Genomic DNA, 72,089 nt, shown 5'->3' with positions numbered 1-72,089 from the left:
CGTGCGGCGATGCGGGAGGCCCACGTGAGCGAGCCGCTCCTCGTGATCCAGATCGGGATCGAGGGGGAGCTCGGCGGCAGCGGCTCCAGCGGCCGTCGGGATCGAGGCGAGGCCGACCAGACTAGCAGCTCAAGGACCGACAGTTCCGTTCTCGGCGGTGGAAGGGCCGACGGCGAGTCCGACGACGATGGGGAAGGCGCGGGGCGACGGCGGCTGCTGCTGTGGCTGCTGACGACAGCGACGCAGGCCCGTGACGGCAGGGACCGAGGGGGCGGCGGCGGAGCAAGGGCGGCTGCTGCCTACCGGCGGCGGGGCATGGGTTCCGGCGGCGAAGGGGCGAGGCTCCGGTGGCGGCGCGGCGACGGGGAGCTCTGGCAGGAGCTGGCAAGGCAGGGAGACCAGATGGGCTTTGCGGCGGGCCGCACGCGGGCTCGTGCAGGCCCGGCGGCTGGTGGAGGAGAGAGAGTAGGTTTTCCTTGCTTGTCACGTCCAGTAGGGTTTTGTCACATCCCTGACCCCTTAAGCAAGTTAGCTTGTGCTCATGTTTTCCTTGCATTGCATCTAGGAAACTATCAACAAGAACAAAGTAAGTGGTGAAGGAAAATCCTAAAACCCTAGCCACTCCTTAAAATGAGGAAAAATTCAAGCTAGTTAAAAATCAATGAACCCAAAATGGCCTCAAGAAAAGTTCAATCTTTTCTGATAAATCATGAAAGTAAATGAGCAATGAAGAAAACCATTTTCTTGACACTTTAAGCATTTTAAATAAATGCGAAAAGCTACTGGTTTCAAGTTTTAAATTTGAAATCAGAAACTTTAAAATTTCAAAAATATTGAAGACTTTGGGAATAGTTGGAAATATTCCAACAATTATTCTGGTGTGTTTAAAATATTTGGGAGCTGAAATAATTACCAAGTTATTGAAATGGCCAAAACAGAAACAAATCAGAAAAAATGGGAAAACCCTTACGTGACGCTCACCTGGCCCGACCCATCTGCTCCTGTCGTCTTCCTCCTCGCCAGTAGGAGCAGGAGGTGGCCGCCGCGTCGCCGCGCGCCTCCACGCAGCTCCCTGGCTGCCTGGCCGCCGCTTCGCGCTGGCAAGCACGGGGATAACCTCCCCGAGCTCGTCCCTATCCATCCCCGTGCTCATTCTCCCCCTCTGCCCCGTTTCTTGCTGCCGCCATTGGAGCCCGAGCAGAGCTCGAGCTCGCCGTCGTTCTAGCCGACCCTTCTCCCTCCTGAGCCACGCAGTAGGACCGCCGCATCTCCCTGAAGCTTCCTAGCCCCGAGCCCGACGCTGAGACACAGTGAAATGACGGGACGCAATCTTCTTCTTCCTCGGGTCACCGAAGATCGTCGCCGGTGTTCTTCCTCTCCAGGCCGTCCCCGAGCAAGCTAGCGCCACCACTGCACTCCTCGTGAGCTTGCGCGTATTTCCCCTAAGATCTCTCCGTCGATCCCCTCCTCTAGGCCTAGTTCCATCGGAGCCCGACGAGATCCGCCGCTGCAGCTCGTCACCGGCAGCCCTTCGGTGACCAGCTCGTCCTTCTGAGGCCACCAGTAGCTTCAGGCCATCGCGTAGGTGCTGTAGGAGCTGAGTCCCGTGCGTAGTTCCCTCTGTATCAAAGACCTCGATGACGCCCGAACATTGGCCGCCGCCAAGCTCGTCGCCGGCGCCATCTCCGGCCAGATCAGCCCCAGCCAAGTGCAAAAATGAGCCCGCGGGAGAAGTGTCGTTCCTCTGGTGCTCTCCGCGCCGAGTTTGGCCCCCTGTGCGCCGTTTCCGAGCCCCCCCGACGTTCTGATGATCGCCGGAGGCTCCCCGCCGGCGAGGACGACCTCGTCGCCGGTGGAACTCAGCTGGCCTGAGCCACTGACGTGTGGGGCCAGCCTCTGGATAGTTTAGAAATAATAAAAATAAATCAGATAAATTAATAAGACACTGACATTTGGGTCCAGTAAGATTAATCAGCTAATTAAGTTTAATTTTAATCTAAAACTGACCAGAGACACTGACCAGTGGGTCCCACTGGCCAGGTTTGACTTTCAACGGCCAGTTGGACCTGCTGATGTCATGCTGATGCAGTAAAGGGATTTTCCAGTATAAGAATAATTCCAAAAATGTTTAAAACTTCAAAAATTCATAGAAATTAATCTGTAACTCCAATGAAAATAATTTATATATGAAAAAGTATCAGAAAAATTCAAGGAATCTGAATATGCTATTTTCAATCATGTTTGAAAAAGTTACAGAACCCAAACATGTGGATTAATGAATAAATCAATTCTTATAAATATTTTATAAATGGAACATGGAAAATAATTAATTTTCTTTATGAATGACATGATCACACACTGTTCTAATTACAAACCAGCAACTTAACATGTCATCCCATGCATGTTAACATCAACTTGATCTGAGCATCAGGTCGAATCAATTAAAACGGTATCCGAGAATACCTCGTTTGAAGTGATATTGAATGTGATTCAAATCAACTTCAAACCTAATACATGTTAGTTATAATAGTATATCATCTTGCATTCTCATGCCATGCTCATGCATCATCTTGATTGCATATGTTTGTTATTGATTGTTGTCATTTCTTTCGGTAGGCTCCGCTCCCCCGGATTCCACCGAATATCCATCTGACGTATATTGTCACTCCTCTGAGCAACAAGGCAAGCAACCATTTTGATCATCCTGATAAATCCCATGTTCTTGCTCCCGCACTTACTTATTGCATTAGTATCAAATGCTTCAACTGCTTTTGCCACGTCAGTTGAAACAACTTCCTTTGCATGACCTATCCTTGTCACAGTAAATAGCCGAACCTTGCAACCTAGCATACCTGGTAGTTGCTTGAGCCATGATGTGTCTTACCCTGCTATGCATGCTATGCTTAGAGTTGTGTATGGTCTGTCATCTAGGAGATGAACAGAATTGTGGTAATTTGTTCGGTAAGCAAAGGTTGTGTGTTGAACCTGATTTGGTAAAGGTACCGGTGAAATGCTGTGTAAGAGTACATGGCGGGTTGTTTCATTGGAACCGTCCTTAGGAACCGAGTTCCGTGTATGTAATCCAAGACTAGATGCTACAACATGCTGGGCCCTGAAATATGACCCCGCTCGGCCTATTAATCGCTTAGTACTCGGTCCAGGAGTTGCAAGTAGTTTCTGGTGTTTATAGTCATGCTGGAGGCCGTGCATGGTGCTGACCTGAGTGGTGGGCCGTGATGCGGTAGGCAGTGGCACGGTGTACCAAGTGGCACCCGGATGGTGGGCTTGGGAGCCCTGCGCACATCGTTTGAGGCCGTGGCGGAAACCTCGGCCGGACTTCCGTACGGGTTACTCTCAGATAGGCGATAAACCTGGACTAGGTACTAGTGTGGTTAACAGTCGTGGCCGACTCCCTCGCTAGGCCTCCGCTTGAAGGTTGCCGAGGTGCATGACATGCACATGGCCATAAGTGGCGAGAGCGTGTGTGACGAAGTACACCCCTGCAGGGTTATGATCTATTCGAATAGCCGCGTCCGCGGATATGGACTACTTGGAGACATATGTTGTTCATAGTTAACTTAAATGGCTACTCATAAAATTGTCAAGATAAGCGTGAGTGTCGTGGACGGCATTTTCGTATGGAGACGGAATGATTCCATGATGGTGTATTGTTGTGGTGTTAGTGGACTCGTGTGCGAGAAATCAAGTTGTCAAAATTATTTAAAAATGCAAGTTGTCTAGCCACGAGTCAAATGCTGGCTTTCCGCATGAAACCCCAGCATACCTTGTTGATACATTGCATGAGTAGTTAGTTATCCTAAAGTCTTGCTAACTACCTTCGTACTCATGTTTGCTTAATAAATGTTGCAGAGGTTGCTAATGACCATAATGGAGGGTTCTTCGTAGACATCGACGACGACGAGTAGCTGGTGTCCCAGCTACGATCTGGCCCTACGTTGGATCTGTAGTATAGTCAGGCCATGTGCCTTCTAGTTGCACCTGTCTGTACTCAGACAGCTTTAACCCTTCCGCTGGCTTGTAACTGAATGACTGCTATTATGGGTCGTGAGACCCTTAATGTGTAATATTATGCGTGTGGCTCTTCCGAGCCTCTTAAATAAAGCTTGTATGTTTATGGTTATGTTGTGATGCCATCGATGTATCTATACATATCGGTATGCCATGCGTACGTGTGTCGTACTTGATATGTATGGGGTTCGATCACCTAGTCGTGAACTTTAGTAGCACTCCTTACCAGGAAATGCCCCTTTGTGATCCAATGAGCCTTGGTAGTTCGCTACTGCTGCGGACACATTGGTTGACCGGCATGTGTCCTTCTTAGCTGCTGTGTCTGTCCCCTTTGGGGAAATGTCACGCGATGTAATGGAGTCCTTGTAGCTTGCTACGACTCGTCTACACTCGCTGGTTACCGACACCTGCTTTGTTGGGTCATGTATGCCTGTCCTTGTGCGGTACTGCCACTTTGGTTTGTGACTAGACTTGTCGATCCGGGTTCTTTGACATTGGGATGCTAGCAACACTATTGCATACGTGAGTCAAAAGACGCAAACGGCCCCGGCTAAGGTAAGGCTGCAGCCGTGGAGTTAACCGTGCGTGAGACCGCAAAGAGATGCGATGTGTTACATGCTGGATTCCTATGACTTAGGATCGGGGTCCCGACAGCGTTGGTATCAGAGCCTGACTGACTGTAGGATTACTAAGCCAAACTGGTCGAAGTTGAGTCTAGAATTGCTTTAGTTATATATAAGGGAATTGTTTGTGGAAGGGAACGTAAGACTCTTGTTCTCTTCTCAAGTTATTCTATTCTGGTCATCCTCGTCTTTTCTGCGGGAATTAAGGACTAGGTTACTCATCTTCTTGTAGGCTCGTGTTTCTGATCGGTAGATTATAGGACTACGGGTCAAGAGATATTTGGGTTCCTTTCATTCCTAGGAAAAAGAAGTAAGTTTGATGATCAGAGAGTTGAACTTGATAGTTGAGTGGTCACGCTATTCCATTTGGGGTTGTCTCAAAATTTGTTTTTGAGCATTTACAGCCGTTATGCTGCCCAATTTTGCATTCAGAGTTCTAATGCTTTTGCATTACTCTCTATTTACCGATGCCTTGCTGTCCTTCTCGTCAGGTGGTACGTCTGACCAGGTGCATTGATGTACCGGGTCATACGGCCATGCTGGTCAGGGTGATGTCGGTGTGCGGTTACCGCTGGTACCCCGAGTACACAGTGGAGGAACAGTACCGAGACTTCAACCAGAGCCAGTACATCTGCACTGTTAGGGTATTTCCAGACTACCCTGGAGCCGAGGAGCCAATCCATTGGTCCTATGGGTTGGGAGTCACTGTTGACATGGCAGTACAAGATGCTGCCTATTCAATGCTGACCATTATGAGAGCGAGACATGCACTGCTGCAGAATTCAGAGTTCTGCTATGTTCCGGCCTCTCAGCCTGGTGAAGAGGGATACCTCAGTGGAGTCTATTTTGATTCTTCTATGGAGGATCCACTACTGCAGTCCACTGTTGAGATGCTAGAGAACAGAGACAGGGATGCTCGTGCTCTCCGCATGGTGCTTTATGCTACCCATGCCCGTCTGTGGATGGCTTTGACGCAGCTGGCACCGGTAGTCCAGACAGGGTACGGAGATATGGATATGCTGAACCCTGTTAGGACTCATCTTCCGGCCCACGTTGACTGGCCAGCTATAGGAGGAGTCGCCCCTCTTCGGGGACCCCTCTTACCACCAGTCAGGGGACCAAGGCCACATCCGTGTCCTTATGGATCCCAGGGATCTCAGGCTAGAGTGTTTCCTGATCCGCAGGTTGAGCTTCCAGGTCATGGAGGTAATCTCTATGAGATGTTCTATGCGGATGCCTGAGCTGTGAACAGAAGGATAGTATGGTAGTAGCCGTACGTTCACAGTCCTGCGTGACTTGTGAAGTATGCGTGTAATGTGAAATGAATTCCGGAGGCCTAGATAAATAATGTATAGGAAGCTTGTAAGCCTCTGATGAGTAGTTTCATAATTTCAGTAGTTTGCTCTTCGGTTAAGGTTGTACTGAACTATGTAAGGGTGTGTATGAACCATGGTGTATATATAGCAGTTGCTTGTTACCATGCTGTTCGGATATTCATTTCCGCATTCCGTGTGTTCAGTACATTCTTAATCCATAGCTAGTATTGATATGATATTGGTCTAAGCTGTGAGATTGTTTGTCAGGATGGTGTTCACCAGGTTGAACCATGCCCCTGGTCATGAGCAAGGCGAGGGTAGTCAAGCGTCGCAGGAAGACCTGCCTCACCCGCCCTCTCTGGCGGAAGTGATGCTTGAGGCAGAGAGAAACAAAAGGGAGACCAACCGACTGTTAGAGCGTATTGAGCAAAATATGGCTCGTCAGCCTAGGAATGCTGCAGTGTCCCTCAACGACTTTGTGAAGCTGAATCCTCGAAAGTTTCATCATTCCGTCGACCCCCTCGACGCTGATGACTGGCTATGCAACATCTCACGCAAGATTCGCTCTGCGAATGTGTCTGAGGCCGACAAGGTGACCTTTGCGGCGTATTTTCTGGAAGGACCCGCCAATCTGTGGTGGGAGAACTTTGAAGCTATGCGAACCGCTGAGCTAGTAGCCACATGGGCAGACTTCGGTGTAGCTTTTCATCTCCACCATATTCCAGAGGGCCTGATGGACAAAAAGAGAGAGGAATTCTGTGCCTTCTCTCAAGGCAAGTTGACCGTGGATGCCTATAGCCGCGAGTTCGGTAACCTCGCCCGCTATGCAACAGAGGAGGTGTCTACTGACGCCAAGAAGCAAGCAAGATTCCGTAGGGGTTTGAGCCCTGAGCTTCGTCGTGATCTGCGCCTCCACGAGTGTGCAAGCTTTCAAGCTCTGGTCAACAAGGCGATCAGTGCCGAGACTGGTCATTCTGACATTGAAGCCACAAGGAAGCACTCCCGTGACTTCGGCTCGTGTTCTGGTTCCGCGTTTCCAAAACGCAGGCTGTGGGTTCCGAACAGTTCTCTGCCGCCAAGATACACTCCGAGGCCATCCTACGTGGCGCCTCAGACGAATCAGACCAACCCTCCAGCAAAAACTTATGGTGGTCCGGCTAGCAATGCTGCACCACGTGCCAACCAAGTGATATGCTACAAGTGTGGAGAACCAGGGCGCTATTCCCGTGAGTGTCCTCAAAATGTGGTTGCCAAGCAACCCGGAAAGTCCGTCGGGCAAGCCAAGTCGGGCAAAGCTTTCTATGTGAAGCCAACTCCTGCACGTGGCCGTGTGAACTATGTGTCAGCACAAGAAGCTGCAGAGGATCCCGACGTCATGCTGGGTATGCTTCTTGTTAATCATCACCCAGCGTCCGTTCTCTTTGACACTGGGTCTTCTCATTCCTTCATTTTAGAAAGTTATGCACAGTTGCATAACATGTCTTTTTGTGATATGCCAATTCCATTGGTTGTCCAAACTCCTGGTAGTAAATGGCAAACCTCTAGGATAACCTATGACAATGAAATTCTAGTAGATAGGCTAGTTTTTCTAGCCTCATTGATAGCCTTGAAATCTTCGGATATTAATATCATCTTGGGCATGGACTGGATGTCAGCTCACTATGCCAAGATTGATACTCATTCTAGAAATGTCCAGCTTACCCATCCCTCGGGTGAGATAGTAAATGTCTCTACTCGAGTTGCCAAATGCCAACTCTGTTCCCTAAATGCCAACCCTCTTCCGGAACTTGAAGACATTCCGGTAGTCCGTGACTTCCCGGATGTTTTTCCAGAGGAACTGCCAGGAATTCCACCTGATAGAGATGTAGAGTTCGTGATAGATCTTGTTCCGGGAACTGTCCCAATAGCCAGAAGACCATATAAGATGGCACCCCTGGAGCTAGCCGAACTTAAGAAGCAATTAGATGAGGCCTTGAACAAAGGTTTCATTCGTCCTAGCCCTTCTCCTTGGGCTTGCCCCGTCCTCTTCGTCAAGAAGAAAGACGGAACGGATCAGATGGTTGTAGATTACCGACCAGTTAATCTGGTCACCATAAAGAACAAGTATCCGCTCCCCAGGATCAACGACCTGTACGATCAACTTGCTGGATCCTTAGTCTTCTCCAAAATGGATTTGAGGTTGGGATACCATCAGATCAAGATCAAGAACGGGGACATTCCTAAAACGGCTTTTGTTACTCGTTATGGTCAATACGAGTACACCGTCATGTCCTTCGGGTTAACCAATGCCCCAGCCACCTTCTCTCGTCTGATGAATTCAATCTTCATGGAGTATTTGGATAAATTCGTCGTGGTATACCTCGATGATATTCTCATCTACTCGAAGAACGAACAAGAACATGCTGAGCATCTAAGGCTGGTATTGATGAAACTTCGAGAGCATCGCCTTTATGCCAAGTTTTCAAAATGTGAATTCTGGTTACCAGAAGTGACCTATCTAGGTCACGTAATCTCTGGTAAGGGTATTGCTGTCAATCCTGAGAGAGTTCAAGCTGTCCTTGATTGGACTCAACCTGAATCGGTTAAGCAAGTTAGGAGTTTTCTTGGTCTAGCGAGCTATTGTCGCCGCTTTGTCGAGAATTTCTCCAAGGTTGCAAAGCCTCTAACTGAACTCCTCAAGAAGGATAAAAAGTTCGAGTGGACACCACAGTGTGAGCATAGTTTTCAGGAACTGAAAAGACGCCTGACTTCCGCACCTGTGTTGCTACCACCAGATTTTTCTAAGGACTTTGTTATCTATTGCGACGCCTCGCGACAAGGATTAGGTTGCATTCTCATGCAAGATCGTCATGTGATCGCATACGCATCTCGACAGTTGCGTCCACATGAGGATAATTATCCCACACATGACCTTGAGCTTGCAGCTGTGGTCCATGCACTAAAAACCTAGCGACATTATCTTCTGGGTAATCGTTGCGAAATATTCACTGATCACCAAAGTCTGAAATATATCTTCACCCAGCCGAATTTGAATCTCAGGCAAAGACGGTGGGTTGAGTTGATCTCGGATTACGACTTAGGGATAACTTACACCCCGGGGAAGGCCAATGTTATGGCCGATGCACTAAGTCGTAAATCTTATTGTAACAATTTGATGCTACAACAAGGTCAACCACATCTCTATGAGGACTTTCGGAAGTTGAATCTTCATATTGTTCGTCAAGGATTCCTTTCTTCCCTAGTTGCGAAGCCTACTCTTAAGGATCAAATTATAGCTGGCCAAAAGCGTGACAAGGGTATATCACGGATCAAGGAAAATATTTTTAGCGGAAACGCTAAAGAATTTTCCATGAACGATCAAGGTGTTGTGTTCTTCCAGAATCGTCTAGTGGTTCCTAAGAACCCACATCTAAGGCAGTTAATCCTTAAGGAGGCCCATGACTCTCCTCTCACCATTCATCCCGGTAGTACCAAGATGTATCAGGACCTACGCCAGAGGTTCTGGTGGACTAGGATGAAGAGAGAAATTGCTGAGTTCGTTGCTAACTGCGACGTTTGTCGTCGAGTTAAGGCAGAACATCAAAGGCCTGCTGGCACCCTTCAACCTCTAGCTATTCCTGAATGGAAATGGGATAAATTTAGTATGGATTTCATTACCGGATTTCCCAAGACCAAGAAAGGAAATAATGCTATCTTTGTGGTCATTGACCGTCTTTCCAAAGTGGCTCATTCTCTTCCCGTTCGTGAGAGTATAACAGCTAGCCAGCTAGCAGAGTTATATATCTCCCAAATAGTGTCTCTTTATGGTGTTCCCCTGGAGATTAACTCGGACCGTGGGAGTATCTTTACTTCTCGCTTCTGGGAAAGTTTTCAGAATGCCATGGGGACTCACTTATCTTTTAGCACTGCTTTCCATCCCCAATCAAGTGGTCAAGTAGAAAGAGTGAATCAAATACTAGAAGATATGCTCCGAGCTTGTGTTATATCGTTCGGTATGAATTGGGAGAAGTGCCTTCCATTCGCCGAATTTGCTTATAACAATAGTTATCAATCAAGCTTGGGGAAAGCTCCTTTTGAAGTTCTCTATGGACGAAGATGTCAAACACCTCTTTATTGGTCAGACACCGGGGAGAGGCAACTCGTTGGCCCGGACATCATCCAGGATGCAGAAGAGCAGGTTCGCATTATTCGTGAAAAGTTGAAAACAGCCCAGTCTCGTCAAAAGAGCCAATACGATCGTCATCATAAGGTTGTGACCTTTGAAGTTGATGAGAAGGCTTACCTTCGGGTTACACCTTTGAAGGGTACCCATCGATTCGGTATCAAAGGCAAGTTGGCTCCTCGTTACATTGGTCCTTTTCGCATGCTTGCCAAACGAGGAGAAGTTGCCTACCAGTTGGAACTTCCTCCGCATCTTTCCAAGGTTCATGATGTTTTCCACGTCTCGCAACTCACGCATTGCTTTTCGGATCCTATCCGTGAAGTGGACCACGAAACGCTTGATCTCCAAGATAACCTTTCATACCTATAATACCCCGTGCGTATTCTTGATCAAGCTGAGCGTACAACTCGACGTCGAAACCTCAAGTTTCTTAAAGTTCAATGGTCAAATCATTCTGAAAAGGAGGCAACATGGGAAAGGGAGGGTCGTCTCCGACTTGAGTAACCGGCGTTATTCCCGACGACTTCTAAATCTCGGGACGAGATTCTTTTGAGTGGGGGTGAGTTGTCACATCCCTGACCCCTTAAGCAAGTTAGCTTGTGCTCATGTTTTCCTTGCATTGCATCTAGGAAACTATCAATAAGAACAAAGTAAGTGGTGAAGGAAAATCCTAAAACCCTAGCCACTTCTTAAAATGAGGAAAAATTCAAGCTAGTTAAAAATCAATGAACCCAAAATGGCCTCAAGAAAAGTTCAATCTTTCTGATAAATCATGAAAGTAAATGAGCAATGAAGAAAACCATTTTCTTGACACTTTAAGCATTTTAAATAAATGCTAAAAGCTACTGGTTTCAAGTTTTAAATTTGAAATCAGAAACTTTAAAATTTCAAAAATATTGAAGACTTTGGGAATAGTTGGAAATATTCCAACAATTATTCTGGTGTGTTTAAAATAATTTTTACAAACTAGTTGGGAGCTGAAATAATTAGCAAGTTATTGAAATGGCCAAAACAGAAACAAATCAGAAAAAATGGGAAAACCCTTACGTGACGCTCACCTGGCCCGGCCCATCTGCTCCTGTCGTCTTCCTCCTCGCCAGTAGGAGCAGGAGGTGGCCGCCGCGTCGCCGCGTGCCTCCACGCAGCTCCCTGGCTGCGTGGCCAACGCTTCGCACTGGCAAGCACGGGGATAACCTCCCCGAGCTCGTCCCTATCCATCCCCGTGCTCATTCTCCCCCTGTGCCCCGTTTCTTGCTGCCGCCATTGGAGCCCGAGCAGAGCTTGAGCTCGCCTTCGTTCTAGCCGAGCCATCTCCCTCCTGAGCCACGCAGTAGGACCGCTGCATCTCCCTGAAGCTTCCTAGCCCCGAGCCCGACGCCGAGACGCAGTGAAACGACGGGACACAATCGTCTTCTTCCTCGGGTCACCGAAGATTGTCGCCGGCGTTCTTCCTCTCCAGGCCGTCCCCGAGCAAGCTAGCGCCACCACTGCACTCCTCGTGAGCTTGTGCGTCTTTCCCCTAAGATCTCTCCGTCGATCCCCTCCTCTAGGCCTAGTTCCATCGGAGCCCGACAAGATCCGCCGCTGCAGCTCGTCACCGGCAGCCCTCCGGTGACCAGCTCGTCCTTCTGAGGCCACCAGTAGCTTCAGGCCGTCGCGTAGGTGCTGTAGGAGTTGAGTCCCGTGCGTAGTTCCCTCTGTATCAAAGACCTCGATGACGCCCGAACCTTGGCCGCCGCCAAGCTCGTCGCCGGCGCCATCTCCGGCCAGATCAGCCCCAGCCAAGTGCAAAAATGAGCCCGCGGGAGAAGTGCCGTTCCTCTGGTGCTCTCCGCGCCGAGTTTGGCCCCCTGTGCGCCGTTGCCGAGCCCCCCCGACGTTCTGATGGTCGCCGGAGGCTCCCCGCCAGCGAGGACGACCTCGCCGCCGGTGGAACTCAGCTGGCCTGAGCCACTGACGTGTGGGGCCAGCCTCTGGATAGTTTAGAAATAATAAAAATAAATCAGATAAATTAATAAGACACTGACATGTGGGTCGAGTAAGATCAATCAGCTAATTAAGTTTAATTTTAATCTCAAACTGACCAGAGACACTGACCAGTGGGTCCCACTGGCCAGGTTTGACTTTCAACGGCCAGTTGGACCTGCTGATGTCATGCTGATGCAGTAAAGGGATTTTCCAGTATAAGAATAATTCCAGAAATGTTTAAAACTTCAAAAATACATAGAAATTAATCTGTAACTCCAATGAAAATAATTTATATATGAAAAAGTATCAGAAAAATTCAAGGAATATGAATATGCTATTTTCAATCATGTTTGAAAAAGTTACAGAACCCAAACATGTAGATTAATGAATAAATCAATTCTTATAAATATTTTATAAATGGAACATGGAAAATAATTAATTTTCTTTATGAATGACATGATCACACACTGTTCTAATTACAAACCAGCAACTTAACATGTCATCCCATGCATGTTAACATCAACTTGATCAGAGCATCAGGTCGAATCAATTAAAACGGTATCCGAGAATACCTCGTTTGAAGTGATATTGAATGTGATTCAAATCAACTTCAAACCTAATACATGTTAGTTATAATAGTATATCACCTTGCATTCTCATGCCATGCTCATGCATCATCTTGATTGCATATGTTTGTTATTGATTGTTGTCATTTCTTTCGGTAGGCTCCGCTCCCCCGGATTCCACCGAATATCCGTCTGACGTATATTGTCACTCCTCTGAGCAACAAGGCAAGCAACCATTTTGATCATCCTGATAAATCCCATGTTCTTGCTCCCGCACTTACTTATTGCATTAGTATCAAATGCTTCAACTGCTTTTGCCACGTCAGTTGAAACAACTTCCTTTGCATGACCTATCCTTGTCACAGTAAATAGCCGAACCTTGCAACCTAGCATACCTGGTAGTTGCTTGAGCCATGATGTGTCTTACCCTGCTATGCATGCTATGCTTAGAGTTGTGTATGGTCTGTCATCTGGGAGATGAACAGAATTGTGATAATGTGTTCGGTAAGCAAAGGTTGTGTGTTGAACCTGATTTGGTAAAGGTACCGATGAAAGGCTCTGTAGGAGTACATGGCGGGTTGTTTCATTGGAACCGTCCTTAGGAACTGAGTTCCGTGTATGTAATCCAAGACTAGATACTACCACATGCCGGGCCCTGAAATATGACCCCGCTCGGCCTATTAATCGCTTAGTACTCGGTCCAGGAGTTGCAAGTAGTTTCTGGTGTTTATAGTCATGCTGGAGGCCGTGCATGGTGCTGACCTGAGAGGTGGGCCGTGATGCGGTAGGCAGTGGCACGGTGTACCAAGTGGCACCCGGATGGTGGGCTTGGGAACCCTGCACACATCGTTTGAGGCCGTGGCGGAAACCTCGGCCGGACTTCCGTACGGGTTACTCTCAGATAGGCGATAAACCTGGACTAGGTACTAGTGTGGTTAACGGTCGTGGCCGACTCCCTCGCTAGGCCTCCGCTTGAAGGTTGCCGAGGTGCATGACGTGCACATGGCGATAAGTGGCGAGAGCGTGTGTGACGAAGTACACCCCTGCAGGGCTATGATCTATTCGAATAGCCGCGTCCGCGGATATGGACTACTTAGAGACATAAGTTGTTCATAGTTAACTTAAGTGGCTACTCATAAAATTGTCAAGATAAGCGTGAGTGTCGTGGACGACATTTCCGTATGGAGACGGAATGATTCCACGATGGTGTATTGTTGTGGTGTTAGTGGACTCGTGTGCGAGAAATCAAGTTGTCAAAATTATTTAAAAATGCAAGTTGTCTAGCCACGAGTCAAATGGTGGCTTTCCGCATGAAACCCCACCATACCTTGTTGATACATTGCATGAGTAGTTAGTTATCCTAAAGTCTTGCTGAGTACCTTCGTACTCATGTTTGCTTAATACATGTTGCAGAGGTTGCTAATGACCATAATGGAGGGTTCTTCGTAGACATCGACGACGACGAGTAGTTGGTTTCCCAGCTACGATCTGGCCCTACGTTGGATCTGTAGTATAGTCAGGCCATGTGCCTTCTAGTTGCACCTGTGTGTACTCAGACAACTTTAACCCTTCCGTTGGCTTGTAACTGAATGACTGCTATTATGGGTTGTGAGACCCTTAATGTGTAATATTATGTGTGTGGCTCTTCCGAGCCTCTTAAATAAAGCTTGTATGTTTATGGTTATGTTCTGATGCCATCGATGTATCTATACATATCGGTATGCCATGCGTACGTGTGTCATACTTAATATGTATGGGGTTGGATCACCTAGTCGTGAACTTTAGTAGCACTCCTTACCAGGAAATGCCCCTTTGTGATCCAACGAGCCTTGGTAGTTCGCTACTGCTCCGGACACATTGGTTGACCGGCATGTGTCCTTCTTAGCTACTGTGTCTATCCCCTTTGGGGAAATGTCACGCGATGTAATGGAGTCCTTGTAGCTTGCTACGACTCGTCTACACTCGCTGGTGACCGACACCTGCTTTGTTGGGTCATGTATGCCTGTCCTTGTGCGGTACTGCCACTTTGGTTTGTGACTAGACTTGTCGATCCGGGTTCTTTGACATTGGGATGCTAGCGACACTATTGCATACGTGAGTCAAAAGACGCAAACGATCCCAGCTAAGGTAAGGCTGCAGCCGTGGAGTTAACCGTGTGTGAGACCGCAAAGAGATGCGATGTGTTACACGCTGGATTCCTATGACTTAGGATCGCGGTCCCGACAGGTTTCAACCGCGCGATCTAAATCGGACGGTTTCGCACGCGGGGACGGGTAAGTGGCTGTGTAGAGTAGGTTATCCGGAGATGAGAGAGAGATCGGGCACCCAACAACGTATTTTAAAACACCGATAAAACGTTCGAGGATAGACCGAATACGGTGCCGCTACGGTCGTCCGTTCGGGTACCAAACGGACTTCGATTGCAATGAAATTTGGCAGGCGACCTACCTATTATAAAATAAGACCGCATACCAAGTTTCAACCCTATCAGAGAAAGTTTTATACACACTTCTAAAACCAGGTTTTGACAGTGCTGTGGGCGCGTGCGTGTGTGGTCGGGCTCAACACGGTCAACGACGAGAACCGACAACTATTAACGGATGCAACTTTTGAAAACGGGTGGCAACGGGATGCCGATGCAATGCGGATGATGCGCATGATGCGATGATGATGTGACAAATAAAAATAATCACACAACGAAAACGGAATAAATGGGGAATCTTCTGGAATGTCGGTCTCGGGTTGTCACAACTCTCCTACACTACAAGAGGATCTTGACCCGAGATCTAAGAATGAAAGGGGGAGACGAAGAGAAAGCAAGAGGTAAAATTTAGTCGCTTCTTTGACAAACGAGTGAAACCAACGATCCTTGAAGGTTGCAAAGAGATGAATAATGATATGGGAAACAAGCAAGATTTCACAGAAAATTTCGGCAGCACTTCGGTAGGAAAAAGGGGACACAAATTCTATAAGATGGACATATCTTGATACAATTCACAACAAATTAACTAAATTGAACAACAGAACAATATGATCTTGATAGAACAACATGATTGACCCAAATGAGCAACATCACCACAACTCTGGAACAAGAGAATATAAACTAGATCTTGGAAAGATGGAACGAAGAAGAAAAATGAGAACTACTACCACAAGAATCTTGAAGAACACCTTGAGAACGAAGAATTGATATCATGAGCCACTCCGGAAGAAGAATTCAGATCACTATGAACAAGAATAAGAATTATGTTAAGCTTATCCTTCATCAAGTTTAATTGATGACAAGTAACGGATTTAGCGTACCACTTATTCTTCTAGAAAAGATTGAGGAGATATAGATATAACACAAACTTGAAGAAGTCTTGAAGGAGACACCGGTAAGAATTGGATTGGATGGGGGTAACAAGAATGAATGGAGATACATGAGAACAAAAAGATCATGAGCCACCTAACAGAAAACTAAACAAGGCACCAGAATGAAAGAGAGACGAACGAAGAGACAACAATTGAGAAGAATTTGAGGATGAAAGCTGAAAGCTGAGAACGAAGAAGTCTTCTGAATGATGGCCTTCGGAGGATCGAGAAATGAACACAACATTGAAATGCACCGAATAGCAAGAAAGGGATTACTTATGATTGGGAACATTTAAGATGATGGCACAATGCTGAAATGATGAACCCACAAGAGAATAGACCAAGATTCGAGAGAAACACTCCTTCGGTCTTCCAAGCTGAAAATGATGAGGAGAACACCACCAAGAATAACTAAGACACTCCGGAATAAGAATCTGAAAGGTTAAACCAATGATGAAAATTAATTTGAAACGATCTTGGAGAAGGAATATGACTGATGAAATTCATAATTATTTCACACTGAAAAAGAATAAGAGAACTCTGGAAAGATAACAAGACTAGATAAGATCCTCGGAAAGAACCTGTGGGTTATGGGCCCAGTCAAAGAAACCACCGTTGAAAAGATTGCTCAGAAAGAGAGATATTGCACCGGTATAAAGAAAACTTGATGAGGTGATACCCTCGAAATAATTGAAAGAATTGAAAACAAGAACTTCTGAGATATCTTCGACACTCCGGATAGAATAGAGAGAAATGACAACAAGAAGACTTGATAAGAATTTTCACATGGGAAAGCATTACAAGGAAGAAAAGGATATGATGAACACGGACAACTAAATTCAATTCACCTGAAAAGACCACAAGAATGAATAAAGATGAACAGGAAGCTCCGGAGAATCTTCACAATGAATCACCGGGTAATTGAGAAAAGACCAGATAGCGGAAGCAACAATGAAATGCAACGCACTTGGATGAAATCCAATCACTGAAGAAAAGGGGAGGGAGGGCGGGGAAAACAAAGACCACTTGGGATAGATGAGACAACTCCGGAAGAAATGAGAGAATGATCTTGCAAAATTGGAGAGGATTGAATCCACTTGAAGAGAAGCACACCATTGAAAAGAATTGACAAGACGACTCCGATTGAGAAGAATTGATACGACAACTGATTGAGCAAAAGAATCAGCATTCCCATAAAACATGAGAACACCTCTTGGAAGGATACGAAATCAACATTTGACATCGAAGCAACTTGAATTACCATACTCCAACAAAGAAAAAGGGTGAGGCTTATGAAACAAGCCAGAACAAATTCATGAGAGAGATTCCGCTCGATATTTTCATGGTCACGATCGCACAGGCTCGATCCTTACAATAGCCATCCTGTGCAAGGCAGTGCACCCGACATACGAAGCGTCCCCGAGTCGTAGCAAGCTACAAGGACTCTTTGAGACACAACGAGAACCGCTGTAAGTCCACCGGGAAAAAACGAATCCGCTAGATGTCGAACCCCAACCTAACATCATGCATTTGTTGGAAGATTGTCCTATAAGTAGCTACTTGAATTCCCACCTAAAAAGTCCCAAAATTTCTGGTCATGCAATCTGGTCCACGGATACAGGGAGTAATATATCACTCAACTCCTATACTAACCCATCCAGTGTATCATATCCGTCAACACATAACCAGAATCTCGGAACCTCATCTATTTCAGACACTCGTAATCGCAACGATACAAAGTATGGCGATACATCCGGAACTCTCTGCACCAGTACTAGGAAGCCGGACTCCTCTCGCCACTACTAGTATTGAAGCAATTTCGAACATCCTTCGTCTTGAGATACTAAGAAATCTGAATGATAATGATGTGTTCGAGAATCCCCTGGAGCTCAACTCCGTGGAGGAAATCAAGTCAGACAGGAGGCACCAAGACAGAACTCCGTCACATCGGCATCATATAGATTCCAAAAATATCCGCGTGATCCTAAATTTTTTTTGAGTGAGAAGAGGAGTAGAATTAAAATTATTACGTCAAGATTCCTCACTAGAGCATAGAAGAGGAGAAAAAAGAAACCTACTCTTCGATATATAACTAGACTCAAAGCAGTTTTTCACTAGACTCGACTCGGTCAAGTTCGATCAATCAAGGGGGCTCCTAGGTCGGTACTGCTCTGATACCAACTTTTAACGCCAATAATGCGATCATATCCTTATTTAGGCATGAGGGCCTCGACAGGGATAGAAGCGCATCTCGTCGTTTCGCAAGAATGGATATCGTTACAAGTACATGTACTGAAAAGGTGAGATATATGGAATTGGCTTACACTCGCCACAAGCTACATCAGAGTCACATGAGTACAATACATAAACATCAAGAAGAAGAGCAGGGTCCGACTACGAACGAAAACAATCGAGAAAAGAAAATGGCGTCCATCCTTGCTATCCCAGGCTGCCGGCCTGGAACCCATCCTAGATCGACGAAGAAGAAGAAGAAGCAACTCCAAATGAACAATCAACGCGCTCGCGTCAAGTAACCTTTACCTGTACCTGCAACTGGTGTTGTAGTAATCTGTGAGCCACAGGGGACTCAACAATCTCATTTCCAAAGCTATCAAGACTAGAAAAGCTTAATGGATGAGGTATGGTTAAGTGGTGAGGCTACAGCAAGCGACTAAGCATAAATTTAGTGGCTAACTTACGAGTACAAGAATAAGAGGGGGATGATCTACGCATGACAGACGTAAACTAGAGATGATCAAATGAATGATCCTGAACACCTACTTACGTCAAACATAACCCCACTGTGTCCTCGATCGGAGAAGGAACTCGCGAAAGAGACAGTCACGGTTACACACTCATTTGGCATATTTTAATTAAATTAACTTCAAGTTATCTAGAACCAGTGTTAAACAAAGTTTCCACGTTGCCACATAACCACGAGCACGGCTTTCCGAAAAATTTAACCCTGCAGGGTTGCTCCAACTAATCCATCACAAATTACCACAAGCCGCATAGAAATCCTCGATCACGAAACTCGTGATCTCGTCGGACTCCTTAGTGGAAAACCTCAACTCTGAGATTACCCAAACCATCACCGGAATCCCAATGCATAAGACATTCGTCAAAGGTAAAACTAATCCAGCAAGGCCACCCGATGTGTCGACGATCCCGATAGGAGCCGCGTATCTCGTTCTTAGGACACGACGGATAAGCGAAGCGTACGGTGGCCTGATAGAAATCTCCCGAGTTGCCCCGGGTTGGTCCCGCACGATTCTCTGTTTGGACCAACACCATCAGCACTGGCCCTCCTTGTATTAAGTTGAATTACTCCTCGGGTAGCGCTAACTCCCTATGCATTTAGTATTAACAAAATTATTATGTTGAGCAAATGTAGTACCAATGTTGGGCCTTGCCAGACCAGCTTTAATCTAAAACGAATTATCAAGGGGGTCCCCATAACAACCCCGATCGTGTTAGGAGCGCTCAATTATGGAACAAAACACCGGTAGCCGAAACTAAGGGGGCAAAGGTGGAACAAAACACCAGGCTAGAAAGGCCGAGGTTTCCATCTTTTACCAAGTATATAGGTGCATTAATTTAAATAGCAATTAATAGGGTGATATAACAAGGAACCCATGTTATCACATGGTAGCAAATGGACCTACAACTAGCAACGCTAACACAAGGTTAAGCAAGAGGTAACATAGCCAATCAGTGGTTTGCTAGGTGGTGAACATGTTGAAGGTTTTCATGGCAATGTTGAGTGGCTCATATTTAACAGGTGGTAGGCAACACGACATTATCGATAGAAGTGATAAAACTAGCATGGCAATGATAGTAATGGTATCTGGGGAAATGGTCATCTTGCCTGAGATACCGCTTGGAAGAAGAATGACTCCGTGAAGTAGACGAACCGATGTAGTCGAACAGGTCCTCACTTCCCGACACGCTTGCGGAACTCTAGCGAGACGAAGGAAACCGGAAACAAGCATCAACACACGATATTCACCATGACACATGCACGACAAGATGCAATCCACATATGATGCATAATCAGTTGAATATATGCAAGACATGGGATGGCAATTCACCACAATCAACACTACACGTTAAATGAAGTTCAATATGCAACGAGTTGCATATTGATGAAACTCCACATACGTATTATTTAGTTCACTCTCGATTAGGTACACGACAATATTAAATGTGGTTAAACATGGCAAGAGGTGAAGCGTAATTAAACTACCTATCTAGGCATTTTAAATGAGGTCGGAAATGACATATAGCATCTCCGAGATGACCTCATGCGTTAATTTATAATATTGTCCAGATCTGAAATAACATGTTTGAATATTTGTTAAACATCAAAATAAATAGGTTCACATGATTCTACGCGTCATTACAAACAATTTACACATAGAGAACATCTCCAACGGAGCTACGGTTTGAAAGATACGAACACCGCAAGATATGATGGCATGAATGCAATATGTGTGCAACGACAATCACAAGCATCTTAAAACATAGAAACAGAAAAATAATATGAAACTAGACAAGATTCTAACCAAGTTTCATGTAGGACACGACCAAAACTGAGCAACGGTTCCACAACTACGAGCTAAACAAGAAATAGACATAAGCTGCCAAAATCAGCCACATAGCATTTTCTACGCCCTCGAACAACTAGCGACACAAATCCAAATTGCTCAACCAAGGCATGAGACGATGGAGGTCAAGATGCACGACAACATACAACTAATAACACCTAGCATGGGAGCATGGAATACTAGGAAAAGAACTCACAAAAGGGCATCTCACACACAATTTCAGACTTAGTGAAAATGTCAGTTTATGACAGTGCAATTTTCGATCTGAAGGCATATTGACAGCAGCAAAACCATTAGCTACAGGACTCCAAATGGCATGGAAATTTACAGCATGCTATAGAATCTTAAAGTCTACAACTAACTCCATTGCACCAACCTCAAAAGAGCTACAGATCACCAAATAAACTCATGCAAAGACAAAAACAAAATATAATAGGTTTCAGACTTAGAAATATTTCAGCATCTACAAATCAGTACTATTTTCTAGCAAGTTGAGAACAAGCAAACCAAACCTAAACATAGATTTCTATTGCAACCAAAATTACCAGAGGCTAATCTACGCATCCAAGGGCATATCTCTAGTTGACAACTCCTTCATATCATGCATGGATTAAATCCCACAACATAAACAAAAGGGCAACATGGCAAGACATCATGCAAACTAATTTACTCAAAAGACAAAAATAAATGCACATTTAAATTATATGGATTTTCTACCCCGAAAACATATATAACATGAGGGGTTGCAAAAAAATAAAATATCGCCACACGAATATGCGAAATTATGTCCTAAACACGATATAGAAAACTAGCTACGGAATCCTACATGCAAAAATACAAACAACTACTCTAAAATACATGGCAAAATGTCACTAAAAACATGAGCATTTTATCTACGGGGTTTGAGCAATCCAGACACGTATGAAAAATAAATACGAAACAACTCCCTATTGGGACAACACGCAAAACTAGGCATATGGCAAGTCAAATCACCTCCAACATGCATGCAAGTTGCAAAATAATAATCTACGCGGAAAACTAATCAAGTTTGATCTATAAGCTATTCCGATCCGGCGCACGGATTAAAAACTACACGCGTTTTAAGAATCAACACCTAATCTGCAATTTTTCTGAAAGGGAATAAATTCGCAACAAAAAATAAAACACGTTCGTGGGCCGAATCTGGGAGTGACCCACTACTGGATACGTGGGCGCAAGATAACTAGCCATTGCATGGGCGTGGAATAGAGGGGACGACAGGGCTTACCTTGGGCCTAACATGCTTGTTGGAGGAGGGGAGATGGGTGAGGCGATGCTGGGCGCTGGGCCTTGGCCGGCTTGGCAGCTCGCGGGGGTTAGGCCGACTCAAATCTAGGCCTAGGGCGAGGCAGGCCGACGTGTAGCCTGGGGGTGGGGTCGAGGGGCGCAGCGATGCGGGAGGCCCACGCGAGCGAGCCGCTCCTCCCGATCGAGATCGGGATCGAGGTGGAGCTCGGCAGCAGCGGCTCCAGCGGCCGACGGGCCTGGAGGATGCGACGGTGCTGGCGGGATCGAGGTGAGGCCGATCGGACTCGCAGCTCAAGGACAGACGGGTCCATTCCCGGCGGTGGAAGGGCCGACGGCGAGCCCGACGACGACGGGGAAGGTGCGAGGCGACGACGACTGCTGCTGCGGCTGCTGACAACGGCGACGCATGCCCGTGAGGGGAGGAGTCAAGGGGGCGGCAACGGAGCAAGGGCGGCGGCTGCCTACCGGCGGCGGGGCACGGGTTCCCGGCGGCGAAGGGGCGAGGCTCTGGTGGCGGCGCGGCGACGGGGAGCTCGGGCAGGAGCTGGCGAGGCAGGGAGGCCAGATGGGCTTCGCGGCGGGCCCCGCGCGGGCTCGGTCGGGCCTGACGGCTGGTGGAGGAGAGAGAGAGGTTGGGAGGCTAGGGTTTGCACCGATTTCGAGGCAAGGGGGGCTCGCTGCCAAAATTAGGAGGAGGGGTCTATTTATAACAATGGGGGGGGGCTAGGTTTAGGAGAATTTCGCCCCGGTTTCAACCGCGCGATCTAAATCGGACGGTTTTGCACGCGTGGACGGGTAAGTAGCTGTGTAGAGTAGGTTAGCCGGAGATGAGAGGGAGAACGGGCACCCGGCAACATATTTTAAAACACTGATAAAACATCCGACGATAGACCGGATACGGTGCCGCTACGGTGGTCCGTTCGGGTACTAGTCGGACTCCGATTGCGACAAAATTTGGCAGACGGCCTACCTATATTAAAATAAGACCACACACTAAGTTTCAACCCAATCAGAGAAAGTTTTATACACACTTTTAAAAACAGGTTTTGACGGTGCTGCGGGCGCGTGCGTGTGTGGTCGGGCTCAACACGTTCAATGACGAGAACCAACAACTACTAACGGATGCAACTTTTGAAAACTTGCGGCAACGGGATGCCGATGCAATGGGGATGATGCGCATGATGCGATGATGATGCGACAAATAAAAATAATCACACGACGAAAACGGAATAAAGGGGGAATCTTCTGGAACGTTGGTCTCGGGTTGTCACAAACTCACATTTGGAAAACTTAGCATAGAACTTATGCTCTCTTAGCTTATCAAACACTAGCCGGAGATGTTCTTTATGCTCTTCCTCAGTTTCAGAAAAGACCAGAATGTCATCAAGATACATCAAGACAAATTCATTCTTGAATGGGGAGAAGATATAATTCATCATCCAACAAAAGGTCGGTGGAGCATTGGCGAGACAAAAAGACATCACTGTGTACTCATAAGAGCCAAAGCTTGTCTTGAAAGCAGTCTTGGGAAGGTCTTCTTGTCGAATGCGAATCTGATGATAGCCCATCCGGAGATCAAGGATAGAGAAAATCTTCGCCCCTTTCAATTGCTCGAACAATTCATTGATGTTGGGAAGTGGATACTTGTTTGTGATCGTCTTCTTATTCAATGGACGGTAATCGACACATAGTCTATCCATGCCATCCTTCTTCTTGAATAAAAGAACTCCACAACCCCAAGGAGATGAGCTTTGTTTGATCAGACCCAAACACTCTTGCTTATCAAGCTGCTTCTTCTACTCTTTTAGATCTTCTGGACCCAGTTTATATGGCCTCTTGCACACTGGTTCAGTTCCAGGTTCAAGCTCAATTACAAACTCAACTGCCCCATGCGGATGCTTTCCTGGCAACTCTTCCGGAAATACATCTTCATACTCACGGACCACTGGGACTTGAGAAATTGGAGAGATCTCGCCCTTCTCATTCAAGGAAAATAGAAGGATCGTATCATCGCGCGCAACAAAGATAATCACGTCCTCTGAAGGATGAGTTAGCTTGACTTATTTTGCTTGACAATCAATATATGCCTTGTTCATAGCCAACCAATCCATACCAAGGATCAGATCAATATTAGACTTGCCAAGGACAATTGGAGAAGCCGAAAAGGAATAGTCACCCATCTTGACAGAGACATCGTGAACGACCTTGTTGGCGCTCATGAGAGAGCCGACTGAAACCACACGCAAGGCCTTTCTCAAATACTCGGAATCAAAATCATGCTCGAAGAAGAACATTCTAGACATGAATGAATGAGAAGCACCAGAATCAAACAAAACCTTTGGAGGAATATCATTAACCAAGAGATTACCCATGATCACATTAGAGGAGTTTTCTGCTTCAACTGCATTCACCATATTGACTCTCGCAAACTTAGGATTGAACTTCACCATTGCATTGCGTGGAGGCTTGACTGGAGGAGGAGGCAGAAGATGGTGCTGAGTGGTGCACTTGTTAGAGTAATGACCCTTCTGCCCACACTTGTGACAAGTCACCTCTGACAGCGGACGGAATTGCACTTGAGGATTCCCTTGCTTCTGTTGCTGAAACCTCTGCTAGAAAGTTGGGTTGGGTGGGTGGGAAGAACCACGACAAACTGACTGCTTGAACTGCTGAATCTGCCGAGGAGGAGGAGACACCCAATATTTCTGCTGCTTCTGAACCACCTGAGTAGAGGACGAGGAACTGGAATCTCTGAAATGCTTCCTTGATTTCTCCACTTTGAGCAAACAGCTTCAGGCTTGAGAGCCAAATTGTAGAACTGGTCGAACTCAAGAGGCTTGTGCAAGGCAAGGGCCAGTTGTAAGTCTTCCTTCAGACCACCTCTGAACTGATAAATCTTGCTCTTCTAATCTGGGTTGTCCTGTTTAGCATAACGAGCCAGTTCCCGGAACTCTACATTGTACTTGTACACAGATGAACCTCCTTGCTTCAAGCGCCTGAATTTCTCACACATCTCTTCACGAAGCCCCAAAATCTTTGCAGAAATCATCCCAGCTGATCATTCTGTTGCCTCTAGAATCCTTCAACTGTTGCCACCATTCTACTTCGTGATCTTGAGCTAAAAAGTTGCAAACTTGATGAAGTCCTTTGGTCGCACATTACCGCACTCGAAGTGCTTATGCATGTCATGAATCCAGTCATCTGCATCGAATGGCTGGTCACAGGAAGTGAAGGACTTCGACTAGTTCGCTAGGAATTGATTCAGAGTTGCAAACTGATGTCCACCATAGTTGAAATTGCCCTGTTGCTGATAGTTGAAGCGGATCGACCGTGGCGCTGCAGACTCCCTTCAGGCTCCCGACGGAGTGGAGCACGGGGTCGCCGGCGTGGTGGCCCTCCGGCCACCCTAGCGGTGGGAACGGCATGCGAGGACTCCCTGCATACCCTGGAACATGCTCGAGGAGGAGCTCGAGCTGCAGGCGAGGACGGAGACGCGGCAATGACGACGATGCTTTGTCGTTGATCCTCACCTGCGACGCGATCTTCTGAGGAATAGAGGAGGGAGGAAGAAGGAATAGAGGCAGCGGCGGAGTCAGAGGAGAGGAAAACCCTGGGCAGAGGGGCACGGACGCCGATTCTTTATAGCCCGAGCACTGGTCGTGGCTGCCATGGTGGCCATGTGCTTGTTCTGTGTGTCGTCAGTGTGAGAGGGAGGTGGAAAGGAGGAAGAAGGGAGAGAGAAGGAAGGAGGCTGACGCTAGTCCTGACACGAGCCACGCTGGAAAGAGCCAGCGCCAGAAGACTGGACCGCGGCAACAAAGGAAGCCGAGGAGGGCCGACACTCCCTCTCACAGCGAAAACAGTACACACATGCCTCCTAAAGAAAAAATAAAAAGGCTGGACTTAAAGAAGATTGCGAGAGGCTAAAAGAAAAATAGTTTAGCAAAATAAAATATATATTTGGGCTTCTAAAATCATGCCCCATTTTATAAAAATAAGTTGGTCATTTTATAAGAGTAAAAATTAAATGCCTTTTAAAAACAAAAGACCCTATTTTTGAAATAAAAACAAAAGGAGAATATAAAATAAAAACCAGAGGGTTGCCCCATAAATAATAAGAATGTTTTTAAAAGAGGAGGAACATTTTATTGGGTCAAAACAGAAAGGTTTAAACTACCACAAAATAAATGGAAGAAAGGGTTTGCAACCACGATGCAGCAAAAGGGGTTTTGAGAAGAATCCTTGATGCACCCAATCACACAACAATCACAATGCCACACTCACAAAGCACTCACACTATCAATCACCAAAGGTGCAACACAAAACAACAAGATGAATGATGTGATGCCATGATGCACAAGAGAAGGGAGCAATCTCATTTCATATCAACCACAACATGCCAAGCTGGAAGGTGCCATACAAGGAAAAGGTTACATAAAAGGAAAGGGTTTCACTGGGGCTATCACATAGGCCGCGCCCCCTGGGCTTGTCGCCTCCTCGTGCATGGTTCAGACTGCTTTTAATTTTCCTATTTTTTTAATACTACAAAACTGGTAAAAATTGCCATTGAAAACATTTTGTAGTCGGTTTTCTTACCGTAGCCCTATTCCTTTTCGGGGTCTGAGGTGTTCTGATAGGTCTCCCTAATGTACTCTTCCAGAGTTATGGTATCGATAATATTAATTTCAACATTTATGGGAGTACTTAAGATATAATGTTTGATCCTTTGCCCATTTACCACCTTATGATACGTGCCTCCGGCATTGTTGATCTTGATGGCACCGGAACGATATACTTCCTCGATAATGTAAGGCCCTTCCCATTTACAGAGAAGTTTTCCTGCAAAAAATCTTAAAGAGAGTTGTATAGCAGGACATGATCACCTACATTAAATTCATACTTTTGTATCCTTCTATCATGCCATCTCTTAACTTTTTCTTTAAACAACTTAGCATTCTCATAGGCTTGGGTTCTTCATTCATCAAGTGAGCTAATGTGAAATAACCTCTTCTCACCGGCAAGTTTGAAATCATAATTAAGCTCTTTAATTGCCCAATAAGCTTTATTTTCTAGCTCTAGAGGTAAGTGACATGCTTTACCGTAAACCATTTTATAAGGAGACATATCCATAGGGTTTTTGTAAGCGGTTCTATACGCCCATAATGCATCGTCAAGTTTCTTAGACCAATTCTTTCTAGGTCTATTAACGGTCTTTTGCAAGATCAACGTAATTTCCCTATTGCTTAATTCTACTTTCCCACTATACTAAGGATGATAAGGAGATGCAACTCTATGATTAACATCATACCTAGCAAGCAATTTATGGAAAGCACCATGAATAAAACGTGAACCACCATTAGTCATTAAATATCTAGGGACTCCAAATCTAGGGAAAATAACTTCTTTCAGCATTTTAATAGAAGTGTTATGATCAACACTACTAGTTGGTATAGCTTCTACCCACTTAGTAACATAATCAACAACAACTAGAATATGAGTATATCCGTTAGATTTTGGAAAAGGTCCCATATAATCAAAACCTCAAACATCAAATGGTTCAATTACTAAAGAGTAATTCATAGGCATTTCCAGATGTCTACTAATATTACCTATTCTTTGACATTCATCACAAGACAAGACAAACTTACGAGCATCTTTGAAGAGAGTAGGCCAATAAAAACCATATTGCAATACCTTGTGTGCAGTTCTATCTCCAGCATGATGTCCTCCGTAGGCCTCGGAGTGACACTTGTGACGGATCTGTCCTTGTTCATGCTCAGGTACACAACATCTAATAATACCATCTACTCCTTCTTTATAAAGGTGTGGATCGTCCCAAAAGTAATGTCTTAAATCATAGAACTTTTTTTTATTTTGTTGGTATGTGAAACTAGGAGGTATAAATTTAGCATCAATGTAATTAGCATAATTAACATACCAAGGAGCATTGCGTGAAGCATTTGTAACAACTAGTTGTTCATCAGGAAAGGTATCATCAATGAGCCATCAAGAACATTTTCAAATCTAGAAAAGTTATCTTCTATGGTCTTATCAGCGCCCTTTCTATCAATAACATGCAAATCAAATTCTTTTAGAAGAAGGACCCATCTAATAAGTCTAGGTTTAGCATCTTTCTTTTCCATGAGGTACTTAATAGCAGCGTGATCTGTGTGAACAGTTACTTTGGAATCAACAATATAAGGTTACAACTGCTAACAATTCTTTTTCAGTGGTAGCATAGTTTCTTTGAGCACCATCTAGAATTCTACTAGCATAATGGATAACATTTAATTTGGAATATCCTTTCGCAAAAGATTAGTGAGAGGCTTAGAAATTTTAGAGAAGTCTTTAATAAACCCCCTATAGAAACCAACATGACCAAGGAAACTTCTTATACCTTTAATATCTATTGGAGACGAATTTTTTTCAATAGCATCAACTTTAGCTTTATCAACTTCAATACCTCTTTCGGAGATTTTGTGTCCCAAGACAATGCCTTCATTAACCATATAGTGACACTTTTCCCAATTCAGGACAAGATTAGTTTCTTCACATCTCTGCAAAAATCGATCAAGGTTGCTCAAACAATCATGAAAAGAAGTTTCGTAAACGGAAAAATCATCCATGAAAACCTGAACAATCTTTTCACAAAAGTCAGAGAATATAGCCAGCATACATCTTTGAAAGGTAGCACGCGCATTTCATAAACCAAAAGGCGTATGTCTATAACCAAAGGTACCGATAGGGCAAGTAAAAGTAGTCTTCTCTTGATCCTGTTTTGACACACGTATTTGAGAGAAACCATAATAACCATTTAGAAAGCAAAAATGTGTATGTTTGATTAATGTTTCTAGGGCAAGTAAAAGTGGTCTTCTCTTGATCCTCTTTTGACACACGTATTTGAGAGAAACCATAATAACCATTTAGAAAGCAAAGATGTGTATGTTTGGATAATGTTTCTAGCATTTTATTAATAAAAGGTAGAGGGTAATGATATTTCCTAGTAGCTTTATTTAATTTCCTGAAATAAATTACCATTCTATATCCTGTAACAATTCTTTGCGGGATCAATTCATCTTTATCATCAGGAACAACAATAATTCCTCCCTTCTTATGGACACAATGAACGAGACTAACACATCTACTGTCAGCAATAGGATAAATTATACCTTCCTCCAGAACCTTTAGTATTTCATTTCTTACCACTTCCTTCATTTTAGGATTTAACCATCATTGGTTATCTGGTTTAGCATCAGGTTCCATATTGATTTCGTGCTGACATAGGGTGGGACTAATGCCCTTAAGATAATCAAGAGTATATCCAATAGCAGCATGGTGCTTCCTTAGAGTTTTCAATAATCACTTTTCTTCATGCTCTGAAAGGTTAGCACTAATAATAACATGATATATCTCTTTTTCATCAAGATAAGCATACTTCAGAGTGTCAGGTAATTGTTTAAGATCAAACATGGGATCACCCTTGGGTGGAGGAGGTTCCTCGAGTATTTCAACAGGTAGGTTGTGTTTCAGAATAGGTTGCTGATCAAAGAAAATCCTATCTATTTCATTCCTTTCATTCATATACATATCATTTTCATGGTCTAGCAAATATTGTTCTAAGGGATCGGTAAGAGGCACAACAATAAAAGCGAGACCAATAATTTCATCTTTACTAGGCAATTCTTTGTGATGGGGTTCTCTACGAAATTTAGAGAAATTGAAATCATGAGATGCATCCCCAAAACTTACAATAACCGTTTCTTTTTCACAATATGGGGAACCAAGAACAAGAAAATCAGTAGGATATTTTATTTTCCCACACAAGACTTCAACATCTCTAACAATCCCAATTGGTGAAATAGTATCTCTATTAGCAAGCTTGATGGTAACATCAATTTCCTCTAATTCGGCTGGTGTAATGTCATTCATAATTTCTTGGTATAAGGTAAAGAGAATTGCACTCACACTAGCACCCACATCACATAAGCCATGATAATAATGATCTCCTATCTTAACAGAAACAACATGCACACCGACAACACGTCTATGTTTACCCTTAGTACCAGGTCTAGCAATTCTAGCACCTTCATCGCAGAAGTGAATGACATGCCCATCAATATTATCAACCAAGAGATCTTTAACCATAGCAATATTAGGTTCACCTTTAATTTTTTCAGGAGGTATAGGTGTTCTAGTACAACTCTTACGAACCATAGTTGAAGCTTTAGCATGTTCCTTTATCCTAACAAGAAAGGGTGGTTTCTCAAGATAAGAAGTAGGAATACAAGATCGACATTATAAATAATAGTTTCTTTTTCAACTTTAATAGGTTCAACTATTTTAACTTCAATGGGAGGATGATATTTAAACTACTTCTCCATGGGGAGATCAACATGAGTAGCAAAAGATTCGGAGAATGAAGCTACTACCTCAGAGTCAAGTCCATATTTAGTGCTAAAATCACGTAAAGCATCGGTGTCTATAAAGTAACGGGTAACAAGTAACAACTGTAACCAAGGTGCAGCAAGGTGGCCCAATCCTTTTTGTAACAAAGGAAAAGCCTGGAAAAACTCTTATATAAAGAAAAGCGCTCCCGAGGACAAATGGAAATTTATGTCAGGCTAGTTTTCATCATGGTCACATGATTCACATTCGTTACTTTGATAATTTGATATGTGCGTGGACCGGCGCTTCGGTGCTGCCCTTACTTGGACAAACCTCCCACTTATGATTAACCTCTCTTGCAAGCATCCGCAACTACGAAATAGGAATTAAGATAAATCTAACCATAGCATTAAACATATGGATCCAAAACAGCCCCTTACGAAGCAACACATAAACTAGGGTTTAAGCTTGTGTCACTCTAGCAACCCATCATCTACTTATTACTTCCCAATGCCTTCCTCTAGGCCCAAATAATGGTGATGTGTCATGTAGTCGATGTTCACATGACACCACTAGAGGAGAGACAACATATAACTTATCAAAATATCGAACGAATACCAAATTCACATGATTACTTATAACAAGACGTATCCCATGTCCTCAAGAACAAACGTAACTACTCACAGAGCATACTCATATTCATGCTTAGAGGAGTATTAATAATCATTAAGGATCTGAACATATAATCTTCCACCAAATAAACCAACTAGCATCAACTACAAGGAGTAATTAACACTACTAGCAACCCACATGTACCAATCCGAGGGTTTCAGACAAAGATCGGATACAAGAGATGAACTAGAGTTTGGAGATGAGATGGTGCTGATGAATATGTTGATGGAGATTGACCCCCTCTCGATGAGAGGATCGTTGGTGATGACGATGGCTTCATTTCCCCCTCCGGGAGGGAAGTTTCCCTAGCGGAATCGCTCCGCCGGAGCTCTAGATTGGTCTTATCGAAGTTTCGCCTCGAGACGGTGGCGTCACGTCCCGAAAGGTCTGATATGAATTTTACCAGGTCAAGACTCTTCATATAGGAGAAGATGGGAACCAGGGGCCTGCCAGGGGGCCCACAAGCCTGCAGGGCGCGACCAAGGGGGTAGGTCGCGCCCCTTGGGCTTGTGACCACCTGGTGGGTCTCCTTCCATATTTCTTTCGCCCATTATTTATCATAAATTCCAAAACTGTTCTCCATAACTTTTCAGGACTTTTGGAGCTGTGCAGAATTGGTCTCTCAGGTTTGCTCCTTTTCGAGTCCAGAATTCCAGCTGCCAGCATTCTCCCTCTTCATGTAAATCTTGTAAAGTAAGAGACAAAAGGCATAAGTATTGTACCATAATGTATAATAACAACCCATAATGCACGAAATAATGATATAAAAGCATGATGCCAAATTAACGTATCAGCGTCCGGTTCTTCCTCTCAACAACTCCATTTTGTTGAGGTGTCTACGTCGTCGAGAAGCCATGTAAGATACCTTCTTTGTCAAGAAAAGTATCCACATTAGTGTTCTTGAAATCCGTTCCCTTGTCGCTCCGAACCTTCTTGATCTTCACTTCAAACTGGGTTTGAGCTTTTCGAGCAATGTTCTTGAAGATCATTTGTACCTGCGACTTATAATTGAGAAAGAACACCCACACAAATGTGGAAAAATCATCAACAATAACTAGACCATAAGAATTTTCACCGAGGCTCTTATAAGCGTTGGGACCAAAGAGATCCATGTGAAGCAGCTCGAGGGGTGTTCTTGTGGTCATGATGTTCTTCACGGGATGACTTCCTCCAACTTGTTTTCCTGCTTGACAAGCACTGCAAAGTCTATCTTTGTCAAAGATAACATCTTTAACACCAAGAATATGATCACCTTTGATGAGTTTGTCAACATTACGCATACCAACATGTCCAAGCCTTCTACGCCATAACCAACCTTTGGAAGATTTTGCAATAAGACCTGTACGGGGTTTGGAAATCTTAGAGAAATCAATAATGCATAGATCACCTCTACGGAAACCAGTAAAGACGATGTTATGATTGTCGCTACAAAACACTCGGCATTCAACTTTAGTAAATAGCACATCAAAACCAAAGTCTGCTAGTCTAGATATGGAAAGAATATTGTAGCCAAGGGATTCAACAAGCATGCCATTCTAAATGGAACTGTCACGAGATACGACCACCTTACCAAGACCAAGTACCTTACCTTAGGAGTTGTCTTCAAAATTTCACAAACTTTCAAGGTCCATGGTTTGGTGTAATCTCATGGAACATGTCTTTATCTCCGGTCATGTGATAGGTGCATCCACTGTTGAGAACCCACTCCTTTCCACAGGCCAAGTAGTCTTTAAGGTTATGCAAAGACTAAGGTTCTTCATGGTCTCCTCATACTCAATGTCGAAGTTCTCATCATCATCGTAGTAACCACGTTCCGCATAGTCATCATCGGATGAAGTTTCCTCATAAGAGACAACAGTTTCATCATAAATTTGACTATTACAGTGTTCAAGTTTATGCATTCGAATGGCTTCAACAATGATGTTGTTGATGGTAATGCCATTTCCTTTGGCACTCATGAGGTCATGAAGCTCAAATAGGCATTTATCAAAGTTAGGATCGGTTGGCTTCATCTTCTGGAAAGCAATGTATTTGTGAACAATGATATCAAGATTTTTCAAGGAATAATTTGGATATATTTTCTCTAATTCTTTCCACAAGGTATGAGCACACTCAAAGTTTTGCAACTTATTAAGCACATTTCTTGGTAAACCTCTAATGATTAGATTGACAGTGTTAACGTTACCAAGAATATTAACTTCATCATCACGAGAAGGATATATGGGGTCAATGGGAGGCGCATAGGGATATTCAATATACTTGCACAAATGGAACTCATCGAATATTTCAAGCATTTCGTCTTTCCATTGTCTAAAGTACTCCCCATCAAGAATATGCACTCTACAACTAAAAATCAAACGCATGAGGTTGACACGGTGATTTTTGGCATGGTTCTGATAGGTGTTGCTATCGTACGTCCATGTTAGTGGAGACTTCATCCCACGGAGGGTAACGGGTGCGAGAGTCCATGGAGGGCTCCACCCACGGAGGGTCCACAAAGAAGCGGCCTTGTCTATTCCACCACGGCTTCCGTCCACGGAGGACTAGCCTTACTCACGGTAGATATTCATGAAGTAGGAGATCTCCTTGCCATGACAAACATATTGGTTCAACTCCACAACAGGAAGTAGGAGGCACCCAAGTGACACCTAACCAATCTAGGAGGCACCACCCTCCAAAAGGTAATAGATGGGGTCGATCAATGAACACCTTGCTCTTGTGCTTCTAAAGATAGTCTCCTCAACACAAATCACGCTCTCACAGAATATGCATGGGTAGGATAGGTTGATTTGGTGGAAAGCAGTTTGGGGAGGCTAGAGATCAAGTTTCAAATGATTGGATTGGAATATCTTGGTCTCAACACATGAGTGGGTGGTTCTCTCTCAGAAAATGGATCTGGAAATGAAGTGTGTGTTCTGAGTGCTTCTCCCACGAATGATAAGTGGGTGAAGGGGTATATATAGGCAACAACAAAAATCCAACCGTTACACACAAAAGAGCAAACTCGGTGACACCGAAGTTGGAAACTCGGTGGTACCGACTAGCACTAAAGGTGTGAACTTTTGAATCTCGGTGAGACTAATATATACAACTCGGTGGCACCGAAAAGGCGACTAAAGGTCAGATGGCCAAACTCGGTGGCACTCATACTCAAACTTGGAAATTCCGATTTTGTGTATCTTTGCAAGAGAATGTTGGTCACACTAAACTTGGTAGCACCGATGCAGTTTCGGTTGTACCGATTTGGTGGGAATGGCTAGGGTTCCGTCTCAGGTTCAAACTCGGTGGGTCCGATGTGGAAATGTTGGTGACGCCGAATTTGTGAATGAGGAACTTGACAGAGTGGATATGTGGGAAAAATGGAAGAGTGTTTTGGTGGCTAACTTTGAGCATTTGAGCAATTTGTTCATTTTACTACCTCACCAGATTTTAATAGTATTGGCTTTCCTATGGACTGAAAAGTGATTTCTCACAAATATAAAATGAAGAGTCTTCTAGCTTGAAGCTTGATCCAATTTTATTCCTTTCTTGCATCAAGGGACATCTCCACAAAAACCTTAAGCCATAGCTCTCCATGGAGTAATCCTGAAATATCTAGGTAAAAGTGTTAGTCCAAGAGGCAATGTATGTTGTTATGAATTATCAAAATCACCAAGGGAGCATATGCGCTTTCACTATGGCTCTATCCAAGCGCTCCTAGATATAGCTTTCCCATCTGTGATTGTTGTTCTGCCAAGTAAACTTGTCACCCTCAAAGCCAAGGTCCTCCAGGCCGCAAAACTCTAGAGCCTCCTTGAACTTGTCCATGCATGTCTAGTCTTTCTCCCTTCCCCCCTCCTTCTCTTCTCCAAGAAGCACCTCGTTAAAATCTCCTGCGCACAACCATGTTAGTGAGGCTTGGTTATGAAGAATCCTGATCAACTTCCATGTCAAATATTTCTTCTCTGCCCGCGGCTCCCCATACATACCGGTGAACCGCCACTTGAAACCATCCTCCTCCGAGATCTCTAGGTCAATGTGAAACCTAGAGAAATTTTGCAGCTCGACTTGTACCCCTCTCCTCCAAAACACGGCCACACCTCCACTCTTTCCTTCACTATCGCTCGCAGCCATACAAGGTAGACCAAGCATCCACTTGTGTTGAGGAACGTTGCATGGGAAACAAAAATTTTCCTACGCACACGAAGACCTATCATGGTGATGTCCATCTACGAGAGGAGATTAGATCTACGTATCCTTGTAGATCGCTAAGCGGGAAGCATTAAGAAACGCGGTTGATGTAGTGGTACAACTTCGTGATTCAAATCACCGTCGTCCCACGATCCGTTCCGATCTATCGCTAAACGGATGACACCTGCGCATTCAGCACACGTATAGCTCGATGACGATCTCGGCCTTCTTGATCCAGCAAGAGAGACAGAAAAGTAGATGGGTTCTCCGGCAGCGTGATGACGCTACGGTGGTGGTGATAATCTACTCCGGCAGGGCTTCGCCCGAGCTCCGCAGAAATCTGATCTAGAGGCAAAACTATGTGAAATAGGCTTGAGTTGCACGTGGCAAAGTTGTGTCTCAAAAAGCCCTAAACCATCAATATATATAGGAGGAGGGGAGGGGCTAGCCTTGGGGCACATGGGCCCCAAGGGTGCACCGGCCGAAGGGGGAGGAGGACGCCTCCAATTCGGTTTTGGAAGGAGGAGTCCTCCTCTTCCTTCCCTGCTCCCTCTATCCTTTTTTTTCTTTCTTTCCCTTGGTTTTTTTCACTTGTGGCGCCATAGCCTTCTTAGTCTGATTCCACCAGCCCACTAAGGGTTGGTTGTTGGGTAACGTAGCATAAATTCAAAATTTTCCTAGACCATATTTAGATCTTCCTATGGAGAGACCAGCAACAAGAGAGGGGAGAGTGCATCTTCATACCTTTGAAGATCGCTAAGAGAAAGAGTTGCTATAACACGGTTGATGGAGTCGTAATCGCGGTGATTCAGATCGCGGTGTGATTCCGATCTAGTGCCGAATCACGGCACCTCCGCGTTCAAGACACGTGCAACCCGGTGATGTCTCCCGCACCTTGATCCAGCAAGGAGGAGGGAGAGGTTGGGGAAGATCTCCGGCAGCACGGCAGCGTGGTGGCGATGGAGAGACGAGGTCTCCCGGCAGGGCTTCGCCAAGCACCGTGGGAGAGGAGGAAGAAGAGAGACACGGTTGCGCCGAGAGAGATGGAAAACCGTCTCCAAAGGCCAAAAGCCCCACTATATATAGGGGGAAGGGAGGGGTGGCGCCCCCTTTAGGTTTTCCCCTTTGAGGGGGGGGGGGCAGTTCTAGATGGGAGAGGGGGGCGGCGGCCAGGGAGGAGAGGGGGTGACGCACCCCTAGGTGGGCCTTAGGCCCACCAGCGCCTAGGGTTTCCCCTCCCTCCCTCTCTGGTGTGCCTGGGCTGAGAGTGTGTGTGTGTGTGGGGGGGGGCGCACAAGCCCACCTAGGGGCTAGTTCCCTCCCGCACTTGGCCCAGAGATACCTCTCCGTCACACGGAGTGACAAATCCCGATCTCGATTCGTGCCAACCCAACAGACACTTTCGGAGATACCCATAGTGCACCTTTATAGTCACCCAGTTACGTTGTGACGTTTCATACAACCAAAGAACTCCTACGGTATCCGGGATTTGCAAAATCTCACGGTCGAAGGAAAAGAACCTTGACATTAGAAAAGCTTTAGCATACGAACAATACGATCTAGTGCTATGCTTAGGATTGGGTCTTGTCCATCACATCATTCTCCCAATGATGTGATCCCGTTATCAATGACATCTAATGTCCATGATCAGGAAACCATGATCATCTATTGATTAACGAGCTTGCCAACTAGAGGCTTGCTAGGGACACATTGTGATCTATTTATTCACGCATGTATCACTGTTTCCTGTTAATACAATTATAGCATGAACAATAGACGATTATCATGAACAAGGAGATATGCTAATAACCATTTTATTATTGCCTCGAGGGCATATTTCCAACAGTCTCCCACTTGCACTAGAGTCAATAATCTAGTTATATTGTGATGTATCGGACACCCATAGCATTGTGGTGTTGATCATGTTTTGCTCGAGGAAGAGGTTTTGTCAACGGGTCTGCAATATTCAGATCCGTGTGCACTTTACAAATATCTATTACCTCACTCTAGACATGGTCCTGGATGGAGTTGTAGTGGCGTTTGATGTGCTTGGTCTTCCGGTGAAACCTGGGCTCCTTGGCTATGGCAATGGCCCTAGTGTTATCACAGAAGAGTGTCATCGGACCAGAAGCGCTTGGGACCACTCCAAGGTCGGTGATGAGATCCTTCATCGAAATCCCTTCATGAGCCGCTTCTGAAGCAGCTATGTACTCCGCTTCACATGTAGATGCTGCCGAGACTTCTTGCTTGCTGCTGCACCAGCTCACTGCCGCGCCATTCAAAACATACATGTATCCGCTCTGTGACTTAGAGTCATCCGGATCTGTGTTGAAGCTAGCATCGACGTAACCCTTTACAACGAGCTCTTCGTCACCTCCATAAATGAGAAACATCTCCTTAGTCCTCTTCAGGTACTTAAGGATATTCTTGACCGCTGTCCAGTTTTCCATACCTGGATCACTTTGGTACCTCCCTACCAAACTTATGGCAATGTTTATATCAGGTCTGGTACACAGCATGGCATACATTAGAGAGCCTACGGCAGAAGCGTAGGGGACAATACTCATCTTCTCTCTATCTGCTGCGGTGGTCGGTGACTGAGTCTTACTCAATCTCATACCTTGCAAAACTAGCAAGAACCCCTTCTTTGAGTTTCCCATATTGAACTTCTTCAATATCTTATCAAGGTATGTACTTTGCGAAAGACCTATCAGGCGTCTCGATCTATCTCTAAAGATCTTGATGCCTAATATGTATGCAGCTTCTCCAAGGTCCTTCATTGAAAAACTCTTGTTCAAATAGGCCTTTATGCTCTCCAACAACTCTATATTATTCGCCATCAATAATATGTCATCCACATATAGTATGAGGAAAGCTACAGAGCTCCCACTCACTTTCCTGTACAGACAAGCTTCTCCATAAACCTGTATAAACCCAAACGCTTCAATCACCTCATTAAAGCGAATGTTCCAACTTCGAGCTGCTTGCACCAGCCCATAGATGGAGCGCTGGAGCTTGCATACCTTGTTAGCACACTTAGGGTCGACAAAACCTTCTGGTTGCATCATATACCACTCTTCCTTAAGATACCCATTAAGGAACGCTGTTTTGACATCCATTTGCCAAATTTCATAATCATGGAAAGCGGAAATTGCTAACATGATTCAGACTTACTTCAGCTTCGCTACGGGGGAGAAAGTCTCATCGTAGTCAACTCCTTGAATTTGTCGAAAACCCTTTGCGACAAGTTGAGCTTTGTAAATGGTCACATTACCATTTGCGTCAGTCTTCTTCTTGAAGATCCATTTATTTTCTATGGCTCGCCGATCATCGGGCAAGTCCACCAAAGCCCATACTTTGTTCTGATACATGGATCCTATCTCGGATTTCATAGCATCAAGCCATTTGTTGGAATCCGGGCCCGCCATTGCGTCTTCATAGTTCGAAGGTTCACCGTTGTCTAACAACATGATTTCCATCACAGGGTTGCCGAACCACTCCGGTGCGGAGCGTAGCCTTGTGGACCTTCACGGTTCAGTAGCAACTTGATCCGAAGCTTCATGATCATCATCATTAACTTCCTCTTCAGTTGGCGTAGGCGCCACAGGAACAATTTCCTGCGCTGCGCTACTCTCCGGTTCGAGAGGGGGTGTAATTACCTCATCAAGTTCTACTTTCCTCCCACTTACTTCTTTCGAGAGAAACTCTTTCTCTAGAAAGGATCCGTTCTTGGCAACAAAGGTTTTACCTTCACATCTAAGATAGAAGGTATACCCAATAGTTTCCTTAGGGTATCCTATGAATACGCATTTCTCCGCTTTGGGTTTGAGCTTCTCTGGTTGAAGTTTCTTCACATAAGCATCGCAGTCCCAAACTTTAAGAAACGACATCTTAGGTTTCTTGCCAAACCATAGTTCATACGATCGTCTTACGGATTTAGACGGTGCCCTATTTAGAGTGAATGCTGCAGTTTCTAATGCGTATCCCCAAAATAATAGCGGTAAGTCGGTAAGAGACATCATAGATCATACCATATCTAATAAAGTGCGATTACGATGTTCACACACTCCGTTGCGTTGCGGTGTGCCAGGCGGCATCAGTTGTGAAACAATTCCACACTTCCTTAGGTGTGTGCCAAACTCGTGACTCAAATATTCTCCTCCACGATCAGATCGAAGACATTTAATTTTTTTGTCAAGTTGATTCTCAACCTCACTCTGAAATTCCTTGAACTTTTCAAACGTCTCAGATTTGTGCTTCATCAAGTAGATATACCCATACGTACTCAAATCATCGGTGAGAGTGTGAACATAACGGTAGCCACCGCGAGCTTCAACGTTGATTGGACCACACACATCAGTATGTATTATTTCCAATAAGTCAGTCGTTCTCTCCATTATTCCTAAGAATGGAGTTTAGTCATCTTGCCCATGAGGCATGGTTCGCATGTGTCAAATGATTCAAAGTCAAGAGACTCTAATAGTCCATCAGTATGGAGCTTCTTCATGTGCTTAACACTGATATGACCAAGGCAGCAGTGCCACAAGTATGTGGGACTATCATTATCAACTTTACATCTTTTGGTACTCATACTTCAAATATGTGTAACATCACGATCGAGATTCATCAAGAATAAACCATTCACCAGCGGAGCATGACCATAAAATATATCACTCATATAAATAGAACAACCATTATTCTCTGACTTAAATGAGTAGCCCTCTCGCATCAAGCAAGACCCTGATACAATATTCGTGCTCAAAGATGGTACTAAATAACAATTACTAAGGTTTAAACCTAATCCCGAAGGTAGATGTAGAGGGAGCGTGCCGATGGCGATCACATCGACCTTGGAGCCATTCCCGACGCGCATTGTCGCCTCGTCCTTGGCTAGTCTCCGCTTATTCCGCAGTTCCTGCTTTGAGTTGCAAATGTGAGCAACAACACCAGTATCAAATACCCAGGAGCTACTACGAGCGCTGGTAAGGTACACATCAATAACATATATATCATATATACGTTTAACATTGCCGGCCTTCTTGTCCGCTAAGTACATGGGGCAGTTCCGCTTCTAGTGACCTTTTCCCTTACAATAGAAGCACTCAGTCTCAGGCTTGGATCCATTCTTTTTCTTCTTCCTGGTATCTGGCTTACTGGGCGCGGCAATAGCTTTGCCGTCTTTCTTGAAGTTCTTCTTACCCTTGCCCTTCTTAAAACCGGTGGGCTTATTGACCATCAACACTTGATGCTCTTTCTTCATTTCTACTTCTGCAGATTTCAGCATCGAGTACAACTAGGGAATGGTCTTTTCCATCCCTTGCATGTTGTAGTTTAGCACAAAACCCTTTTAGCTTGGTGGGAGAGACTGGAGGATTCTATCAATTATAGAGTCATCCGGAAGTTCGACTCCAAGTGAAGTCAGACGACCGTGTAATCCAGACATTTTGTGTCTATGCTCACTGACAGAACTATTCTCCTCCATCTTACAGCTAAAGAACTTGTCGGAGACTTCATATCACTCGACACGGGCATGATCTTGAAAAACTAGTTTGAGCTCTTGGAACATCTCATATGCACCGTGTTGCTCAAAACGCCTTTGGAGCCCCGTTTCCAAACTGTATAACATGCCACACCTAACCAGAGAGTAGTCATCACTCCGCGTTTGCCAGACGTTCAGAATGTCCTGGGCTGCTGCGGGAGCAGGAGGGTCACCTAGCCGGGCATCAAGGACATAACCTTTTTAGCTGCTTCGAGGATGAGCTTCAAGTTGCGGACCCAGTCCGCATAGTGGCTACCATCATCTTTCAGCTTGTTTTTCTCTAGGAATGCGTTGAAATTGAGGTTGACGTTGGCCATCTACAATATTTATAAAGACAACTTTTAGACTAAGTTCATGACAATTAAGTTCATTTAATCAAATTAAGTATGAACTCCATCGTCATGATCTACATCATCGTGTCTCCGTGAAGTCATCATGCCAACTACTACTACCACTACTACTATAGCTAACCGTTAGCAATGAAGTAAAAGTAGTAAACATATGGCGTTGCATCTCATACAATAAATTAAGACAACTCCTATGGCTCCTGCCGGTTGTCATACTCATCGGCATGCAAGTCGTGAATCCTATTACAATAACATGATCATCTCATACATCACACATGTAACATCTCAACTTTGGCCATATCACATCACATGTCAAACCCTGCAAAAACAAGTTTAGACCTCCTCTAATTCTTGTTGCAAGTTTTACGTGGCTGATTTGGGTTTCTAGCAAGAACACCTTCTTACCTACATGACATCCACAACGATGATATGCCAAAGCTATTTACCCTTCATAAGGACCGTTTTCATCAAATCCAATCTGACTAGAGTGGGAGGGACAGACACCCGCTAGCCACCTCTTATGCACGGTGTGCATGTCGGTCAGTGGAACTTGTCTCACGTAAGCGTACGTGTAATGTCGGTCTGAGCCGCTTCATCCCACAATACCGCCGGAAAAGAATAAGACCAGTACGGCAAGCAATTGACAAATCAACGCCCACAACCTTTTGTGTTCTACTCGTGCATAGAATCTACGCATAGAAAACCTGGCTCGGATGCCACTGTTGTGTAACGTAGCATAAATTCAAAATTTTCCTACACCATATTCAGATCTTCCTATGTAGAGACCAGCAACGAGAGAGGGGAGAGTTTATCTTCATACCTTTGAAGATCGCTAAGCGGTAGCGTTGCTAGAACGCGGTTGATGGAGTCGTACTCGCGGTGATTCAGATCGCGGTGTGATTCCGATCTAGTGCCGAATCACGACACCTCCGCGGTCGACACACGTGTAGCCCGGTGACGTCTCCCGCACCTTGATCCAGAAAGGAGGATGGAGAGGTTGGGGAAGATCTCTGGCAGCATGATGGTGTGGTGTCGATGGAGAGACGAAGTCTCCCTGCAGGGCTTCGCCAAGCACCGCTGGAGAGGAGGAAGAAGAGAGACAGGGCTGCACCGAGAGAGATGGAAAACCATGTCTCCGAAGGCCAAAAACCCCACTATATATAGGAGGAAGGGAGGGGTGGCACCCCTTTTAGGTTTTCCCCTTTGAGGGGGGCGGCAACCCTAGATGGGAGAGGGGGGTGGCGGCCAGGGAGGAGAGGGGGTGCCGCACCCCTAGGTGGGTCTTAGGCCCACCAGCGCCTAGCGTTTCCCCTCCCTCCCTCTCCGGTGCGCCTCGGCCGAGTGTGTGTGTGTGTGGGGGGGGCACCAGACCACCTAGGGGCTGGTTCCCTCTCGCACTTGGCCCATGTAGCCTTTCGGGGCTTGTGGCCCCTCCCGGTGGTGTAATGCCCCAAGAGTGTACTGGCCATATTTGGAACCTTCTGTAGGTGGGTCCACCTTGTCATTGCAATGAGAGCCCATGCATGTGTTATTTCATGTCTCACCTTGCCATGTCTGCCTTTGCATTCATGCATCCATTCATCCATGCCTTTGTGTTTGTTGTCTTGTGATCATATGTGTGTGGTGTGTTGTGATGTGATGATGATATGTGATGATGTGGATGTAGTTTGATAGTAGGAAGAACTATGTGGTTTGCTATAGGTTTGAAAACAACTCCCTCTATATTTATTTCAAGCCAATATTCTTTTGCTCCTTCTCTATTTCAAAAATGCCTATGTTTTAGTATGTATTGTGGTGGATGTGAGGATATGTAGTTGCTGTTTTGAAACTATGATTGAGAGGTGCAAAATATTCACAAATAGTGGATTAAATACTGTTTTGTAAATATTTATAGACTCAAAAATCCCTTTTACATTTTATTCAAATAGGTCATAATTCCCTTATGACCAGGGATATTTTTATTTTATTTTAGGTGCCTTAGTTTTTCCCTAGGAGGTTATTTTATTTCTGTGTGGTTCTAAATATAAAACCCCAGGGGTTTTCTCTCTTATCAGGCGCCAACATGGGCCACTTCTCCCACTTGAGGCCCATCTCTCTCTGTTTCCCGAGTGAGAGCCCACCGTGCATCCCTTCTTCCTTCTCCTGACGGCGTTTCTTCCTCGTGCACACTTTCCGTCAGACTCCAGTGAGAGAGCGAGCACGCCGTGAGGCTCACGGACGTCGAGGCCCTATTTATCCTCGGCGTTCGTGCCCCCTTGGACTAGGGTTCTGCGTTCCCCCCTCCTAGCGCCGCCACCTCCCTCCATCTCCTTCTTCCTCCCCAGGTAAGGTTGCTGTAGATCGGGCTAGCAGAGAGAGAGAAGTAGATCACCGTCGTCCACCGTGCGTCTCTCGCCTCCGGCGCCGACACGCATGTCAGGGAGCTCGGGGAAGGCACCCGCGCTCCATTCCCATCATCGGTGAGGCCGGGGAGTGACCACACTGACGGGCAGCTCCACGTCTCCGGCGTGTTCCCGGCGAACTCCTTCCCCTACTTCGGCTCTGCAGCAAGCCTTCTTCAGATCGTCTTCGCTCGCCTTCGGCTCGTTCCTCCGATCGGATCTTTTCAGTCCTTCTCTCAGTGAGCCTAGATCCTCCTCCCTTCCCCCTCGGTAGATGCGGAGTAGGTGCTCATGGCCGGACCTCTCTGTTTGAGGAGGTGTACGGCAAGGGCCCGTGTGTTCTTGTGTTGTTGTGCTCGGTCTTGTGCAGAGTAGCAAAGCACGGGCTACCCACGCTGCAGTAGTGGATGTGTAGATGTTCCCCACGGCGCAGCAGCAGTAGGGTAGAGGCCTTGCTCTGGTGAGCATCGCAACGGCGTCTCTGTTGCAGGAGCAGAGAGGGGTACCCAGAAGGGAAACCCCTCCTCTCTGTCAAGTCTAGTAGAGTAGCGCAGTAATTTGCATGTTATGTGGTGATCAGGCGGTCGTGGGATCGACACCCCGCGGTGCCACCCCCCTTTTTAATTCCTTTGTTTCGCACAGTAGCCTTAGGAGCAGTAGGGGCAACCTTACCTTGCTTGTTCCCCTTGTTCTGTCGAGCAAGTGACTAGTAGCAGAGTGGTGTTGGTCCTTTGTGGTGATACAGGGGGTATAGGGTTCGATCCCTTCCCCATTCCTTTTATTTTTTCTTTGCTATTTCTTTTGCTGTTTTGTTTTGATTGCTATGTAGTGCTGTGGTGTACTAGGTAACCTTGTGTGGTATTTATTTTACCTCACCACCAGCATGCAACACCTTGTTTATGTTGCTAGAAATGCATGTGAGAGATATGTATGGTGTATCATTATGTGGGTTTTGCACTAGCCTAGTGATGCATGGGGTGGTTAGTATGTGTGTGTGTATGCACTAGATTGTATGTGTAGGTGCATGTCACCATGGTGATGTTGTGTGTTACCTCTAAGTGATATGATGGGCTTGAGCACTAGTGTTTGCAAGAGGTGTGTGTGTGTGTGTGTGTGTGTGGGTTTCCCCCCCACATACCTTGTGTGTGTGTAGATGATCATGTGTTGTTGTGTGTGCTTGTGTGTGTGTGTCTCCCACCTGCCCAAGGCATGGAGTGCCTTGATGAGCACATGTGAAACTTTGTATGTGTAGGTGTAGAAAGCATGTTATGAGTGTAAGTAGTGTGTATGTTTAACTAGCATGTGTAGGTGTTATTATGTTGTGCTTGATGCATGTGTGTGTGTGGTGGGTGCTAAGGCACATGGGCATGAGGTCTAACCCTCATGTGCACCATTGATTATGTGAGTGTGTGCAAGAGCATGTGTAGGTGATATCTAGTGAGAAGCACATGTGATGATGCACTATTCACCACTTGTGATTCCATGTTTATTTTCTTCTTAGCTTTGTGCCCAATTATTCTATACAAGTGCCTATGTATTATATATGTTTTCGGGTAGAATCATCCCAGTATTCCAATGGTGGGTTCAGATTCCACTTTGGAACACTTTCTGGGAATGTCATATTTCTGTTTTGTTCAATGTTTAGAGCTTGGTTCCATGTGACGTGAGGAGCCCAAGAGGTTGATTCCTTGTTGTGGCATTAGAGGGTGACCCCCTCTATATCATGTTGGTTTTGTTACATGCTTAGTAGATCATATGTGCAAGTTGTGGCTAGTCAAAGTAGGCATGTGGCTGAAAATTCCAGTTTAGTGAAAATCTGTGATTTTCACTAAGTCTGAGAATCTGCTTATATTTTCTTATCGTGTTGTTGTGCTTGTAGAAGTCCATGTGTTGGGAATCAGCCCCTGCAATCGACTGGAAAGTTGTAGATTTTGTGTTTGACTAGCTCTCTGTCAATTTTCATTCCATTTGGATTCCTGTTGATATTGTTTTGGGTGCTGTCAAAATGCTTCAGAGCATAAACAGCTAGTGAGAATCTGGAATTTTCACAAAGTCCCTGAAAACTGATATTTTTGGCCAAGTTAGCAGTTGTAGAACTTTTTGTGTGAAACTCCTTTGCATTTTTTTGTCTCATGCTTGCAGAGCTTTTGAATAGCTTCTGCCACATATCTTATTTGGCATATTTGGGTGGCTATAGGTGCTTTGCATGTAGCTCCCAAACTGCTATGATGCTCTTTATGGCATATTGTATAGTTTTGATGTTTTGATGCTTGTGAGTGCATAGTTGATGGTGTGGTGATATTCCTTGCACCACCCCATCCATAATTGTTTGTTTTATGTCTTGGCAACCTAGGAATACCACAAATATGCCATTGTAGTGTGTTGTATTGGATTTGATCCGTAATACTCCATTTCTTGTTTCGTTGTTTCCGGTTGATCCGTAGCTCCGTTTGTAATGTTCTTTATATGTTTTTTGCATTGTCTTCGCGTGACGCATCTGTTCATGACATCCTCATGCATGTCAAGATAGCTTAGATTGCAGTTCTGTCCAGGAACATGTATTTTCTTCTCATGCTTGTGCAAGTGACTAGAATAGAGATGCATGTTCATTTTCATATCATGCATCATGTGCTTGTTGCATCTTGTTGTGTTGTTGTTCATTGGATGCTATTTTTATGTTGGGTAGCACCAGGATCGGAGAACGAGTACGTGGATCCGGGAGAGTACGTGCAGGACGAACAAGAGCAGTTCCAAGCCGAGGACATCACAAGCAAGATGATATGACCTTGATTCCATCTCTAGACTTGTTATGCTAGATTCACGTTTCTTTCTTCATATGCTCGCTGCCTACCACTGAAATAATTGCCTCCTGATATTGCCATGAAACCCAAACACTTATCCCTTCCTAGCAAATCTTGAATGGCTAAGTAGGCTTGCTCAGCTACTAATGTTAGCGTTGCTAGTTGCAGGTGCAGTTGTCTCATGTGATAACATGAGTTTGATATCATTATATTAAATCTTTTATTTAATTAATGCACCTATATACTTGTTAAATAACGGAAGGCCTAGCCTTTTGCCGGGTGTTTTGTTCCGTTATTGCCGCCATAGTTTCCGGCTACCGGTGTTTGATTCCATAACTGTTCGCTCCTAACACGTTCGGGGTTGTTATGGGGACCCCCTTGATAAATCGTGTAGTGTTAAGACTTGTCCGGCAGGACCCAACATTGGTGTTAAGTTGCTAATCAGTTAATAATAATCTGCATAGGGAATGGCCACCCCGAGGAGCTAATCAACAACCCGGGCCAGTGCTCCTCATGAGTGTTGGTCCAACCCAGAGAAGCTTATTACGCTCCCCGGGGCAACTCGGTGTTTTGGCGTGGTAACCATCGCTCATCCGTCGTGTCCTCTAAGGAATCCGACGAGATCACGAGATTCGTGATAGAGGATTACTTTGCGGCCCCGTGACCGTTTGTGATGGACTAGTTGGATCACCCCTGCAGGGTTTAATCTTTCGGAAAGCCGTGCCCACGGTTATGTGGCAACTTGGAATATTTGTTAACATCCGGTTATAGATAACTTGAACATAATCTAATAAAATTGCCAACCGTGTGCGTAACCATGACTGTCCCCTTCGAAGACCTCTCTTCGATCGGGAACACGGTGGGGTTATGATTGACGTAAGTAGGGGTTCAGGATCACTTCTTCATGAGCTAGTCATCGATCGTTAGTATAGACCACGTAAGTTAGCCACCATAAATGCTTAGGTTGCTGCAACCTAAACACTGAATCTTCCTTACCTAATAACTTGACTAGTTCTGGCACCGAGGTCATAGATTGCTGAGTCCCCGTGGCTCACACATTACTTCAACACCCCAACAGGTACAGGTTCGTCAGACAGAGGTGATCCCGCCGGCACACAGCTCGCTTGACAGTACGATGAGGAGAACGACCGCCTGTACGTGAACTATCCAGAAGACTGAGGCGTGGTCGTCATCGTGGGCAAGCATGCAGGGTAGCATAGTCATTTCTCATGTTATGTAGTCCGTAGTGGAACTACCTTGTCTGAATTAATGTGTGATGTAAACTCTGATATTAATTATGGTATGGCAGATGAATCCCTATTTGTTATTCTATTATTATGTATGTGCGATGTTACCGTGCTTGCGAAACACTTAGATGTGCTTCTTTCCTCGTTGGGGCCTCGTTCCCCTAAACCGGAAAGGACCGCATCTTAGTCGTTACAGGTGGGCCTCCGGAACCCTTCCGGTGGTCCCGACACTTTGTCGGTGGTGCCCGAAACATTTCTGGCGTCCAAACCCATCCATCCGATATATAAATCTTTACCTCCGGACCATTCTGGAGCTCCTCGTGACATCCGGTATCTCATCCGGGACTCCGAACATCCTTCGGTAACCTCGTAAACAATTTCCTATAACCCTAGCATCATGGAACCTTAAGTGTGTAGACCCTACGAGTTCGGGAATCATGCAGACATGACCGAGACACTCTCCGGCCAATAACCATCAGTGTGACCTGGATACCCATGGTGGCTCCCACATGTTCCATGATGATCTCATCGGATGAACCACGATGTCAAGGATTCAATCAATCCCGTATACAATTCCCTTTGTCTGTCGGTATAGAACTTGCCCGAGATTCGATCGTCGGTATACCTATACCTTGTTCAATCTCATTATTGGTAAGTCTCTTTACTCGTTCCGTAGCACATAATCCCATGACTAACTCCTTAATCACATTGGGCTCATTATGATGATATTCTACCGAGTGGGCCCAGAGATACCTCTCCGTCACACGGAGTGACAAATCCCGATCTCGATTCGTGCCAACCCAACAAACACTTTCCGAGATACCCCTAGTGCACCTTTATAGTCACCCAGTTACATTATGACGCTTGATACACCCAAAGCACTCCTACGGTATCCGGGAGTTGCACAATCTCACGGTCGAAGGAAAAGACACTTGACATTAGAAAAGCTTTAGCATACGAACAATAGGATCTAGTGCTATGCTTAGGATTGGGTCTTGTCCATCACATCATTCTCCCAATGATGTGATCCCATTATCAATGACATCTAATGTCCATGATCAGGAAGCCATGGTCATCTATTGATTAACAAGCTAGCCAATTAGAGGCTTGCTAGGGACACATTGTGATATATTTATTCACACATGTATTATTGTTTCCTGTTAATACAATTATAGCATGAACAATAGACGATTATCATGAACAAGGAAATATGATAATAACCATTTTATTATTGCCTCTAGGGCATATTTCCAACATTGGTGCGCCACCCTAAGGCCATGGGCTCAGTCTCGGGTGGGTGGGCCCCTCCCGGTGAACACCGAGAACCCATTCGTCACTCCCGGTACACTGTCGAACATGCCCGAAACTTTCCGGTGACCAAATGAAACCATCCTTTATATCAATATTGATTTCCAAACCATTCCGGAAACCCTCGTGACGTCCGTGATCTCATCCGGGACTCCGAACAACATTCAGTAACCACACATATAACTCAACTATACTTGATGGGGTTATAGTCCTAGGGTAGGGTCATAGGCCTGCCCTATAGGTCCTACCCAAGGATTACCCCTCACAAAGGACAAGGCCCTTAGTCAGCTCCGACTGAATTAAGGAGTCCCCATCATCCAGTCGGTAACAGGTCCTCGATCATCCAATCGGAGACTAGCATTCGGAGGATATCAAGCTAACCGACTGGATACCACTCGGTACATCATAACCCCCCTGGAGGGAAACGGTCGTACGTTTCCAGGTGCATTTATTAGCATTTAGGGCGTACGTTACCTGTAATGTATGCATTCAATCGCCACTACTCCACCCTTGTACCGGAACCGTTGTGGAGGGTAGCGCACTCTTTATAAGCCACCCTCCCCCGCTGGTAGAGGGGTTAGCAACTCATTTGTATTCCATATTCCACTCGACAACAAGCTCCCAGAGCACTGAGACGTAGGGCTTTTACCTCCACCGTAGAGGGGCCTGGACTCATACAACCTCGCCGTAGCTAGGACTCTGCCCATCCTTTTCGTACCCTACACATCTACTGTCAGGCTTATACCCACGACAGTTGGCGCCCACCGTGGGGCAGGCGTCTAAGCGACTTCCGGCGAGTTTGCGACTACTTCCTTTCGTCATGTCGTCCGGTGGAGATTCGAGCATGGGTCACTAGATCTTCTTCAGCACTCTCTCCTTCATCGTCGACGATTCGGCGTGGCTTCGGGTTGCGCCCCTCGACATCGAGGCGCTTCCCCGTCGTGGGGCTACGCACTTCCGTGCCGGCGCCCGCGGCATTCTTCTTCTCCAACAGTCGGCTCTGGTGTCGACCTGCACCGCCGTCACGCGCCGCAGCAAGCGGTCTCGCCATGCGCGGCTCCAACGTTGGGTGCAACACGCTCAGGCGCGCCAGAACGCGTCTTCGCAAGTGGCGGTTCTAGAGTCTGTTGTGGTTGCCCCGCAGTCCCAGCACTCGGGCTCGGTTCCGACAGAGTTTCCTTCCTAGTATGCGGGTCATGGGCATGCAGCGGAAGTACACATGGCCAACTCCCATGAAGATCCCCGTCAAGCTGGCCGGAACGAGCACGAGATCGGCGAAACGTCCGGCGCGCGTCGTCCGCCTCGTCGTTCTGCCAGTCGACACACTCGACGGAGCAACGTGGAGTTGTTCCGCACACCCCTCCTCAACTTGGCTGCAGCTGCCAAGAGAGCCGATTCCCTCCAGCCGACTGATTCAGAGGCTGGTAGGGGAATCGAGCAGATACGAGCCCTGTTGCACACGGCGCAGCAGCAGAATTCGGCAGTCTCCCAGTCGCATAACAGGATCCATAATAGTTCTGTTCATGCGAATACGCATCGGTCGGTTCACAGCCCTGGTTCCCATCAGCGGCATAGAGGAGGCAGCCGTTCCATAAATCACGAAGATCGCCGCCGTTCACGCACCCCTCCGCGGGGTGGGCCCTACGGGCCCCGACATCATGATGATCGGCGTTCGGTCGGTGACACTTACGACCCAAGGCCTGACGCAAGAGGGCGTATCGCCCAGCGAAGGGTCGACACGGGCCGAGCCCACTGCGATGGTCACGATATGGACCGTCCAAGTGGAAGCAGGACCATCGTGTCTGGTCCCGAGTGTTTTAGTCGAGCTATCCGCTCGGCTGACATCCCGCCCAACTTCCGATTGGCGACGGGAATCTGCAAGTTTACACAGGAGTCCAAGCCGGAAACGTGGCTAGATGACTACCGAGTGGCGGTCCAGATCGGAGGAGGGGACGACCATGTCGCCATGAAGCACCTCCCTCTGATGCTCGACGGCTCGGCGCGAGCGTGGCTGAATTAGTTGGCCCCCTCAAGCATCTACAGTTGGGCTGATCTTGCCCGAGTGTTCATCAAGACCTTCGAGGGGACGTGCAAACGCCCTGCTGGCCTCGTGGAGCTCCAGCACTGCGTCCAGAAGCAGAATGAGCCCCTGCGCGACTTCATCCAGCGTTGGACGAGTCTCTACCACACGGTGGAGAACGTCACCGAGCATCAAGCAGTCTGCGCCTTCAAGGCAGGCGTGCGGTACAGAGATCTGTATCTAAAATTCGGCCGAACATGCGACATCTCCATGAGCAAGATGATGGAAATAGCAACGCGCTATGCTAATGGTGAAGAAGAAGACCGCATCCGAAGCGGCAAGCACAAAACAGTCGCTGATGGGGATGGGGGCAACACTCGGAAGTAGAAGCAGAAACCTCCGACTGCTCCGCAAGCAGAAGTTGCAGCCGTAACCAATGCCAAGTTCACCCCCAAGAAGAAGCAGTTCAATAACCCCATCCTGGACCAGCCATGTCCAGTTCATACGAAGATGGATGAAGAGGGCAACCCCATATATGCGAAGCATACCACTCGACAGTGTCGCCTCCTGATCCAGGGGTTCAGCGAAGGGCAACCGAGTGAGAAGGACCATGAACATGATGAGGAGGATAAGGAGGATCCGTTCCCCCAAGTCCATGCAACCCTGATGATTTTTGCTGACGTCGAGAGCAAGAGTCGACTAAAGCTGGTGAACAGGGAAGTGAACATGGCCACCCCTGCCAGCCCCAAGTTCCTCAAATGGTATCAGACTGCGATCACCTTTGACCGGTCGAATCATCCAGCACATGTACCCACCCCGGGGAGACATGCTCTGGTCGTCGACCCGGTGGTGGAAGGAGTCCGACTGCGCAAAGTCCTCATGGATGGCGGCAGCGGCTTGAACATCATGTACGCCGACACACTCAAGGGGATGGGCATCCCGATGTCCAAACTCAGCGAGAGCAGCATGCAGTTCCATGGAGTCGTCCCCGGACGGAAGGCCAAGTCACTCGGCCATATCGCGTTGGACGTCGTTTTCGGCTCCAACAAGATCTTCCGCAAGGAAAAGCTGACGTTCGAAGTGGTCGACTTCCAGAGCGCTTATCACGCAATTATGGGTCGCCCAGCATATGCGCGTTTCATGGCCCGTCCATGTTACGTATACCTGAAGCTAAAGGTGCCAGGTCCGAAGGGTGTGATCACCATCACAGGCAATCGGCAGCGGGCCGAAGAGTGTCTGCAGCAGGGATCAAGAATCGCCGACCAGCAGATGGCCGTCCTCGAGCTCAACGAGTACAAGAAAATAGTCGACCCTGCCGACCTAATGCACTCGAAGAAGCCCGCTTCAGAGTCTGCATTTCAGTCGGCGGGAGAAACGAAGAAGGTCAACATCCACCCGACGGACGCCACTGCTGCCCCGACGAACATCTCCACCACCCTCGATCCTAAATAGGAAGCCGAGCTCACCCAATTCCTCCGTGAGAACTGGGACATCTTCACATGGAAGCCCTCTGACATGCCAGGTGTACCCAGGGAGTTGGCTGAGCACCGACTGCACGTGGAATCCACTGCTCGGCCTATCCGAGAGCGCCTACGCCGGTCCGCCGCACACAAGAGGAAGGCAATCGGGGAAGAGGTGGCCAAGCTGTTGGCGGCCAACTTCATTCACGAGGTTCACCACTCCGAGTGGCTCGCCAATGTTATTATGGTGCCCAAGAAGGACAAGTCGCTCTGAATGTGCATCGACTTCAAGCATCTCAATAAGGTCTGCCCGAAAGACCATTTTCTGCTCCCCCGCATAGATCAAATTGTCGATTCGACTGCGGGTTGCGAGCATCTGTCATTTCTTGACGCCTTCTCGGGCTATCATCAGATCCGTCTGTTTGGTCCTGATGAGTTAAAAACATCCTTCATCACCCCATTCGGGTGCTTCTGCTACATCACTATGCCATTCGGTTTGAAGAATGTGTTGGAAATATGCCCTAGAGGCAATAATAAAATGGTTATTATCATATTTCCTTGTTCATGATAATCTTCTATTGTTCATGCTATAATTGTATTAACAGGAAACAGTAATACATGTGTGAATAAATAGATCACAATGTGTCCCTAGCAAGCCTCTAGTTGGCTAGCTCGTTAGTCAATAGATGATCATGGTTTCCTGATCATGGGCATTAGATGTCATTGATAACGGGATCACATCATAGGGAGAATGATGTGATGGACAAGACCCAATCCTAAGCCTAACACTAGATCGTATTGTTCGTATGCTAATGCTTTTCTAATGTCAAGTATCTTTTCCTTCGACCGTGAGATTGTGCAACTCTCGGATACCGTAGGGGTGCTTTGGGTGTATCAAACGTCACAACGTAACTGGGTGACTATAAAGGTGCACTACGGGTACCTCCGAAAGTGTCTGTTGGGTTGGCACAAATCGAGATCGGGATTTGTCACTCCGTGAGACGGAGAGGTATCTCTGGGCCCACTCGGTAGAACATCATCATGAGCTCAATGTGACTAAGGAGTTAGTCACACGATGACGTGCTACGGAAGGAGTAAAGAGACTTACCGGTAATGAGATTGAACAAGGTATAGGTATACCGACGATCGAATCTCGGGCAAGTTCTATACCGACAGACAAAGGGAATCGTATACGGGATTGATTGAATCCTTGACATCGTGGTTCATCTGATGAGATCATCGTGGAGCAAGTGGGAGCCACCATGGGTATCCAGACCCCGCTAATGGTTATTGGCCAGAGAGGTGTCTCGGTCATGTCTGCCCGTCTCTCGAACCCGTAGGGTCTACACACTTAAGGTTCGATGACGCTAGGGTTATAGGGAATTGTTATACGAGGTTACCGAAAGTTGTTATGAGTCCCGGATGAGATCCCGGACGTCACGAGGAGCTACGGAATGGTCCGGAGGTAAAGATTGATGTATAGGACGGATGGTTCCGGATACCGGAGGTGTTTCGGGCATCACCGGTAACGTACCGGGACCACCGGGACCACCGGAGGTGGCCCCGGGGGACCACCGAAGGGGGGCAACGACCCCGGGAGGTAAGGTGGGCCAAGTGGAGGTGGGGACCAGCCCCTAGGTGGGCTGGTGCGCCTCCCCACTCAGCCCATAGCGCAAGGGAGAGAAAAAGGGGGGCAAACCCTAGGCCAGGTGGGCCTAAGGCCCACCAGATGGTGCGCCACCCCCTCCTCCCCCCTCTGGCCGCCGCACCACCCATCTGGGAGGGCTGCCGCACCCCCTAGGGTGGGAAACCTAGGGGTGGCACCCCCTCTCCCCTCCCCCTATATATATCGGGCACTTTTGGCCATTGAGACACACGGTTTTTCCCTCTCTCTCGGCGCAACCCTGCTCTTCTTCCTCCTCCTCTCTGCCGGTACTTGGCAAAGCCCTGCCGGGAGACCCCGTCTCTCCATCGACACCACGCCGTCGTGTTGCTGGATTTCTTCCCCAACCTATCCCTCCTCCTTGCTGGATCATGGTGCGGGAGACGTCACCGGGCTGCACGTGTGTTGAACGCGGAGGTGCCGTTGTTCGGCACTAGATCGGAATCGCTGCGAGTACAACTCCATCAACCGCATTCTAGCAACGCTTCCGCTTAGCAATCTTCAAAGGTATGAAGATGCTCTTACCCCTCTCTAGTTGCTGGTCTCTCCATAGGAAGATCTGAATATGCGTAGAAAAATTTTGAATTTATGCTACGTTACCCAACAGTGGCATCCGAGCCAGGTTTTCTATGCGTAGATTCTATGCACGAGTAGAACACAAAAGTTGTGGGCGATGATTTGTCAATTTGCTTGCCACTACTAGTCTTATTCTTTTCTGGTGGTATTGTGGGATGAAGCGGCCCGGACCGACTTTACACGTACACTTACGTGAGACTGCTTCCACCGACAGACATGCACATCGTGCATAAAGGTGGCTAGCGGGTGTCTGTCTCTCCTACTCTAGTCGGATTGGATTTGATGAAAAGGGTCCTTATGAAGGGTAAATAGCTTTGGCATATCATCGTTGTGGCTGTCACGTAGGTAAGAAGGCGTTCTTGCTAGAAACCCAAATCAGCCACGTAAAACTTGCAACAACAATTAGAGGACGTCTAACTTGTTTTTGCAGAGTTTGACATGTGATGTGATATGGCCAAAGTTGTGATGTTGCATGTATGATGTATGAGATGATCATGTTATTGTAATAGGTTTCACGACTTGCATGTCGATGAGTATGACAACCGGCAGGAGCCATAGGAGTTGTCTTAATTTATTGTATGAGATGCAACGCCATGTGCTTACTACTTTTACTTCATTGCTAACGGTTAGCTATAGTAGTAGTGATAGTAGTAGTTGGCGTGACGACTTCAAGGAGACACGATGATAGAGATCATGATGATGGAGATCATGGTGTCACGCCGGTGACGGTGATGATCATGTGATGCCTTTAGATGGAGATCGAAAGAGCAAAGATGATAATGGCCATATCATGTCACTATATGATTGCATTGTGATGTTTATCATGTTTTACATCTTATTGCTTAAAACGAAGGTAGCATAATAAGATGATCCCTCTTAAAATTTCGAGAACGTATTCCCCTAAGTGTGCACCGTTGCGAAGGTTTGTTGTCTCGAAGCACCACATGATGATCGGGTGTGATAGATTCTAACGTTCGCATACAACGGGTGTAAGCCAGATTTACACACGCGAAACACCTAGGTTGACTCGACGAGCTTAGCATGTACAGACATGACCTCGAATACAAGAGACCGAAAGGTCAAACATGAGTCGTATGGTTGAATACGATCAGCATGAAGTTGCTCACCATGGTGACTAGTCCGTCTCACGTGATGATCGGACACGGGTTAGTCAACATGGATCATGTATCACTTAGATGACTAGAGGGATGTCGATTTAAGTGGGAGTTCATACTTAATTTGATTAAATGAACTTAATTGTCATGAACTTAGTCTAAAAGTTGTCTTTATAAATATTGTAGATGTCCAACGTCAACCTCAATTTCAACGCATTCCTAGAGAAAAACAAGCTCAAAGATGATGGTAGCAATTATGCGGACTGGGTTCGCAACTTGAAGCTCATCCTTGAAGCCGCTAAAAAGACTTATGTCCTTAATGCACCGCTAGGTGACCCTCCCGCTCCCGCAGAAGCCCAGGACATTCTGAACGTCTCGCAAACGCGGAGTGATGACTACTCTCTGGTCAGGTGTGGCATGTTATACAGTTTAGAAACGGGGCTCCAAAGGCGTTTTGAGCAACACGGGGCATATGAGATGTTCCAGGAGCTGAAGCTAGTTTTTCAAGCTCATGCCCGTGTCGAGAGATATGAAGTCTCCAACAAGTTCTTTAGCTGTAAGATGGAGGAGAACAGTTCTGTCAGTGAGCACATACTCAAAATGTCTGGGTTACACGGTCGTCTGACTTCACTTGGAGTCGAACTTCCGGATGATGCTATAATTGACATAATCCTCCAGTCTCTCCCACCAAGCTACAAAGGCTTTGTGCTTAACTACAACATGCAAGGGATGGAGAAGACCATTCCCGAGTTGTACTCGATGCTTAAGTCTGCAGAAGTACAAATCAAGAAAGAGCATCAAGTGTTGATGGTCAACAAGACCACTAGTTTCAAGAAAGGCAAGGGTAAGAAGAACTTCAAGAAAGACGGCAAAGTTGTTGCCGCGCCCGGTAAGCCAGATGCCGGGAAGAAGAAAAAGAACGGACCCAATCCTAAGACTGAGTTCTTCTATTGCAAGGGAAAGGGTCACTTGAAGCGGAACTGCCCCAAATACTTAGCGGACAAGAAGGCCGGCAACGTTAAAGATATATGTTATATACATGTTATTGATGTGTACATTACCAGCGCTCGTAGTAGCTCCTGGGTATTTGATACCGGTGTTGTTGCTCACATTTGCAACTCAAAGCAGGAACTGCGGAATAAGCGGAGACTGGCCAAGGACGAGGTGACGATGCGCGTCGGGAATGGTTCAAAGGTCGATGTGATCACCGTCGGCACGCTACCTCTACATCTACCGTCGGGATTAGTTTTAAACCTTAATAATTGTTATTTAGTACCAGCTTTAAGCATGAACATTGTATCAGGGTCTTGCTTAATGCGAGGCGACTACTCATTTAAGTCAGAGAATAATGGTTGTTCTATTTATATGAGTGATATGTTTTATGGTCATGCTCCGCTGGTGAATGGTTTATTCTTGATGAATCTCGATCGTGATATTACACATATTCATAGTGTGAGTACCAAAAGATGCAAAGTTGATAATGATAGTCCCACATACTTGTGGCACTGCCGCCTTGGTCATATCGGCGTTAAGCGCATGAAGAAGCTCCATACTGATGGACTATTAGAGTCTCTTGACTTTGAATCATTTGACACATGCGAATCGTGCCTCAGGGGCAAGATGACTAAGACTCCATTCTCAGGAATAAAGGAGAGAGCAACCGACTTATTGGAAATAATACATACTGATGTGTGTCGTCCAATGAACGTTGAAGCTCGCGGTGGTTATCATTATGTTCTCACTCTCACCGATGATTTGAGTAGGTATGGGTATATCTACTTGATGAAGCACAAATCTGAGACGTTTGAAAAGTTCAAGGAATTTCAGAGTGAGGTTGAGAATCAACGTGACAGAAAAATTAAATGTCTACGATCTGATCGTGGAGGAGAATATTTGAGTCACGAGTTTGGCACACACCTAAGGAAGTGTGGAATCGTTTCACAACTGATGCCGCCTGGCACACCGCAGTGCAACGGAGTGTCTGAACGTCGTAATCGCACTTTATTAGATATGGTAGGATCTATGATGTCTCTCACCGACTTACCGCTATCATTTTGGGGATACGCATTAGAAACTGCAGCATTCATTTTAAATAGGGCACCGTCTAAATCCGTTGAGACGACACCGTTTGAACTATGGTTTGGCAAGAAACCTAAGTTGTCGTTTCTTAAAGTTTGGGGCTGCGATGCTTATGTGAAGAAACTTCAACCAGAAAAGCTCGAACCCAAAGCGGAGAAATGCGTATTCATAGGATACCCTAAGGAAACTATTGGGTATACCTTCTATCTTAGATCCGAAGGTAAAACCTTTGTTTCCAAGAACGGATCCTTTCTAGAGAAAGAGGTTCTCTCGAAAGAAGTAAGTGGGAGGAAGGTAGAACTTGATGAGGTAATTACACCCCCTCTCGAACAGGAAACTAGCGCAGCGCGGGAAGTTGTTCCTGTGGCGCCTACACCGACTGAAGAGGAAGTTAATGATGATGATCATGAAGCTTCGGATCAAGTTACTACTGAACCGCGAAGGTCCCCAAGGGCACGCTCCGCACCAGAGTGGTACGGCAACCCTGTGATGGAAATCATGTTGTTAGACAACGTTGAACCTTCGAACTATGAAGAAGCAATGGCGGGCCCGGATTCCAACAAATGGCTTGAGGCTATGAAATCCGAGATAGGATCCATGTATGAGAACAAAGTATGGACTTTGGTGGACTTGCCCGATGACCGGCGAGCCATAGAAAATAAATGGTCTTCAAGAAGAAGACTGATGCAAACGGTAATGTAACCGTTTACAAAGCTCGACTTGTCACAAAGGGTTTTCGACAAATTCAAGGAGTTGACTACGAAGAGACTTTCTCTCCTGTAGCGAATCTGAAATCAGTCCGAATCGTGTTAGCAATTGCCGCCTTTTATGATTATGGAATTTGGCAAATGGACGTCAAAACAGCGTTCCTTAATGGGAACCTTAAGGAAGAGTTGTATATGATGCAACCAGAAGGTTTTGTCGACCCTAAGGGTGCTAACAAAGTGTGCAAGCTCCAGCGCTCCATCTGTGGGCTGGTGCAAGCATCTCGGAGTTGGAACATCCGCTTTAATGAGGTGATTAAAGCGTTTGGGTTCATACAGGTTTACGGAGAAGCCTGTCTGTACAAGAAAGTTAGTGGGAGCTCTGTAGCTTTCCTGATACTGCATGTGGATGACATATTATTGATGGGGAATAATATAGAGTTGTTGGAGAGCACAAAGGCCTATTTGAACAAGAGTTTTTCAATGAAGGACCTTGGAGAAGCTGCATACATATTAGGCATCAAGATCTATAGAGATAGATCGAGACGCCTCATAGGTATTTCGCAAAGTACATACCTTGACAAGATATTGAAGAAGTTCAATATGGAAAACTCAAAGAAAGGGTTCTTGCCAGTTTTGCAAGGTATGAGATTGAGTAAGACTCAGTCGCCGACCACGGCAGCAGATAGAGAGAAGATGAGTTCTGTCCCCTATGCTTCAGCCATGGGCTCTCTAATGTATGCCATGCTTTGTACTAGACCTGATATAAACCTTGCCATAAGTTTGGTAGGGAGGTACCAAAGTAATCCTGGTACAGAACACTGGACAGCGGTCAAGAATATCCTTAAGTACCTGAAAATGAGTAAGGAAATGTTTCTCGAATATGGAGGTGACGAAGAGCTCGTCGTAAAGGGTTACATCGATGCTAGCTTCGACACAGATCCGGATGACTCTAAGTCACAGACCGGATACGTATATGTGTTGAATGGTGAGGCAGTGAGCTGGTGCAGCAGCAAGCAAGAAGTCGTGGCAGCATCTACATGTGAAGCGGAGTACATAGCTGCTTCATAAGCGGCTCATGAAGGAATTTGGATGAAGGAGCTCATCACCGACCTTGGAGTGGTTCCAAGTGCGTCAGGTCCTATGACACTCTTCTATGATAACACTGGAGCCATTGCCATAGCCAAGGAGCCCAGGTTTCACCGAAATACAAAGCACATCAAGCGCCGCTACAACTCCATCTAGGACCATGTCCTGAGTGGAGTGATAGATATTCGTAAAGTACACACGGATCTGAATATTGCAGACCCGTTGACTAAACCTCTTCCACGAGCAAAGCTTGATCAACACCATAATGCTATGGTGTTCGATACATCACAATGTAACTAGATTATTGACTCTAGTGCAAGTGGGAGACTGTTGGAAATATGCCCTAGAGGCAATAATAAAATGGTTATTATCATATTTCCTTGTTCATGATAATCGTCTATTGTTCATGCTACAATTGTATTAACAGGAAACAGTAATACATGTGTGAATAAATAGATCACAATGTGTCCCTAGCAAGCCTCTAGTTGGCTAGCTCGTTAGTCAATAGATGATCATGGTTTCCTGATCATGGGCATTAGATGTCATTGATAACGGGATCACATCATTGGGAGAATGATGTGATGGACAAGACCCAATCCTAAGCCTAGCACTAGATCGTATTGTTCGTATGCTAATGATTTTCTAATGTCAAGTATCTTTTCCTTCGACCGTGAGATTGTGCAACTCCCGGATACCGTAGGGGTGCTTTGGGTGTATCAAACGTCACAACGTAACTGGGTGACTATAAAGGTGCACTACGGGTACCTCCGAAAGTGTCTGTTGGGTTGGCACGAATCGAGATCGGGATTTGTCACTTCGTGAGACGGAGAGGTATCTCTGGGCCCACTTGGTAGAACATCATCATGAGCTCAATGTGACAGAGGAGTTAGTCACACGATGACGTGCTACGGAACGAGTAAAGAGACTTATCGGTAACGAGATTGAACAAGGTATAGGTATACCGACGATCGAATCTCGGGCAAGTTCTATACCGACAGACAAAGGGAATCATATACGGGATTGATTGAATCCTTGACATCGTGGTTCATCCGATGAGATCATCGTGGAGCAAGTGGGAGCCACCATGGGTATCCAGACGCCGCTAATGGTTATTGGCCAGAGAGGTGTCTCGGTCATGTCTGCCTGTGTCCCGAACCCGTAGGGTCTACACACTTAAGGTTCGATGATGCTAGGGTTATAGGGAATTGTTATAAGAGGTTACCGAAAGTTGTTCGGAGTCCCGGATGAGATCCCGGACGTCACGAGGAGCTCCGGAATGGTCCAGAGGTAAAGATTGATATATAGGACGGATGGTTTCGGATACGGGGAGTGTTTCGGGCATCACCGGTAACGTACCGGGACCACGGGGACCACCGGAGGTGGGCAACGACCCCGGGAGGTAAGGTGGGCCAAGTGAGGGTGGGAACCAGCCCCTAGGTGGGCTGGTGTGCCTCCCCACTCAGCCCATAGCGCAAGGGAGAGAAAAGGGGGGCAAACCCTAGGCCAGGTGGGCCTAAGGCCCACCAGATGGTGCGCCACCCCCTCCTCCCCCCTCTGGCCGCCGCACCACCCATCTGGGAGGGCTGCCGCACCCCCTAGGGTGGGAACCCTAGGGGTGGCACCCCCTCTCCCCTCCCCCTATATATATCGGGCACTTTTGGCCATTGAGACACACGGTTTTTTCCTCTCTCTCGGCGCAGCCCTGCTCTTCTTCCTCCTCCTCTCTGCCGGTGCTTGGCGAAGCCCTGCCGGGAGACCCCGTCTCTCCATCGACACCATGCCGTCGTGGTGCTAGAGTTCTTCCCCAATCTCTCCCTCCTCCTTGCTGGATCAAGGTGCGGGAGACATCACCGGGCTGCACGTGTGTTGAACGCGGAGGTGCCGTTGTTCGGCACTAGATCGGAATCGCTGCGAGTACGACTCCATCAACCGCATTCTAGCAACGCTTCCGCTTAGCAATCTTCAAAGGTATGAAGATGCTCTTACCCCTCTCTCGTTGCTGGTCTCTGCATAGGAAGATCTGAATATGCGTAGGAAAAATTTGAATTTATGCTACGTTACCCAACAGAATGCAGGAGCTACCTTTATGCGCATGATCCAAAAATGTCTCCTCGACCAGATCGGTCGGAATGTGGAGGCATATATGGATGATATCGTAGTCAAGTCACGAAAAGGTTCCGACCTACTAACTGACTTGGCAGAAACATTCGCCAACCTTCGTAGGTACGATATCAAGCTCAACCCCGCCAAATGTTCATTCAGCGTTCCCAGCGGAAAGTTACTCGGTTTCTTCGTTTCCGAACGAGGGATCGATGTCAACCCCGAAAAGATCGGGACCATCGTCCGAATGGAGAGGCCGGTCAGAATACACGATGTTCAACGGCTCACAGGTTGCCTAGCGGCTTTGAGCAGGTTCATCAGTCGACTCGGCGAGAAAGCACTTCCTCTGTACCGACTCATGAAGAAATCAGATACCTTCGAGTGGACAGACGAAGCCCAAGTCGCGTTCGACGACCTCAAAGTCCTACTTTCCACCCAGCCGGTTCTTACTGCTCCGCTCAGTAAAGAGCCCCTTCTTCTGTATATCGCGGCTACAAATCAAGTCGTCAGTACTGTTCTTACAGTCGAACGAGAAGAAGAAGGCAAAGCATACAAAGTTCAGCGGCCAGTGTACTACGTCTCCGAGGTCCTGGCTCCTTCCAAGAAGAGGTATCCCCACTATCAAAAACTTATCTACGGGATTTACATGACTGCGAAGAAGGTGGACCATTATTTCCAAGACCACTCGGTGTGTGTCGTTTCTGATGCTCCATTGTCGGAAATTCTCCACAATCGAGACACGTCAGGCCGAGTGGCGAAGTGGGCGATGGAGATGATGTACTGTGATATCAAGTCCAAGGCCAAGAAAGCTATTAAGGCTCAAGCTCTGGCTGACTTCATAGCAGAATGGGTAGAACAACAGCAACCGACCCACATCTACTCGGCCCATTGGACAATGTTCTTCGATGGGTCCAAGATGTTGAATGGCTCCGGCGCTGGCGTTGTGATCGTATCGCCAAAGGGCGACAAGCTCAAGTACGTGCTACAGATACACTTCGATTCCTCCAACAACGAGGCAGAGCATGAAGCTCTCCTCTACGGGTTGCGTATGGCCATCTCACTCGGCGTCCGTCGCCTGATGGTCTATGGCGATTCGGATTTGGTGGTCAATCAAGTGATGAAAGAGTGGGACGTCAGGAACCCCACCATGACCACATACTGCAATGCAGTGAGGAAGCTTCAGAAGAAGTTTGAAGGTCTAGAACTTCACCATGTTCCTAGACTGAAGAACCAAGCAGCGGATGAGTTGGCGAAACTCGGATCCACTCGAAGACCAGTCCCGAGTGACGTCTGCCTCGAGCACCTTCACCTCCCTTCAGTCAAAGAAGATCCTTTTACAGAAGAACCAGTACAACCAAAGAGTTCAACAGATCCGACTGAAGTCGATGTACCTGCTGTGGTTGATCTGGTCATGGAGATTCTTACTATCATCCCCGATTGGACTGTGCCGATCATTGCATATATCCTGAGACAGGAACTACCAGAAGACGAAGTCCAGGCCAGGCAGATAGTCCGCAGGTCGAAGTCATTCACTGTCATTAATGGCCAATTGTACAAGGAGAGCGTTTCAGGCGTTCTCCAAGGATGCATTTCCCCAGAGGAGGGGCAGCTGATCCTAGAAGATATTCACTCGGGGACCTGCGGTCATCACGCCTCTTCAAGAGCAATCGTCGCCAAGGCATTCAGGGCTGGTTTTTTCTGGCTGCAGGCAAACGAGATGGCTAAAGATATGGTCGACCGATGTGAGGGCTGTCAGTTCTACTCCAACAAGTCCCACAAGCCGACATCTGCGTTGAAGACAATCCCTCTTGTGTGGCCGTTTGCAGTTTGGTGATTAGATACAGTCGGACCATTCAAGACAGGTCAAGGGGGATACACACATCTGTTGGTGGCAGTCGACAAGTTCACGAAATGGATCGAAGCCAAGCCCATCAAGAAACTCGACGCTTCAACAGCCATCAAGTTTATCAGGGACATCATCTCCAGATTCAGCGTACCTCACAGCATAATCACGGAAAACGGGACAAACTTTGACTCGGACAGATTTAAGGGTTTCTGTGCAAGCCAAGGTATCCGAGTGGATTTTGCTTCCGTAGCACATCCCCAATCCAATGGACAAGCAGAGCGAGCGAATGGGCTTATTCTTCAAGGTTTGAAGCCCCGACTCCTGCGAGAGGTGGGACACGCCGCTGGCGCATGGGTCACCGAGTTACCTTGAGTACTTTGGGGTCTTCGCACAACCCCGAACAGATCTACAGGGCGATCACCGTTCTTCCTCGTCTACGGAGCAGAAGCAGTCCTTCCGAGTGACTTACTTCACAATGCTCCACGAGTCGAACTCTTCTCCGAAGCTGAAGCAGAACAAGCAAGGCAAGACGGAGTGGACCTTCTAGAGGAGGAGCGCGAGATGGCACTGACTCGCTCAACCATTTATCAACAAGATCTGCGGCGTTTTCACGCGCGACACGTCAGGAGTCGTACGTTCCAAGCAGGCGACCTGGTGCTCCGAGTGGATCAGCAAAGACCTCACAAGTTGGCTCCTGCCTGGGAAGGACCTTCATCATCTCAAAGGTGCTGAACAATGGAGCATACAGACTCTACAATGTCGACAGGGAGACAGACGAGCCGCGAGCATGGAACGGAGATCTCCTGAAGCGCTTCTACACGTGACCGTCGACTGAAGCAATGTAAAGAACAACTATCGGTGAAATAATATAAAGCAGACTGAGTTTTTGCAGGTTCAAAGTTCTTCCGCGGTCGCAGACTCCGGTCTAAAAAAAAACTCGGAGGCTTAGCTGCGATCCAGAATGGCCTAAGTTCTCACTTCCTCCGAGTGTGCACTAAACGTCACACTCGGGGACTTAGCTGTGATCAAGAATCACCTAAGTAATACATTTCTCCGAGTGTGCACTAAACGTCACACTCGGGGGGCTTAGCTGCGATCCCGAATCGCCTAAGTATTAACATTCTCCGAGTGTGCACTAAACGTCGCACTCGGGGACTCAGCTGTGATCAAGAATCACCTAAGTAATACATTTCTCCGAGTGTGCACTAAACGTCACACTCGGGGAGCTTAGTTGCGATCCAGAATCGCCTAAGTATTAACTTTCTCCGAGTGTGCGCTTACCGTCATACTCGGGGACTTAGATGTGATCTAGAATCGCCTAAGTATTAACTTTCTCCGAGTGTGCGCTTACTGTCATACTCGGGGGCTTAGCTGCGATCCAGAATCGCCTAAGTATGAACTTTCTCCGAGTGTGCACTTAACGTCACACTCGGGGGCTTAGCTGCGATCCAAAATCGCCGAAGTATGAACTTTCTCCGAGTGTGCATTTAACGTCACACTCGGGGGCTTAGCTACAATCGAGAATCGCCTAAGTATGAACTTTCTCCGAGTGTGAACTTAACGTCACACTCGGGGGCTTAGTTGCGATCCAGAATTACCTAAGCACCCACATGCCTTCGACTGAATCCTACAGGTACACTCGGGTAATCAACTGACAACTTCATGAGTTGCAGACCCTCATTGAGGTTCATGCAGATGTCACGACAACTGACATGTTCCGAATGCTTGCCTTTGGCTTCACCAAGAAACGCCAAACAAAAACTCGAGTCAAAATTGCAATAGAAGAGCAAAAGATTCGATTCAAAGTTCAACCAAAGATAGTGCCTCGGTGTGGATCAAGCTTACCCACACCGAAACGAGAATGTAACGGCCAACAGCAGTGGCCAAAGTTTCTTACACAGCGACACTCGGCATACCGAGGAAAATGTTTTCTTACGCATCATCTGGATTAACACCAGGACTGGAGGGCTCTACAAACGTGTCCAGATCAATACCGTCGGCGATGCGGGTGGCACTTTCAAGGAAGGTTTCCATGAAGTCTTCGAATCGAAGTTTCTTCGTGTTGGCGACCTTCAACGCCTTCAGCTTCTCCTCGCGCACCTCCTTGCAATGGACTCGGACCAGGGACAGAGCAACATCTGCACCACAACGGGCTGCAGATTTCTTCCACGACTACACTCGGTTCGGAATCTCCTCCAGTCGAGTCATCAGGTTCTCCATCTCCTGTCGTGACTCATCTTCTGGCCAAAGCTCCTTGTCGATTCGGCCGACGACTTCTCTTAATCGACCGATGAAAGGACCAACTTTGCCCACGCGGATGTGCGCACGGAGCAGATCCCGATTGGCGTCCTCGCCGAGTGGAACGTTCTCGAGAATCGACCGCTCCACATCAGCTGCTTCAGCTTCAGCGTCAAAGCAAAAATCTGCGACAACAGGACAAGCAAACAATAAGCGCCGAGTGTGACGCGCATAACACAACCACTCGGAAAAAGCAGGACTTACCAGCTAGACGCGTCATCATTTGCCGAGCCCAGTCGCTGACGTATTTCTCCTGTGCTCTGCACCGTTTGTTCATCACGTCCATTTGTCCCATCAGAGCAGTCCTTTGTTTCCCCATCTTCTCAACTTCCTCAGTCAACACCTTGTTCGCTTCACGAGCCTGCTCCAATGACTTCTCTCGTCCCGCCAAAGCATCCTTCATGCCAGCCATTGCAAGCAGCGCCGCATCAAGCTCACCAGCTAACTGATTCTTCTCCGCCCTGAGAGTCTCATAGGCTGTTCCCATTTCACAAGTTTTCTGACAGCAAACACCAAGGGACAATCAGAAAATTCAACAATAAAAGTCTAAGTTCTTCAGACCCCTGCCGACGCAAGCGGTATCGGGGACTACACCCAGTGGGTTCACTAAGAGTGACCCCACTGGCACGCAACTCAAGCAGGCCCGCCCTATTGAGATGCATGTTACTACCTACGCCTATGAGGCCAATACTACCCGACCTGAGTACAAATTACTCTCGGGGACTCTTATAGTAAGTGCACTCCGAGTGCCACAACTGATCGCAGTCGGTCATATTATTTACAGACTTGACCAAAGCAAAGACAATATGTATACAGACAACTGCCGATGCAAGGACTTGACAGAAGTCTCGGGGGCTACACCCACTGGGTTCACTCAGAGTGAACCCATTGCAAACTACAGATGCTATCCAAAAACACCCAGTGGGTTACAAGAGAAAAGTAAATACTTACTAGCCCACTTACTCGGATATCATCCCGCAGCTCCAAGCTCCGCTGATACAAAGATGCGACGGAATCGTAGGCCCTCTTGGCTTCTCCAGCCATCAGCTCCGCCTGCACCATGGCTCCCTTGGCCGCTCCCACCTGCTCCTCCGGGAGACGCTGGATGTTGAACTCGACATTCGACGAGCCTGGCATCGTCGAAAGTTCCTGAGGCATCCCAAGGTCCGCTCCGGTCGGCTCTTCCACCACCAGCGCCGGTTCAGTCGGCGGCAGCCCCTCAGTCGGCAGCACGTCGGCAGCGAGAGTAGCAACAGGCGGAGCAGCCTCAAGAACAGGCTCCGCAGCTTTTTCAGCTCTCCCCTGATCACCCTCGTCCATGCAAATCGCCCCTAATAGACCGAACGGCGCGAGATCTCAGAAAAAGAAATAGGCAGACCCTACGATAGAATTCGAGACGCGATAGGATAATACACTCGAAGTCACTACAACGCACCTGGCTGGGACGAGACGACGTTGTCCGTGTCCATGGGGTCATCCTCCTGGTGTGCCGGAGAGGTGGCAGAAGTAGCGACTCTGTCGAGTCAAATCCATTCGACCAATGAACAGGAATTCACTCGGATATCAAAAGAAATTAGAAGATCGATACACTTACGTGGAGGTGACGGGGACAGCAACCCTCATCCGCGGCAGAGCCTTCCGAGGTTTGGACCCACTCGGTTTGGCCGCCTTGGAAGACTGACCCGCAGGGTCAGCGGCAACATCCCTGGCCCTCTTGGTGCTCCGAGCACTCGGGACCACCGGGGCAGTGGGCGGAGCACTAGAAGATGCTGGAGGGACCGAGGGAACGGCAGGCTCGTGTCGGCGCTTGGTCCGATGCTCTGATTGCGGAGGCGGCGAGTCCTGCTCTTCGTCTTCCTCCTCTTCCCCGCTAGTCTCTTCCTCCGACTCCCCGCTGTCGGAGACATACTCAGCGCTCTCCATGCTGCCTTCCTGGCTGCCTTCCTCCTCCTCGGCTGGGTTCCCGTTCGAGACGGGAGAAAACCAGTTGGTCCACTCCTGCATAAAATTCAGTCGGGGCCATCAGACGTCACACAGAGATTCAAGCAAACGATAAGATTAAGACAGTTAGGAGCACTCAACAAGTGCCACTCACCTGATTCGGAGGAGGATTATCCGCGCAGAAAGGCTTCACTCGCCGAGATCCTTTGGGATTCTCGCAGGGGCCTGTGATCTGGAGCACCCACGAGGTCACCTTCTCCTCAGTCACGCCCACAACGTTGGTCCGAGTGGAATCCTCGGCCCCCGTATAATGCCACATTGCGTGGTCGCGAGCCTGCAGAGGTTGGACACGCCGACCGAGGAAGACCTCCAGCAAGTCTATGCTAGTGACCCCCCTCCTGACGACATCTACGAGTGCTTCGACCAGAGGCTGGATGTCGTTCTTCTCCGCCCTCGTGAGCGTGAGCTGCTTAGGTGGGGCGGGCCGATCTAAGCTAAACAGAGGCAGCCCTATCGAAGCATTCGGACAGGCGATATCCTGGCAGTAGAACCACGTCGACTGCCAGTTCCTGACCGACTCACTTAGCTGGAGGGCAGGATAACTGCTCCGACTCTTTTTCTGGAAACCTAAGCCCTCGCAGAGCTGGAGAAGATGTGTATTATCATCCGACTGGCTGAGTCGTTTGATGGTTTCGGATCTAGCAGAAAATATGTGCTTGAACAGCCCCCAATGGGGAGGACAGCCAATGAAACACTCGCACAGAACTATAAAAGCAGAGAGATGAGCAATGGCGTTCGGGGGAAAGTGGTGAAGTTGTGCCCCGAAGTGATTCATGATGCCCTTGAAGAAAGGATGCGGGGGCAAGGAGAAACCTCGATAGACGTGGCTGAGCAGCAAGACGCGCTCCCCCTCCCGGGGCGCCGGCTCGACCTCGTTCTCCGCAGGCAACCTCCAAGACTTGTGCACGATCATCCCGTGCTCAACCAGCTGCAGCAGATCCCCCTCCGTCACCGTGGAGGGGAGGAAGTCGCCTTGAATCCACCCCGCCGGCAGCGGCCGCTGCCGCCGCTGAGCAGGAGCCGCCGCCTTCCCCTTCTTATTCCTCGCCTCCATCTTGCTGGTCTGACCCTTGGTCATGGCGGAAACTGCGAACCCGCGGGAGGAAGGAGGAGGGAGGAGTGTAGAGGCGCTGGAGGTGGCGAGAGAGCCGGAGCAGGCGAAGGCAAGAGATTCGGCGAGCGTAACGAAGAACCCTCGCCGCCGAGATTTAAGTAGGGTTCCGACTGGGTCGCTGGCAGGTGGGCCCGAAACCTTATCCCCCGACCCACCGCGGCGATATTAGTGGAGAGGTTGAAGGCGCGAGAATCGAGGCGTCAGGCGCTACTCAAGCGCGATGGCGTCATCCCCGCTGAGCGCGCGGAACCCGAAATTTGAGATCCCGGAAAATCCGCCGCTGTCAGTTGACCGGTCGCGTCAAAAGATGCCGCAGAAGCACTCGGCTTCCGACAGTCTCTTTCGCGAGTACTTCCACTCGGATCGTTGGTCAGAAAGGATAAAATGGATTGAGGCAAGCAACGCCCAAGCCAAGCCCGCTCCAGTCGGATCCAAACTTCAAACATCGCTTCGTCGTTCCAACCCCAATCCATTCGGGGACTAATGATGGGGTTATAGTCCTAGGGTAGGGTCATAGGCCTGCCCTATAGGTCCTACCCAAGGACTACCCCTCACAAAGGACAAGGCCCTTAGTCAGCTCCTACTGGATTAAGGAGTCCCCATCATCCAGTCGGTAATAGGTCCTCGATCATCCAGTTGGAGACTAGCATTCGGAGGATATCAAGCTAACCGACTAGATACCACTCGGTACATCATAACCCCCCTAGAGGGAAATGGTCGTACGTTTCCAGGTGCATTTATTAGCATTTAGGGCGTACGTTACCTGTAACGTATGCATTCAATCGCCACTACTCCACCCCTGTACCGGAACCGTTGTGGAGGGTAGCGCACTCTTTATAAGCCACCCTCCCCCGCTGGTAAAGGGGTTAGCAACTCATTTGTATTCCATATTCCACTCGACAACAAGCTCCCAGAGCACTGAGACGTAGGGCTTTTACCTCCACCGTAGAGGGGCCTGAACTCATACAATCTCGCCGTAGCTAGGACTCTGCCCATCCTTTTGGTACCCTACACATCTACTGTCAGGCTTATACCCACGACAATACTAAAATATCACCGAACCTTAAGTGTGCAGACCTTGCGGGCTCGAGAACTATGTAGACATGACCCGAGACACTCCCCGGTCAATATCCACTAACGGGACCTGGATGCCCATATTAGATCCTACATATTCTTCGAAGATCTTATTGGTTGAACCTCAGTGTCAAGGATTCATATAATCCGGTATGTCATTCCCTTTGTCCTTCGATATGTTACTTGCCCGAGATTCGATCGTTGGTATCCGCATACCTATTTCAATCTAGTTACCTGCAAGTCTCTTTACTCGTTACGTAATACAAGTCCCGTGACTTACACTTAGTCACATTGCTTGCAAGGTTTGTGGATGATGTTGTATTACCGAGTGGGCCCCGAGATACCTCTCCGTCACATTGAGTGACAAATCCCAGTCTTGATCCATACTAATTAAACGGACACCTTCGGAGATACGTGTAGAGCACCTTTATAGTCACCCAGTTACGTTGCGACGTTTGATACACACAATGTATTCCTCCGGTGCCAGTGAGTTATATGATCTCATGGTCATAGGAATAAATACTTGACACGCAGAAAACAATAGCAACAAAATGACACGATCACATGCTACGTTCATAATTTTGGTCTAGTCCATCACATGATTCTCCTAATGATGTGATCCAGTTATCAAGTGACAACACTTGCACATAGTCAGAAAACCTTGACTATCCTTGATCAACTGGCTAGCCAACTAGAGGCTTGCTAGGGACATTGTTTTGTCTATGTATCCACACATGTATCTATGTTTTCATTCAATACAATTATAGCATAGATAATAAACGATTATCTTGAAACAAGAAATATAATAATAACTATTTTATCATTGCCTCTAGGGTATATTTCCAACAGTCTCCCACTTGCACTAGAGTCAATAATCTAGTCCTCACATCGCCATGCGATTTACATTGTAATAAATCTAACACCCATACAGTTCTGGTGTTGATCATGTTTTTCCCGTGGAAGAGGTTTAGTGAGCCGATCTGCTACATTCAGATCCGTGTGCACTTTGCAAATATTTACGTCCTCTCCTTCGACGTAGTCGCGGATGAGGTTGAAGCGTCGTTTGATATGCCTGGTCTTCTTGTGAAACCTTGGTTCCTTTGCTAAAGCAATGACATGAGTGTTGTCACAGAACAAAGTTATTGGATTTAGTGCGCTCGGCACAACTCCAAGATCTGTCATGAACAGCTTCATCCAGACACCCTCCTTAGCTGCCTCCGAGGCAGCCATGTACTCCGCTTCACATGTAGAATCTGCTACGACGCTTTGCTTGGAACTGCACCAGCTTACCGCACCCCCATTAAGAATAAATACGTATCCGGTTTGCGACTTAGAGTCATCCGGATCGGTGTCAAAGCTTGCGTCGACGTAACGCTTTACGACGAGCCCTTCGTCACCTCCATAAACCAGAAACATTTCCTTAGTCCTTTTCAGGTACTTCAGAATATGCTTGACCGCCGTCCAGTAATCCACTCTTGGATTACTTTGAAACCTGCCTGCCATATTTATGGCCAAGCTGATGTCTGGTCTAGTGCACAACATTGCATACATGATAGAACCTATGGCTGAAGCAGAGGGGACGGAATCATTTGTTCTCTATCTTCCGCAGTTGTTAGGCACCGAGTCTTACTCAATTTTATACCTTGTAACAGTGGCAAGAACCCCTTCTTGGCCAGTTCCATTTTGAACTTATTCAAAACTTTATGAAGGTATGTGCTTTGTGAAAGTCCTATCAGGCGTCTCGATCTATCCCTATAGATCTTATTGCCTAGAATGTAAGCAACTTCTCCTAGGTCCTTCATAGAGAAACTTTTATTCAAGTAATACTTTACGCTCTCCAAAAACTCCACCTTGTTTCCAATCAGCAATATGACATCCACATACAATATTAGAAACGCCACAAAGCTCCCACTCACTTTCTTGTAAATACAAGATTCTCCAACTACTTGTATAAACCAAAATGTTTTGATAACCTCATCAAAGCGCTTATTCCAACTCCGAGATGCTTCCACTAGTCCATAAAGGGATCGCTGGAGCTTGCATACGTTGTTAGCATTCTTAGGATCGACAAAACCTTCGGGTTTCATCATATACAACTCTTCCTTAAGAATACCGTTAAGGAACGCCGCTTTGACATTCATCTGCCAGATTTCATAATCAAAAAATGCAGCTATTGGTAACATGATTC

Source organism: Hordeum vulgare, chromosome 5H (genome assembly GCF_904849725.1).
Source record: "Hordeum vulgare subsp. vulgare chromosome 5H, MorexV3_pseudomolecules_assembly, whole genome shotgun sequence".
Taxonomy (NCBI): domain Eukaryota; kingdom Viridiplantae; phylum Streptophyta; class Magnoliopsida; order Poales; family Poaceae; genus Hordeum; species Hordeum vulgare.
This window is presented reverse-complemented; position numbering follows the sequence as displayed.